Below are 60948 nucleotides of genomic sequence, written 5' to 3'. Positions count from 1 at the left end.
ACACTAAAATGGAAATATAAATTTATTTAATTTTTTTTTTATAAAATAAAGTATCAATATAAGGAATAAATAAATTTTGAAATAGTATTACAAATATATTTAATTTATTTTCATTATTAATAACTTCTAATACTGACAAAAAAAGAAAACTTAATCTTTTATAAAAAATGTAAATTATATAATTAATGTATTATAATTTTTTTATTTCAATAATACTTGTATATCATTATATTTTTCTTGTTATCATAAATAATTTTCTCTTTTTATATTAATTAAATAAAAATTATGTTATCTTAAAATTTAAAAATCACAGATAAAATTATTTATTAAAAAATATAAATCCTTCGAGAAAAAAAGCTTAAAATTTAAAAATCACAGATAAAATTATTTATTAAAAAATATAAATCCTTCGAGAAAAAAAGAAGGGATGGCGTAATATAATAATACCGTGACAGTAATGATAAGAACATGCTATGGGTGAGGAAAAATAAAAGATAAGACATGATAAGATTGAAAAGCACATGTTGCTGATTCCATTCCGATTTCACGTTCCGCAGATTTATAGTTGACTCCCTCACTCACTCCCCGCACCACGGAAGTTCATTCAACAACACTTTGAGATGCAGCAGCAAGCAGTGGAACACCTTGACGTTCTAACCAAAACCGGTCTCAAAACCGGCGTTTCCCGGCCCAGGTAATCGCGAACTCAATCGTTCTTCGCCACAGTTCCTCAAATTCGCGTGCGTAATAACAACGCTTGCATTTGTGTGTGTGCGTGTTTATGTTCAGGGGAGATGTGCATCGCGACGGCGACTACCACCGCGCCGTTCATGTGTGGCTATTCGCGGAGCGGACGCAGGAGCTGCTCCTCCAACGCCGCGCCTCGTGCAAGGACTCGTGGCCTGATCTTTGGGATATCTCCAGCGCCGGTCACATTTCCGCTGGCGATTCGTCGCTAATCACTGCTAGGTATTCTGCATTGTCATATTACCGTTTCGTTCGTGTTTGGTTGGAGAGAGCACAGGACTTGCATACCGGAACATACGTTCTGTTGCTGTTTTTTTTAATCAGAATTAGAGTTTCATCTCGATAATCACTATAGGAAACGATTTCTTTAAATGTCGTGGCGTATTACTGTGCTAAACATCAAATCTCGTTGGACAACATTACTTTTGTCGTTGGGGAAAAACGTTCTGTTATGTTTTTTTGTTTTTTTTTCTTTCAGTTTGTTTGTTTGGTGTTTTTAGAATCTGTACAGGAAACGGTGAAATATAAATTGAATATTGTTTTTGGTTTTGTTTTCTCATTTAACCTTTTTTGTGTAAATTTCAGAGAATAGAAAACAACGTGAAAACAGGAAATGCTTTTCTAACCACCACTCCCCTAGTATTGTGTGCACTATGAGAAGTCAATTTGGTATTTGACGATATGAACAAGTAGGTTTAGTCATGTTGTCTTTGGCAGCTAATTTAGTTACTGACGTTTAGCGTGTTTGGCTTTGTGAGTGGCCATTGGGTACGTGCACTCAATAGAAGCAATGCTTTTTGCTTTCCCGTCTTTAATGTAATTTGACACACAAATGAAAGAAGAAAAGTTAGTTCATGACCTTTGAAAGGCATGATCCTAGACGTGCGCTAGTTTTAGGAGTTAAGATCAAAATTGAGCGATGGTACCGGAGAAACCAAACCAAATTGACTGCGGGTTGCTACTGTATTTGTTTAGTTATATATTAAAAGGTAAATTATGTCTGTCCTTAAAAATATCAAGTCTGGTGGTGTTGTGTGACTGATTTTTCAGGAGAGAGCTTGAAGAAGAGTTGGGTGTAATCCTCCCCAAGGATGCATTTGAATTGATATTTATTTCCCTCCAGCACAGGTAACTAGTATATGGTGTATTTCTGTATTTGACAAAAAGTTAAAGTCTTGTTTTTATTTTTATTTAATTTTTTATTATTTAATAATTATCATTTTATAAATGCTACGACATTGCTTTTATGCTGTTTTCTATTTCTAAAATTCCCGTTTTTAGTTTGCTTCTCACAAAACTGAAAACTGAATATGAAAACAAATGCACTGAAAATTAAAAGTGGAAGAAAAAGTAAACACCCTCTGATTTTCCTTTCAATTGAGGGTTTGTTTAGACTATAGTGGAGTCTCTTCCGCATATGAAGGAGACTGCTAAGTTGATTTGTGTTTCTTTTATTGTACGCATATAAGATTTTTAGCTTCAACGAATGTATTTCTCTCCTATTTATCTGCAGACTAGCTAATATGATCTTTAAATATGGAATGCAGTGTCATAAATGATGGAAAATACATCAATAACGAATTTAATGATGTGTATCTGGTAACAACTCTTGATCCTATACCTCTGGAAGCCTTTGCACTTCAGGTGAGGATGTGTAAGTTGTGTCAAATTGGACTTTTAGATCTCATTGAGAGACATAATTCATAGCCTTTATTTGATTATGGAACCAGCCTTTATATCATTTCATTATTTGACAAATTTAGCTTGTTTTAGAAGTATTAGAATTCAGTTTAAAGGTATGACATTTGTGATCATTCCATATTTTTTTATGATTTAGTTTTATTTCAAAGTTTCTGTTCTGTAATCTGTGGTTTGAGTCTAATTACTGGATTTATATACTGAGATAGAATAGAACTTGAGTTTTTATGGTCATATCTGGGTATCTATTCTTGTTTAATGTCTATTTATGTCTTTTAATTCTGTCTTAGTGATTGAATTTAGAGTAATCTGTGAACTATTGGATATAATTCTTTTTGTTTTATTGTTTCATTTTAATTAACTCTTTGGCACATGGGAGTTACTTTTAAATATCTGGTAGCAGTTGTCTAGAAGAAGTAAACTCCATGATATTCTAGTCCAGAAAAAAATATTTATAACATCAGTTACGTAAATGTTTAACATCTTTGGTGAAGCTCAATGAAACAATTTTGACCGTAGATAATGGGCTGGCAGCATATACTCTCTCTACACGGTTGATTGTAGACAAAAGATATTTAATTGATGTGCTAATCTAATTCCATTACTCTCATGTCCTTTATGCCTTTTCTTGGTGCATGCTTGACTTATTTTATCTTAATTTTTCCTGATCTTTAATGAGGTGATCTTCTGTCATTGGCAGGAATCAGAGGTTTCAGCTGTTAAATATATTTCTTATGAAGAATACAAAAGGTTACTGGCCAAAGAAGATTCAGATTATGTCCCCTATGATGTAAATGGACAATACAGTCAACTCTTTGATGTAATCGAAAAGAGGTATGTTGGAATTTATGTTTTGGTCAACTCTTGGTATACTATAATTAAGTTTTGAATAAAAGATTCTTATATGTGAAACAAAACCTCTTTCAATCTGCAATAACTCTCGTAAAAAGTATTATTATTCTTGTTTGATTCCTTGTACCTGTATAGAACTTCAGTCCCAGTTCAGATGGCCATGTCTTTCTATTTTCTCCTTTTTTAAAGTAAAATTTATTCAATAGAAAAGAAGTGAGGTACAAGTTACAACTACAGAAAGAATGAGATGTCCTTCCAAATAGAAAAGAAAACAAGGTAAGAAAAGAATTGGGACTGAACCAAAACTATTTGAACTTGCCGGGTTTATGTCTAACATTTTGACAACTCTTGCAATAAGAGTGTCTGTACTTTCATAGCTTAGAAGTTGTCTTATTAGGGTCAGGCATAGTCTTAGATGTTGGCTTGACCCAGTAAATACTGGCCATTAAAAGTATGGGTATTCCTCTGCAGATATAGAAAAAAAACCATATGTAGACAAAATTGTGATATTGTCCCCTTTTCCAAATCATTTTAAATATACCAAGAAACTTTGTACAAAGTGAATGGGCAAACTGAATATTCATGGAATGTGCCAACCATCTCATGCCAGAGAAAAAATTGGCAACCAATATGTAATAGTAAGCGTGTCATTGTTTTCATTTCAAACTAAACTATGTATATTTCCTTTTAACTGCAGATTCCTACAATATAATCCCATGGCCAAACTCAACTTTCTTATCTCTAAATATACTTCTGATTATATTCTATTAAAGAAAACTACATGATCTTTAAAGAAGACATTGATTATATACTTATTTTGGTATTCCATACATTTGCATATTTGTTGAAGGTACAAGGAAAATACTGTAGCACGCAATTTGACTCTACAGAAGCAAATAAGTCGTTATGCTCCTGTTTCCCTTAGTGCAGAGGTTTTTTACATTTTTATCTGTTTTTTGTTCTTGTATTAATTGTACTGACCTGTATCTATCAACTGTTTAGCTATTTGTCTCCCCCATTCCATATTGTCGATTTGAAAACTATACTGTTGAAATATTGTATTTCTAATATTTTCTCCTGGAATGCAAATGCATCTTAGTCTGAGAAAGTTTGGTTAAACTTAAATAAGTGTTTTTGAAATAAGCAAACTTTAAAACAATCACTTATTTAAGATGTAGATAGGATTTGCTCATTAAAATAAGTTGAAAATTGCTTAGTTTTTTAAAATAAGATTAGACAAACACTAAACTGAAACCTTCTATTTAAAATTGTACAAATAAACTGGTATGTTTGAAATGACGGGGGCTTATGAATATATGGAAAAAAAATGTAGCTGTAATATCTTTTTATCCATGTTATTTGATCGTTTCACTTGTGTATTTTAGTGTATTGCAATGGTAATTTTGTTAGCTAATGTTTATCTGTCAGTTCTGATCTTTTTGGCGTGATATCCAACTGCGTAATTGCAATGAACATTGAATTTGCTCAAACAAAAATAACATCTAAATTTGTCAGTTAGCCAAATGATGATTGAGGAGATTAAGTACATATTGTCTTTGGAGATGAAAATTTTGTTTTTTGGAATAAGCAACCTCTATTCAATGGAAATACTTGACTTTTGGAATAAGCGGCCTCTTTTCGTTTAAAGGCAGTTTCTCTATTTTATCTTATGCAATAATTGTATCATCCACATAGATTGGTAGTATAGTGAGTTTACTTGTAATGAAGTGCTTCACATATAAAGTATGACTTCCTTGATTTTTCTTGTTGTTAGAGATCTCACTTTGATTAGAAATATGGCCCAATCATAATATATAAGTGGGATGCAAGCCTTACTTTACCAACCAATATTGTGAAGTTGAGTTAAATTTAAATTTACTTCCTAAACCAATATTGTGAGGTTGAGTTAAATTTAAATTTACTTCCTAAGGTATCTGAGACATTTAGAATCTCTAATAGTCAAATTTATCGTGGCTATTGTGCCATCGCTATTAGGCTCCTATTGAATTATCCACAAATATATAATCTCATGCTCGAGATGTTCATTTCTCGGTGTTGCTTTCATAAATATCCCAAATCACAGTCTTGAGGATTGCTCAAGACCATATAACTTTAGAAGCCATACATTATTCGTTGAATTATGAATTTCAAATCTTAGAGGAATCTCAATGTACACTTCTTCTCTTAAAGCTCAAGACCATATAAGGTCTTCTTTAGAAGGCATACCTTATTCCTTGAATTATGAGTTTTGTTAGATATATAGTTAGATATATTAGATATTTTATCTTTATCTTCTATCTTCTTGAAGAGATTTCAGATAAATGAAACAGTGAAAAACTTGTTACTGTTACTGTTTTACTACTGTTTATATAAGAAAATAATAAGCAGAATACAAAGAGTCAAGGCCCAGTCCTAACCCTAACCCTAAAGAAGGGATCCCATACATGATAAATAAAATATTACATCTCAACAAGTTTCTTGTTGTTATTCTTTATCTTGTATATTGGGCTTAGCCCATGTCTCCTTTACAATAAATACATTACCCTATGTATAGTTTTACATAAGGGAGATTAATCCCAAACCTATTTTTCTCTCTATTTAATATGGTATCTAGAGTCTAAGGCTCTTTTACAATTTTTTTCCTTGCCTGTATCTGCATTTGCCGTCACCGTTGCCGGAGCACCAGTTTTGGTCGGTGACCAATTCGTTCTGTTCGTCTTGGCCAGGCGACCCTAACGTCGTTGGTTTTGCCATCATTGGAGGTCCGACGCGCTCACACATGCTGTTTGAATGTCATAGCCGCCGTCCACTTCTGCTGTGCGTGGCGGTGCGTGCGCTGTCGTCTCCGACATCGATCAACACTACTGGACTCGCGTCAGCCTCATCTTTCCTTCCATATCTGGGCTTAGTGTTTCCATTGGAGCACAATCAAAATTTAGGGGTTCTCTCTTTCCTCCATGGCGTCTTCCGCTACAACTTCTTCTGCATCTGTCACTTATACTTCTAATATGTCTGACTCATTAGCTTTTCCTACCAATGTCAATGTGCACTTGCCCATTGATAAGTTAGATGGCAAGAATTATACAACGTGGGTACAACGTTAAACTTTGGCTTAAACGACAGGGGTATCTTGATCATCTTACTCTCAAAGTGAGTAATGTTGCTCTCAATGATTTTTGCTGTTGGAAAAGAATTGATGCTCACTTATGCATGGTTCTCAAGAATACCATTCAATCTTCTTTGAAACCAATGTTTCGTACCTACGACACATGTTATGAAGTCTGGGAAAAGGCTAAATTGTTGTACACCAGTGACACTCACGGGGCAGGTAAGTTACGGGTAGTAGCTATCCCTACCCTACCCGCTGGATAAATATCCGTCCCGTATCCATACTTATATCCGTCGGGTATCCATTATGCGAGTACTCGCATAATTTTTTAGTATTCACGGGTACCCGCGGGTATTTACAAAAAAATAAAAATAAAAATTTAACAACTTATTTTGATCGTAAATTCAAATAAAATACAATACATAACATTTATAAATTTTAAACAAAGTCCAAATAACCCATTTAAATAATGTTGAATGACAATTTACAAGGAAATTAATTTTTTTTTTTAAAACTAATTGATAAAAAAATAACTCATTCAAAATCAATATGTTAATATTTTAATCATGTTTTTTTTTTTTCTAATTTAAATTAGAGTGTAGCGGGTACGGGTATTCACGGGTACGGATACTATGATACCCGTACCTGCCTCGTTAACATGCGGGTATTAAAAATACCCATACCTGTTATCCACGGGTATTCATTTACAATATCCATTTTCTACCCGTTGTGGGTTTTATCTGCGGATACCTACGGATACAGATTTTTTTGACATCCCTACAGTCAATGTCTATATGGTGTTTGTCACAAACTTTTTAAAGTTGTTGCTCCTCGCACTCAGGACCCTATGGCTGATTATTTAGGTAAGATGAATGCTTTTTTTCATGCCTCTACTCCTGCCAAAGAAATCGAGCAACGATAAAAGTTCTTCATAGTTTTGATTGTACGCGGACTTGTTGAAAAATATTTCCATGTTCGTGATCAAATTTTGGCTTCTCCTGTTATATCCAATTTTACTTCTACTTGTTCCACCTTTTTGCGTGTGCCATATCAACCTTTCAATGATATACATGTCTTTGCCAATGATTCTTTTGCTTTGGCATCTCAACGTGATGATCGCAACCGCTCTCGCAAGCCAGAAAAATGGCATCACAAGTGTGACCATTCTGGTAAGCTCGGTCACAAAATTGATCGGTGTTATGTCTTACATGGTCGCCCTCCTCGATCTACTGCTATTGCTAAAACTGGTTCTCTATCACAACCATATATTGTGGACCCTCTTTCATCTGTTACCGCCACTAACAAATCTGCTATCATCAATGAATTTCTTAAAGGAGTGAGGATTGTAAGCTCTCTAGTTCCATGACTTTTGTTGTCCACATAGGTACATCTTTTGCTGGTCTGACTCAATCTTTGTCTATTGGTCCTTGGGTGTTGGACTTAGACGCCATATAGATCACATTACTGGTAACAAATCTTTGTTTTCCTCTTTGTCCTCTCCTGATAATTTATCCTTTGTTACAGTGGCTAAAGGGTCTAGTATTGTAGCTCATGGTGTGGAGACTATCAATTTTTTTCCTTTTTTATCCATTGATAATGTTCTTTATGTCCCTGAGACTCCTTTTAACTTATTATCCATTAGTTGTCTAATCTGTTCTCTTGATTGTGTTATTTCCTTTACCCAATCATCCCTGGGACTACTACCAATTCTTTTAACCAATTTATGGCTTCTCATGACATTCTACATCAAACTTCTTGTGTGTATACATCTCAACAAAATGGGGTGGTTGAGCATAAAAATAGACATCTTATTGAAACAACTCGTACTCTTTTAATTCATGGTTTGGTTCCTCAATCTTTTTGGGGTGATGTTGTTCTTACTACATGTTATCTCATTAATCGCATGTCTTCTTCGGTTTTAGATAATAAAATACCTCATTCCATTTTATTTCCTCATGAACTTCTTCATCCCTTACCTCTAAAGGTTTTTGGTTCTACATGCTTTGTTCACAATTTTAGTCTTGGTCTTGATTAATTGTCTCCTCGATCACACAAATGTGTTTTTTTTAGGGTTTACAAGATCACAAAAAGAATACAAGTGTTTTTCTCCTTCTCTGAATCACTATTTTGTTTCTGCAGATGTCACCTTCAATGAGTCTTGTTTTTACTTTAAAAGTCTGTCTCCTTCCAACTTAGTCTCCATCTAATAAAGTCCATATTCCTTGTACTATCACTATTCTTGTGATTTGTGATACTTCAGGTGTGTCTTGTCCGTCGTTAGTTTCTTCTCCACCATCCCTTTAGGTTTATGGTTGCCGACATCATTCTCAACAATGACCGAGTGACTCAACTCAAGTACTAACTATTTTGTCTCCTCCAACTCCTACACCTGAGTCTGACCTTCTGACACTTGCGTCTGACCATCCACTGCGTGACTTTCCTATTGCCCTCCGAAAAGGTATAAGTTCTACACGTAATCCCTCTCCGTACTATATTGCTTTAAGTTATCATAGATTGTCTTGACCTTGTTATACCTGTCTTTCATCTATTTCTTCTGTGACCATTTCCAAATCTGTTCGTGATGCCTTAGCATATCTTGGTTGGCATCAGGCCATGCTAGATGAACTTAGTGCTCTTAATAGTAGTGGAACATGGGAGCTTGTCCCATTAATGTCTGGGAAATCTGTTGTTGGTTGCAGGTGTCTTTTTGCTATCAAAGATGATCTTGATGGTATTATTGGTCACCTCAAAGCTCCTCTTATGTCAAGGGTTATACACAAAATTTTGGGAGTGTTATATATATTGTTTGATATTATTCTATCTTTAGTTTCATGTTATTATTCTTTATCTTGTATATGGGGCTTAGCCCATGTCTCCTTTACTATAAATATATTACCCTATTTGTAGTTTTACACAAGGGAGATTAATCCCAAACTTATTTTTCACTCTATTTAATAAGTTTCAAATCTTAGAGGAATCTCCATGTACACTTCTTCTTTTAAAGCTATAAGGAGAAAGACATTTTTGGGATCCAACTAGTGTAAGTCCCAACAAAAATGAATTGTTAGAACAAGAACAACTCGAAAAGCATTCATCTTTGCTATTTATGATGGCTTAGAGCTTGACCATCATGCAAATATAAATATGGTATGGTAATGACAAGAATAGCTCTTTCATTTTAAGTCCTTTACCCCCTTTGAAGTGCTTTCACGCCCTAAAGTCGAGGGCTAACTAAAATTTTCTATTTCAAGAACAGTGGCAACAATGGTGACATAAGAGACGATAACTTTGACAATGATAACATTTGTACCCCTTTTTACTTGAAGGTTAACTAATGAGTACACTTTTAAGAAATCTAGGATCTAATTTATTGTGATTAGTATTATGAGTGAACATGCATCCAAAGACTCAGCTAGGTAGACTTAACATTATGAGAGAAGAGGAAACAAAAGGTAATAGAGACTTTACAGAACTAATACCATTTAAGACAAGAGTAAGTAACTTGTTGATGAGATGTGTGAAAGTTAACACAACTTCAAGCTAGTTGGTTTTGGGAACAAAAATTTGCACAATGTAGGACCCAACCTATTTCTAATACATTGGGCCAACAATATTGAATGTACTCTTACCTTTCATGGATAGGATATGCGATCTAATGGACTTATTGATTCAATCATTGTTCTTAGGCAATCAAGTTCTTCCTTTTATGCTTTCATCATTGAAAAAAAAATGGCACAATAATGGGAACCCATTTGGCCAGACAACTGAAAACTCAAATCTACTCAATGCTAAATGGCATGTCACCACCCCTCTGAACGTGCTAAGGAGGTCACAACGACCTTGTCTGTGGTGGTAGCTGCAAGTGGGCTACATGCATTGATACTAGAGGTAGTGTGTGATGGTTTGTGCAATATGTTGATGACAATCTGCTAGTGTTGTGATTGGTGTAGTGGGGGGCATACTTTTCTAGTGCACCACTTACCTTATTGACAATGTTGGAGATCCTACATTGACTATAAATAAAAGCCAAATTATAATATAAAGTTGGGAGCAAAACTCACCTTATTGAGTTGGTTTAGTAAGGTTGGGTTAGGTATAAATTCCACTACCTTTGTATGGTATCAGAGTCAAATATGGTATTAGAGCCATTCATAGTTTATCTTTGACGAGATTTGGGCCTATCATGCCTCCTACTGTTGGGCTCCCTTTGACTTCCATGCACGATATCCTCGGTGTGAGAGGGTGTAATGGAGATCCCACATTGATTATATGTAAGGCCAAATAGTATATAAGTGGGGACAAACCTACATTATCAAGCCAGTTTAGTAAAGTTGAGTTAGGCTTAAATTTCACTAGTTAGTTGACTATGGTACTGGATAGTGGCAATTGTTTACCTGACAGCAGAAATAGGGCTCCAAAGATAGAGTGATACCTACTTGAATTATATTAGGAATACAAATTATTCTATTGATAACAGTCACACCAATTATATTCTCATCACCTCTATGAATAACAATCAAAATCTTTAAAATAAAGAAACAAAAGTACGCTGAAATGAATAGGATATTGTGGATATTTTCTAAAGATATTTTCTTCCAACCAATATAGATATACTGTGGATAATTATTCCTAATCATTTGTCGTTTATGCACATGTATGACCTAGGCAATAAATATTGTGGTGCTTATTTGCGAGTGTGATTAACTATCAAGGTTTTGGATGATTTTTTATTTAAAATAAATTAACTAGAAGTATAAGCCATTACCAAGGGTATTTTAGAAAGAGTGTGTTAGAAAGTGTTGTCAACATTTTTCTATAAATGTTGAAGGTTTTTGAAAAGCCCCTTACCGACTAGATATAAGGCTAACTTACAATATATAAGTGAGTGCAAACCTCACTTTACAAGTCGGTTTCATCGGGTGAGTTAGGCTTGAAATCTACTTCTCCATAGCCACGAGTTAAAGCCTCTCCAAGCAAAGTTTGTTGAGTCTATTGTTTCACTCCCTACTGGGTCGCTATCGGACCACTTATATATGTGTCGGCGGGAGGGGATGTGTTGGGAGTGCGATATCGACTACAAATAAGGCCAATTTATAATATATAAATGAGTGTATACCTCACCTTACAAGCCAGTTTGTGAGGCCGAGTTAGTCTTGAAGTCCACTTTTCAACAAAGGCAATGATATCATTATTGGTTAAGTTTATCCTCCCTTGGATTATTAATAACATTATCAATTGACTTTGTTCCAAAATTTGTGGTTGCTAGTTAACCTTAAAATAAGTTTAATGTTTCATTCTGGCAGTTATCTGGGCTTTCAGATTTGGACAGAGAGGCTTTGGGTTTGGTTGTGAAGGCTGCAGCTGTAATGGATGAAATTTTTCTTCTACAGGTTGTGTTTACAATCCATTTATACTGTGTTTGTATTTCTTTGTTTTTGTATCTTGTCTCTATTTATTTTATGCTATTTGTTTAATTTTCATGCTCATGAAGTATGTAAAATTTAATGGTAACTTGGCTGTTAATCTTTTCTCCATGCAAAATTTTTCATACGTGTCATGCAGCATGCTTGATACCTTGGTTTTGTTAATAATGTTATGAAATTTGATGGGTAACTTGTTTCTTGCTCGAAAAGTTATTCTAATATTTGAACTGTAATTGGTAGAGTAGAACTAGCAAGATGGATATGTTCACATGATAGTGTACATTGCTGAAGTTTATCTATTTATTTTACTATCAGTCATGGTACAGTAATCCAGCTCTTAGAGATTGGTTGAAGGAGCATGCTGATTCATCAGAGTTAAATAAGTTGAAATGGTCCTATTATCAGATTAACAAGAGCCCATGGTAAGTGTTTTCTTGATAATTCAGTCTGCCAACTGAATGGTGTCTACAGTAGACTTGTAGACAGACTTTGATATTATTTTATGCCTTCCTGGACTTATTTGGCTCATTTTCTGTCACTTTATTTTAAGTTTTTCTACAGAATTTTTTATCTTAATCCAAGGCTCTCTTTTACCATCCAAGATAAGTTTTGACATGAAATTGCTAGGATCGGACAGTGTTCTTGACAGATATATAAACATGCATCTGCCTTGAACACTGCAAATTGTGTTCATATAATTTTCAGAGTAGAACGGAGGAACCCACTTATTGTAAAATGGCCCTTTTATGTCCAGTCATGTTGTATAATTTATCTATTAATTGTTGACAGGTCTAGCCTTGATGAAGATGTGGCATTCTTGACAACTGCAGATTCAGCAATAAGGTTGTTCTCTAACGCGACTAAGACAGTCAGAGATTGGAAGGGTGTGGAATACAGAGCAGCATTTTCCGTGCCGAAACCTGCTGGCGCTAATTTCTACCCACCTGACATGGACAAAATGGTATTATTACACCAAATATATGCTGTTAAAAGAATTCATTTGCAAATTTGAAAATTATTACAGTTTTATCTTGCAGGAGTTTGATTTATGGAAGGACAGTCTTGAAAAGGATGAACAGAAAGAGGCAACAGGATTCTTCAGTGTTATTAAAAGGCACAGTGAATTTATTTTAGATTCTCATCAGTCTGATAACAAAGGAAGTTCTCATGATCTATATATAGTTCCTTACTCCGAAGAATACCAGCCTCTTCTTGCAAAAGCTGCCGATTTATTGCATAAAGCTGGAGACATTACCGACTCGCCAAGGTAATGTTTTCTGTCCATATTCTCATTAGTAAGCGCTCATTCTTCTGCTCTATGTTAAATGTTAGAAAACATGATTCAAAGGAGGAAATTGGGAGAACCATATAAAACTGAAAATACGATTGTATTAATAACGAATAAAAATATTTTAGTAAGAGTATAATGAGAATTATATGGCTAATCTGAACCACTAATTTCCCAACTAATTTTCTAAGTGATTCAACAAACTATAATCTACATTTTATATCTCGAACAACCCACCGCAAGCTCGAAGATGTGCACTACACTTCCAACATGGTATGGAACAATTCAAATTTCAAACCAAAGCGAAAATACAATGAAACATGCTGGAAATAAATCTTTCTTCTGCCATATTGACTTGCGCAGCCTGCATCACTGCAACACCACCAACACTTTCTTCATTTCACTGTATTCTTTCTAGGCCTGTATTGCCATACATCAATCAATCGTTTTTAATAGGGATGGGTAAATCAGGTCATCTCAATGCACTGACAACCCTCCAGTCTTTGGATGCCAAAATTGCAGCATGGGATGAGGTGGATGCGTACTATCATGGTTGTGGAATGCCATGACTTCCGAAGTGAGTGATGCTGATATGTTTTTTACGAAGACAACTAAGGAAGTATGGGATACCTATAAAGCAAATTATTCCAAAGTTGATGATGCTGTCCAAATCTATGAGATTAAGATGAAAGTCTTTGAAACAAAACAAGGGATTTACTCAGTTTGTGATTATGCCCGTACACTACAAAATTTGTGGCAAAAGTTAGACCATTATGAGCAATTTGAAGCAAAAGGTAATGAATATAAGGAGAAGGACAAGATTTACAAGTTCTTGATAGGGTTAAACATGAGTTTGACTTTGTTAGAATTCAAGTGCTAAGGAAAGACCTATCCTCACTCAATGAGACAATGGTTGTGTTTTGGGCAAAAGAGGCTTGTAGAGGAGTAATGTTAAAACCCCCATCAGCTGAAAGTTCAACCTTGCTTGTACATAACAAGGGGAAGAAAGTTGGACAAAGACTGATCACTTCATCTGGAAATGAAGTAGGAGGAATAGATATACCTAAAAGATATAATAAAGACTCCCTTTGGTGTACCTAATGTAAGAAGCTGTGACACACTTGAGTCAAGACAATTGCTGAAAACTTCATGGGAGGCCTTCCAATTCAAACTGGTATTGGTCACTGTTGGAAGTATCACATCGACTAGAGATAAGGACAATTTAGAGTATATAAGTAGGTGCAAACTTCACCTTATAAGCCGACTTTGTGGGCTGGAGTTAGGCTTAAAGTCCACTTCTTAACATGGTATCAGGTCACCCATTAATGTGTAGTCCCAAGCACGAGATGTATATACTTCGACGTAAGCGGTGTGTTAGAAGTCCCACATCAACTAGAGATATTGCTAATTTGGAGTGTATATATATATGTATATATGTATATGTATATATATATATATATATATATATATATATATATATATATATATATATATATATATATATATATATATATATAAAAGTGAGTGCAAACCTAACCTTAAAAGTTAATTTTATGGGCTTAAGTTAAGCTTAAAGTCCATTTCTTAACATACATCTAAAGGAATTCAAGGTTGAGGACGTACTAAAGTCCATAAGGCACAACTAGGCCCAATAGAAGCAATTCTTCACAACCCACTACAGAGTTCAACATAAGGATATTATGAAATTAAGGGGTTGTTGGACACATTAACAAAACCTGGAGACTCATGTAAATGCTTCTTAGCATTTTCAGGTAATATTCATTACTCCTATGTCTCAATGCCTTAAATTCGTCTAAAGGTGTTTAGGTAGTTGACCTTGGATCCGTAGACCACAGGGTGAATCATCTACTAGGTTTATATCTTATAGATCTTGTCCAAGCAACAAAAAAGTTTCCAGTTGCAAATGGCACTTTCATTACGTTGTGGGAGAAGAAGATATTATGATGAACCAAAATCTAATTCTGAAGGATGTGTTTTGCATGTGGCCAAATTACTTGCCAATTTCGTTTTTGTTCACAAGCTTACAATAGATTTACATGTTTGGTGGTTTTTAATCCTACAACCTGCCAATTTCAGAATCTAAGAAAAGGGAAAATGATTGGACTTGCCAAGGAAGACAATGGCTTGTACCTTCTAGAGGAGGCTAACAAGATGCATAGCACTAAGAATCAAATTTCTTTGTTTGTGCTATCAAAATCTTGTTATATTACCTTTGTTTTGATCATCCATCATTTAGTACCCTAGAAATTATGTTTTCTAATTTATTTTAAAAAGTTGACATAAAAATGTTTCTTTTGTGATACTTTTGAATTTGCATGTAGTTGCTCTCAATCAATAAAAGATAGCAGCTATCAATTGGTGGTATTTTTATTGGATCTTCTCATGCTTCTAAGGAAGGTCCCAGGTGCAACTTCAACCCCAACAAGGAGGGCAGATGGAAGATTTATATTGGGATTGAGAATGAATTGCATGATATTTACTTAACTTTGACAAGAGTTTTTCTGAAGTGAGAGGGGGCATATGTCCCATTGGATATATTGAAGAAAATTATGTTGGGACTAAAGAATAGTCAGATAATTAGAAATTTAAGAAATTTATTTTATGTTTTGTTGTTATTTTATGTTTTGAACTTGAAATTTGTTGTGTTTTTGATTTGATATTATTGTTATTTGAATTTCTAGTCATAATATTATTATTGGTTATGTTCTCTTTCATTATTATTCCATTACAATTATAGTTTTGTATTCTTTTTTTTCTTTAATAATCTGTATGTATGTATTGTATTTCTTTATTGGGTCCTCTATATTTTCCATTATTCAATATCGATAACACTGTACTATACTATGAATTACTTTATTGTACTCTTTTACTGTTCTTTGAGCTTTTTATTATGTGTGGCCCCATGAAGTGGGTGTAACTTGATTATCCTATCAATATGAATATTTGGACACTAAATAATAACAAACGCTGGTTAACTCGTTCCTTCCTGCTGTAGTTTGAAGAGGCTGCTACATAGCAAGGCTGATGCTTTCCTCTCAAATAATTATTATGACTCAGATATAGCCTGGTTGGAATTGGTTAGTCATATCCTGTCATTTATCACGGTTCCACCAGTTCACGTGTCTGGATTCTTAGTCATGCATGCAGACATGAACTCACTACTCTACTTTCATGATAATATTAAAATATTTGTTCTACTTTTGACCGTGTTATTTCCATTCTCTTCTGTACATAATTTGGTTACTTTCCTTTGCAAAACAAAATAGAAAACATCACGTCTTTTATCTTAACTGCCTATGCCTGACTAAATCCAAAGATTTATCTATGTAGAAGGTGATAATTTTTATTTTTTGTGTGAACAAATACTATTAATCTTATATTGTTTTAACTTATTGCCAAATTGTTTTAATATATGTGAGGGCATGGTTCTGTTTTTAGTTGTGTCGTGCAAATCAGCAAGACATAAACCTTTGAAATCTTGGGGTCGCTACAGAAAATGTGAATTGGCGATCATTTTGAATCTGAATTGATTAAAAAAGCATTACGAAATTTTGGCCTTTACTTATTAAATGGTCTTGCACCCAACGAAATTACTTGAAAAATTATGCTTTCATGGATAGGCTATTTTACTAGTGAGCGATTTTAGTAATGTTTCTCTAAATTATGAATGTTAGTATTCTCACTGTAATGTGTTTTTATAGTGATAAATTTTAGGATAAAAAAATTGTATCTTTCTGTTTTCTTGCAGGACTCTAAGTTGGATGTCACTATTGGGCCATATGAAACTTATGAGGATAAGCTTTTTGGATATAAGGTAATTCCTAACAATGAAACATATAAATTCTTACACTCCCTCAAGTTGGGGCATAAAGATTGTATGTATTAACAAATTCTGTATAAATTTCCTTGGATAATGACTTTTCTTAAACAAAACGACAGTCAATTTCTATGTATTTTGCTCTTTTTGAAACACAAGGTTGGAGGCAATGTGTAGAGTTGCTTGATTATTATCCCAATACACCCTCTCTCAGAAAGTAGACGATAACTTCACTATAGTGTACAAAAAAAGGAAAAAGTTGTAATTAAACATCTGTAATGGACTATTATAAATAGTCATATGAGTGAAGAGAGGGGACAGGTTTTGGAGATTAGTGAGAAGGATTGTGGAGAGTGGGGTTCTCTCTAATAACCTTAGTTGTATTGTTGTACTAAAACTCTTTCTGATCATTGACTCTGTTACCTACTAACTACATTGGTATGGGAATTGGAGTATGGAGAGCAATAAAACTTATCTCTATTCTTTTTAATATCAATTTTATCAATTGGTATTTAGAGCCACGATCTTAGCACTATGGTGCTTTTTGACGGGTATGGTGAATATAAGAATGGAATAAAGAATGGGTGGGTTGGAGAGGATGTTGCAAGAATTTGACCTTTGTGGACAAAAGAGCTTAGGGGAAGGAGAAGACAGGTGGCAACCACACTCTCACGGTGAGGAAACATGATATTCTTGTTTTTGCAGGTGAAGAAACTTATGGTTGGACAAATAGGCTGTAGCAGTATTTTCATTTAAAGGAAAGTATTGAATATAGTGAAAATAGGGTTTGAGATTAATCTCTCCCTTCTGTAAAACTACACATAGGGTAATATATTTATAATAAATGAGACATGGGCTAAGCCCAAAATACAAGATAAAGAATAATAACAAAGAAACTAAAGATAGAAGATAAAGATAAGATATCTAATATATCTAACAATATATCTAACACTCCCTCTCAAGCTGGTGCATACAAATCGTATGTACCAAGCTTATTACAAATATAATCAATTCTCGATCCCTGTAAAGACTTAGTGAAAATATCTGGTAACTAATCACTTGAGTTAACGAGCTCAGTCTTGATGTCTCCGTATACACTATAATTTGACCTATCTCTATTCGATGTGCAATCTCCAACATATGTCCTCATGTTAAGGACGGGACATCTCGAGTGTGGGAATAAATATTTGTGAGTGATCCAATAGCAAGTGACATGATAGGCCCAACAAACCTACCTACTAGTTGAATAAACTCTCCCTCTCCCTTTGGCATTTCCTCGTTGAATAAAGATAGGCAAAGAGGAATTGATCTGTTGAGATACTAAGTTGAAAGAAAGAATATATGAGAAAAGTTACTTCAGAGATCTTACTTAGATCTTTCTTCAAATTCATTTATATATACATAGATATGTGTATTCTTGCAAAAGAAGTACAAATAGAGAGAAAAAGAAACAAAATACAGTTCACGCTTAGGACCCTAGACAACAATTACGTAGAACATAATGCAACTTTTATGAAGTTTCTCAAAATATAAAATTAATTATTCTTTACACTATCTAATGAAGTTGTTTGACAAATCTGGGCTTGTCGAAGGAAAATTTCTATTCATTACCATCTACTTACCATCGGATTTTAACATTTTAAGTTGTTGCCCCTTGTAGTCCCAAAGGTTCTTAATAGTTTCAACAATTCTTGAATAATTTGAGATTGACTGGATGAATCCATTGAGGGAAGATATTCCGACAATCATATGTGAAATATCTTTCCATCATCACTATCATTTTCACATCCACATACGTTATTTGACAAAAGTGATACTTGGCAGGATTATGCAAGCATTCAAATGAATAAAATATATGGTTTGTAAAGTTGTTTTGAGGTAAGCATAAAGTAACATTGACTGGCTAGAGAGCTTAATTTACCAAATTTTGGGTCAATTAAGCTTGAAGAATATCTGAAATTATCTATTGAATACGGATGTGTTGTTTTGCATTGAATCTCTAAATTCTTCTATACTATCATGAATAAAGAATATAAATTATTTGAATGTCTAAATTTACTGGAAATTTTCCAGCATCCCACTTGGAATGACAAATGACACTAACTTTGAATTAAGGAATCAATAATTGCTTTGCAATTCTTTTAGGCTACCTTTGAAGCATATATTGGAATCAAGGACGATGAAGCAACAGCTCAATTGAAACTCTTTGGGGATAATTTGCAGGTTTATACTTTAAGCATTTCATTGAGAGCTAGTTTTGTAATTTTTATTTTTTCTAAATAAGTGTATTTGACACCTTAATTCTCAAATACTTCTACCTATTAAGCTTCTGGAGCAAAACCTCCCTATGGATAGTGCATACAAATCAAAAGATGTGTCGGCAGCACCTATCCGTGTTATCCAACTTCTATATAATGCTGGGGTAAGTGTTAGGAATATTTGAATACTGTTTGAGTCTCTGTGTTTGTGTGTGTGTTTTAGGGTATGTGTGTAATAGAAGTAGAAAGATGCTTCTGAGTTTTCAGTTCTGGCAGTAATTGTGGAGTTCTTGTTGAATTTCAATGGGTTAACTATACAGTCCATAATATCTGGTTTAAGCAGTTATTATGCTCGGAAATGTTTTCCATATCTTTTCTGATAAAATTCCAAAGCCATTCTCCATTTTAATGGGTTATTTATGCTTAAAACTGGAAATTTTACACTTATGAATTATTTCAGGATGTGAAGGGACCGCAAACTCTTGCTTTCAATCTACCAAATGATGAGAGTATTGTAAAAGACCGGGGAACATCAATGGTCATGCTTAAGAATGTTTCAGAGGCTAAGTAATATTTCCGGCCCTTAAATTTCTAGTTTGTTGAAGTTACCATTTACAATTATGAATTGCATTTTTTGGTTACATCCTTTTCTAAATGGATTATTTATCTTGGGGGAACCTGTCAATTCTTAACAGGTTCAAGCATATTCTTCTTCCTATAGCTGCTGCTTGTGTTGCAGAGGAGCAACAAGAACTTGTAGATTTTGAGTCATTCTTTACTCACACAATTTGCCATGAATGCTGCCATGGAATTGGACCGCATACCATAACACTTCCAAATGGCCAAAAGTCTACTGTCAGATTGGTTAGTTACAATACCTCACTTGATCAATTTCTTTGATTGCTAAAATTTCCATGTTAAACTTACTAACAGATTAGCCAGACTATGATGTTAGTCCGAGGCACTAAATTGATTGTCATATTAATATTAATATTAATATTATTATTATTACATTTACTTATTATTATTACATTTACTTAATAAAATTTGCCCTGGATATGATGCTATAAGTATATATGGTAAGCTTGCTGTTTATAGGACTAAACTTGGTAATGCTGGATCATTAGGCAAGTGTGAGAAAATGCAAGGTTAGGGATGAAACATTGTATCTGTGAGAGAGCGAGAATAGTACATACTACAATTGAATAGGACTAATAATATCATGCATGGTGATAAAACTCTTCACGGAGATAGCAAGGAAAGGTAAATCTTTATAGATTATCTTAAAAAGTGGGTTTTAAACTTAGCACACTCCCACAAAATCAATTCATAAAAGGTGAGGTTTGCACTTGCTTACATACTATAACTTGCTCATATCTCAAGTTGAAGTGGGATCTCTAACACACTCGTTCATGCTTGATATTGGACATTTTCAGCGTGAAATTAGATATCAATGGGTAGTCTGGTAGCGGGTGGTAATATTCTAGTTTGATCCACAACCAATTCAAAATTTCATGATATTGAACCCTCTGTTGTTTTGACGACTCTGGTCTCAATGTCATAACAGACAAAAAACTTTTTTTAATGGGCAAGAGTTGTTTGAAGCATCCCATATTTCTTCAGTGGAGGAAAAGACCATAAAGTTTCTACCTATCTCGAGAACCATGGAATGTCTGCAAGTCATAATCAATGAGTCTTCACTATCCCAACTACTTAAATTAGGGTCAACTAACCCTAATTCTCCACCATCAATGTGATCTAATCATGACCGTCTCTTGAGATCCTCTGAATGTACTAGGTCCACTGCAAATAGTTCGGTCATCAAATTCATAAGTACTCACTACATTGAAGATCGTTAGGACCGAGAGGAATGAATTTCACCTTTGATATTAAAAAAAAAACATAAAAAATATCCCAGATCTATTAGAAAAGAGAACCTGTTTCATAAGAGAATTGAAAATCTCAGATGTACTCAAAGCTGAGACAAATTCGAAGTCACTGTCCTTCTGAACAAACTCAAGGTTTTTCAGAGACGTTGGCATTGGTGACGACATGTGGGATTTCCTTAAACGATGCAATTTCTTGCATTGGGTGCACTTCTTTGACCCACCACCGTCCTCAACCATAATGACAAGGCAGATAGTGGGGGCATGTGGTTGTTTATTTGTTGGTGCAGCAGCAAATGTAGAGCTCCTAGTATTAGGGACCTCTAATTGTAATACCAACGTATAGTACGCAGGGGAACAAGGAATTAATTTTACTGATAAAAATCATACAAATTACATTATCAACAAAATGGAATTGCGAAAAGTAGGAATAGTCCTCTCCGTGAAGTTGCTAGAGTCCTCCAGTTGTATGTTTCTAATATCTATTAATGAGAAGCAGCCCATATATCTCATCAACAGGTTGTCCACTCATGTTTGGAATGTTTTTTTGTTTTTTTTTCCAATTGAACACGTTTTTTCCGTCTTTCCTTCTTCACACCTAGTGTTAACTCTGCCATGTCATGTCTTTGGGTATGTTACCTTTGTCCATTCTTGTAGTTCACACCCATGGCTGGGTAGATTGTATAGATGCCAAATTATAGTAAATACAAATGATTATAGGAGACTTTATTTATACATGATATGATATGCATATAAATTAGTTTGAATAAATTTGTTTCTAATAAGATATCCCTATAATTATAAATATCCTAATTAAATAAGGAAGTTAATTATTAAATGTACAGGAATAAATCCTAAGAGATCTTCTAAGATTCTCTAATTATTCTATGATATTATAAGATATTTCTAACATTTCTAACACTACCAGCCAAATTGAAGATCAAGAAGCTTTCAGCTTGTTGCATCAATTTCCAAACAAATAAATTGAAATATAAAAAATGAGCTTGTGAAACAGCCATGAAACTCACTTTTGCTGCTTTGTTTCAATCTTTATTGCAGCATGACACTATTGTTTCTTCAAGAGTGGGAGGGTGGTGTTCTGTTCCACTCCTCTGCAATTGCGACACATTTGACATGCATAACAGATGAATGAAGATTAGATATAGATAACAATGAAATCAACACCCAAAATGAAACCCAACTAAACTCGCGGAACCATCATTCGACTTGTGAGTTTAGATTAGTTTGAACGAGTTTACTATAGTTTACACGAGCTAGATCAATAGAGTTAACCTGTTTCATGGATGGAAGAATGTGAGACTCAAGATATTGCAGTCTTAATTGTGAGGGGTTGTTGGAAATCAGCCTTAATTGTAGTCAGCCCTAGCTGCCTTATTTATGCCCTATTTGAGGGCTGGCATAGTTGTAGCCTCAAATGTGTTGATTAAGTCTTACATTAAATAGAGATATAATTTAAAGAAAAATATAAATCATGGGTTGTCTTCACCATGCAAAATGATTCTGTGGTGTTGAATTAGAACCTAATTCCAAATTCTAAGAAGTTTCTTCCTGGTTCAGCATTAGAGCTCGTATCAAGTAACCTATCATCTGGAACGAGCCTTAAACAGTCATTTTGGGATTGGTTTGGCTAATTTAACAGTTATCACCAATTTAATAGTATGGTATAACACAGTGAAGTTGACTTCTCTGTCTTTTATTAGATGGATGTATATGTTTCAAATCTTTTGCATTCAGTAATCATTGGATCCTACCAATCACGTAATGAGAAACATCTTTAGCTTAGAAAAATATTATTCTGTGTATACTTTATTGCACCTATCTATTTGTATATGATTACTGCAATGTCTTTCCTTTTCGTGCAGGAATTACAAGAATTTCACTCAGCTGTGGAAGAAGCAAAAGCTGATATAGTTGGCCTTTGGGCATTGAGGTTTTTAATCTCCCAGGTTAGTTATTATACTCTTTTATTTGCTCACAGGATTAAAAAAGGAAATATGTTGAGGGAAAATAAATACATTACAGGAAGATCAGGAGTCGTCCTAACTATGAGAAAACCTGTAAAAGGAACAGGAACAAGAAGGGAAACCATGAGCTTAACTGTTCACTCTATATCTCTGAATTTTTACGAAACAAACCCCCTGAAAAATCCATGTTAGACAATAAGTCTTACATTATATTCTTAAGCTACATGACTATGCAAACTTATAGAGCACAAATGGTAAAACTTCCTTTCTTTCAGCAAACTTCCATGTTCAGGCTTGGTAGGACAACGGAATTTTCTTCACTTGACAATTTACACAACTGTTGAACAACTGTACAATTAATATATTTACTTAAGATCAGACATTATCAATGCTATACACCTTTTGTAGAAATATTAACTATGCTTTATATGTCTGTCTTCATCACTTGGTAGCTAAGTTGTTTCACTATTTTTGTTTTGTGTTTGGCTTCTTAGGTTTTGTAGACATCTTTATTTTGGAGCTTAGAGAAGATGCTAATGTCATTGATTTTCTCTATGATTTTGCCAGGATTTGCTTTCTGAAAGTTTATTGAAGTCGATGTATGTTTCTTTTCTTGCTGGATGCATCCGCTCAGTACGTTTTGGTTTAGAGGAAGCTCATGGGTGCGCTGCTAACTTTACATTCTAGTTTCATCTTGTTTTATTGTTGTGAGGTAATTTAACATCTAAATCTTCTGCATATTGTCAGAAAAGGACAAGCATTGCAGTTCAATTGGTTATATGAGAAAGGAGCCTTTGTATGGAATACTGAAGGCACAATTTCTGTTGATTTTACCAAGGTATTTCTGGCTTAAAATTAGTGTTTCTATCATGTCCCCCCATCTTGAGTTTGTTTGCCTAGAGATGGGTGATATTAATTAAGTTTTTCTTCCTCAAGATTGAAGAAGCAGTTGAAAGCTTGAGCAGGGAGATACTCACCCTACAAGCCAAAGGTGATAAAGAGGCTGCTGGTTTACTTCTCCAGAAATACTCCGTGTTGTCTGAACCACTGAAAGTTGCTCTAAAAAAGTTGGAGAATATTCAGGTATTATCAACCACAGTACTGTGTTAGTTGCACTGTTTTTAAAACCAGAGCAGACAGCCTGGTTCAATTGGGAACCAGTCTGGTGATTAGCCTAGTAGCTTAGAAAGTTCTGGCTTCTCAAAATCAACGCTATCTGGTCAAAAGCTGGAACAGAAAAACTATTTTGAACCAGTCTTTTATATTTTTTTATTTGTTTAGTTTTAATTTAATCTTATGAAAAGCATACAAGAGGGTGCAAACTTCATCTTATAAGCCGATTTTGCTGAGTTAGACTTTAAATATTACTTTTTTTAAGATTGTATCATAGTTATTAAAAACCTTCCTAGCAAGGTGTTGGGCCTCTTATCACCACTATTGGGTTTCCTCTAGTCTTGCTGGATATGTTTAGTCCTAGGCCTAAGATGGTGTGTCGAAGAGCGCACATCAAATAAAGATAAAGTCAAATTATAGTATACAAATGAGTTCAAATCTCACCTTACAAACTGCTTTTATAGGGTTGAATTTGACTTAAATTTCACTTTCTTCATAAATCTAAAATATCATTAAGATAAATGAAAGTATATATTTCAAATAAGTGCCAATTATCTTTCACTATTATTAATTTATATCTCAACATATAATTTAGTCAATCATATTAATCTACACATGTTGATTACTCATAATTTTATATTATTTTATTATTAAGTATGATATATTATTAAAATTTAAATTTAAGGCTACAATTAACTTTTTTAGCTCCTATACTTCCATTTATGTTCAATTTTGGTCTGTATACGCAATTGGATCTTCAGTTTTGTTAGAATCTTGTGAGTATAGTAATGGTAAAATTCTGTATTTAGGTTATTAGCCTAATTCTATTTTCTGTAATTATGTTCTGAATATTTTGTATTAAGCTTCCCCCCCCCCCCCCCCCCCCCTATAAATTAAATAGCTCCGTTGTATCTAAATACACAATCATATGTTTTCTTGTTTCTCTATCTACATGACATTAGAACCTATATCTGTTTTTGGTAAATTGACTACTCTGATTGGCTCACCTTTTCTATTAAGCATACGCAAAAGTGGGTATTATGAAGTTTCACATAGTATGTGTCAACTTTTGGAGGGCAACTTAAATGTCTATTAAACAACTTTGCTTAATCTCAAAATTAGAAGAAAATAATTTCTCTTTTATTCAGTTTGATTACATACATCTGATTGATATATATGTACTTAATGCATTTTATATGTGAATAACGAAGATTTGCATTTTCCAGCTTAAATATGTGAATAGCATGGCCTAGTCTATCTCGACTAGAAGTATATAGGAAAAAGAAAACTGTGAGGACCTGGAAATTAAATTAATTATTAAAATCTTGATCGTATTATTAAAATCTTATAATTATTTTTATTAGACTCTATAGTCTGTTTGTGCATACAGAAACTAATTCCGGATATATTGTATGGTGTATGTACCCTAGGTACCTGTTGATGTAGCTCCAACCTTTCCCATTGCCAGCAAAATATTACAATGAAGGCAAGAGAAGCAATGTGCAAATTTTCGATGCTGTACCATCTTTTTGTAAGCCTATCCTTGAGCTAGTTGTTACTGTGTAACGATGGAATACTTCTCTTTCTTTGGGATGTTGCTGTTTACCGTTCATTGATTCAAATAAAAGCAATCGGTGTCTTTTAGACGTTAATTAAATTACAATGTTGTTATTACGCAATGATGAATGGCACAACTTACATTGGATCGTTTGAATTCCTAAGTTCTGATATCACTCTTGTTGATGGTAGGACATAGTGAAAGGTTGCATCGTAAACCTTAGATTGGGTTTATCATATATTTTGATCTGGAAATAGAGCAACATCTTACATGTCACCCGAAAAAGAAATTAAGTCAAACAGTGTACAATATGTTACTGATAATGAGAAGACTGAGGTGGGAAAGGAAAAGGAGAGGTGAAAGCACTACGGAGTGTGATGGAAGCAAGTAAAAGTGGTATCTTAAGATCATGAAAGCATGCTCAATGCTCTAAACTAGAAAAATTAAAATCAATCTTATAAATCTGCTGTTATACAACTACCCACTGAGAAACTATGAATAATATGTTCATTAGTTATTCTGCGCCATATTAGTTAGGGTATTAAACATTGTTTTATCACGGGTATAAAACATTTACTATTACATCTGTCTATTATTATTTAGATAAAAAGTCTCACTCTTTTCCAAATATGTTGAACATCTTCCTGATTACATGTTCTGGGTAAGTTATGGAATATATTTAAAAATGTTACGGATTTATTGTTTCAAAAAACTTGCAATTATTGTTTTAATACTGATTTAAGAATAAGGTCATTTGGAACAATTTCAAAATTACGTTTTAGTCAATTTATAACTATGTTTTTTTTTTAGATTATGGAACCCTAAATGTTTTTTAACTACATAATCTATAATAAATTGTAAATTAGATGTATGCAATATAAAGTAAAAAAAAAGGTCGAATAACTGATATAAAACATAGTTGCAAATTGAATAATCTAAAATGTAGTAGTTTGAACAGTATATTAGAATGTAATGGATAACTGTATATTAAATTATGTAATATGAAACTATATTTTATTAATGTATTTGGAATTATATTTTAGATTGAATAATTTAGAATTACATTTCATATTCTATAGCTTAAAACTATGTTTGAGATTCTATTTAAACCTATATTTCGTATTTCCTAATTTTGAACTATATTTGAATGGTATAATTTTAAATAATATTATATTACATAATACAGAATTATATTTTTCATATCAAGTCATCAAAGTTATAATTATATTAGATAATTTAAATATAGTGCCAAATTGACAATGAATGAATGACTATATTAATAATTTTTCATATTATTGGGCGGAACAATAAATTATGGGTGGAATAGGAATTACAAAATATGCAAATACTACTATTTAAATACTATGTGCACTACACGATGGTACTCTTCATTTCGACAAGTAGCAACTCAATTTAACTTGTTTTCTTAACCCTTGGCCTCTTAGACTTTTTCTTTGATATTGAAGTCAAACAGTTACCCGATTAATCTCTTCTCATTCGTGATCTTCTACTAAACTTAAAATTGGCTATGTTATCAACAAAATTGCCAATTTATGGCAACTTCTCTTGACACTCTCTAGGTTATATTCAAGAGAATTCTTTGGTACCTCAGGCACCTTTCATGGTCTTTTTATGAAATAAGTTGTTGAAAAGTCCATTTCTCTTACACTGTTATATGTGATTTTGATTGGCCTCAGATACTGGAGGTCGTAGATCCACCTCTAGGTGCTTCTTTGTCATGGCCCACAAAAGGACAATAGGAGAGGCGCCTTCTCCATGCACCTCCAAGTTTTCTTCAGTATCTCCCAAATTTATCATTTTACCCCTAATTAATTTGTAGCTGACAGTGGGTGAAAACGGGTGGAAGAGCAGTAAATGATATTTACTATGACAACTATTTTGTTTATCTGAGTTGCAGCCCCAAATTATTTTGATAGCTTCTTTCTCGTCTCCCTTTCTTCTCCAAGTCCTTTGTGCTTTCTAAGTGTGGTCCCATTTCTGAATGGTCCCTTCATTTTAATTCTCTTCTTTGTGCTTCATTCTCTCCTTGAAGGTGGTCCTTGGTCCGAGGAGGTTCGTGTTCAGTTTCATTAATTTTATTTTTGAAAACTCTCCTGTTTATTCTCTTCTCATTCTCACTGTGCTTCATTCTCTTCTGTCCTTGAAGGTGGTCCCTGTCCGAGGTTCAGTTTCATTCATTTTTTTCTTGAAAGCTCTCCTCTTGTCTTTTCTGCTAGCAGGTTAGCCTCCTTCCAAATGTTTTGTAATTTGATTTGAATGGTTGGAATGTTAATGTTAATTTTGTATTTTTTTTTTCCTTTTTATTCTGTGAAACAGATTTCGTGATCCGTTTCAGAAAAATATGAAATGGATCTCATAATCTGTTTCAAAAGTTTCCATGTTTTTTTATGAAACGGCTTTTGGAATCCGTTTCATACTTTTCTGAAACGGATCACGAATTCTGTTTCACAAATTTTAATTTTTTTTCCAAAAATGGAATTCGTGATCCGTTTCAGAAAAGTATGAAACGGATCCCAAAATCCGTTTCATAAATTTTTTATGAAACGGATTTCGGGATCCGCTTCATACTTTTCTGAAACGGATCACGAATTTCGTTTTGAAATTTTTAAATTTGAATTTCATTTTTGAAATTTTTAAATGAAGGGTTCTTGACCTTTTATTAACCCTAATCTTTGTTTTTGTTCATGAAATAAAATAATGTTGTTTAGGTGTTTATGTGCGCATTGAATGTGGATTTAGTGTGTTGGTATTGAATGTGGATTTAGTGTGTTGGTGAGTGAGTGCAGTGGTGTGCGTGAGTTTGTGAGTGAGTGTGTATTGGTGCGTGAGTGAGGTGAAAATGGTTTGTATCACTCTCTAAATATTCTCTATCACCACCATGCAATCAATTTTGAATATCACCACCATGCAATCAGTTTTGAATGTGAATTGACTCTGATGAAACAGTTTTGAAATTGATGAAATGTTGGCAGAATTTGTGTCTAACTTCGTGTTTGTCTAAGAACTTTGCATCTCTATGAGAACTTTACTTTGCATATGTAGTGTCTGTTGTGTAATAGGTGAGACAGTCTAGTGAGGTGTCGTGTTGCATTGTTTTCTCTGATACGTGTTGCATTGTTTTATGATATTCTTATATGTTATTATGTGCTTGCCCTTAATGGGGTTGTTTGACGTATTAAAATATTTTATTTTTTATTATAGCTCATTATGGAAGATCACCATTTTAGTTATTTGAGTTTCTTGGATTCTCAAGTGGATTCTCAACTAATTTGTAGTCTCATGTCAGACTTTTCTAATTTTGTTCATGATATCTGCGAACAAGATTATACATATCATTTTACAATCGATGATATCTTCCCAGCACGTGAAGATTTAATTAAGTGGGTTAGAGGGGTTGCTTTTAATCTTGGATTTGTTGTTATTATTCTAAGATCAAATAAATATAATGGACAACCAGGAAGAAAGACCCATGTATTATTAGGTTGTGAAAGAGGTGAAAATATAGAAAATACAAATGTGATATAGAACCGAGTTTGTCTGGGACAAGAAAATGTGATTGTCCCTTTAGATTGAGAGGGAGACCCATCTCTCAAGGGGAGAGATGGGTGTTGAACGTAAAATGTGGTTACCATAATCACGATGTCTCATCTACTCTAGTTGGTCACCCTTATGCGGGTAGATTGAAGTCTACTGAACAGTCGTTGCTTGTTGATATGACTAAAAGTCAAGTAAAACCTGCAAATATACTTCTCACTCTCAAAGAAATAGATGAGTGTAATGTTACAACTTTGAAGCAAGTATATAATGCAAGATATAGGTACAAACGTTCAATATAAGGTTCAAGGACTGAGTTACAACAATTAATGTTGATGTTGGAATGTGATCACTATATCCATTTTAGTAGATGTGTTGATGAATCTGATGTGGTTAGCGATCTGTTCTAGACTCATCCTGATGCTGTGAAGTTGTTAAATTCATTCAATATTGTGTTCTTAATGGATAATACTTACAAAACTAACAAATATTGGTTGCCATTGCTTGAGATTGTTGGTGTGACCTCAACAAGATTAACTTTCTCAGTTGCGTTTGCATTTTTATCCAATGAAAAGCAAAATAATTTCACTTGGGCTCTTGAAAGGCTAAGAGGTCTGTTTATGACGTCTAAGGGTGGTCCACAAGTCATTGTAACTGACAGGGATCTGGCTCTAATGAATGTTGTTGGCACTGTGTTCCCTGAGTGTTATCATCTTCTATGTCGTTTCCATATTCAAAAATATGTGCAGGCAAAGTGCAAAATGTTAGTGAATTCTATTGATGCATGGGATGTTGTACTACAAGCCTGGGAGAATGTCATGGACTGCGAAGATAAGTTAAAGTTTAATGATTGTGTTAACCGTCTTGAGCTTGTTTGCCAGTCATGGCCTGTATTATTTGAATATGTTAATGACTCGTGGATCATTCCTTACAATAAATACTTTGTGAAGGCATGGACGAACAAAGTTATGCATTTAGGGAATACAACATCAAACAGGTATGTTTGCATTTTGCTATTAATTCATTTTTTTATTAATGGTTTATATGATTCCATGTATAAATTATACTAGGGTTGAGTCTGCTCACTGGAGTCTGAAGAAAGTTCTTGGAAGTAGTGTGGGAGACCTTTGTTCGTGTTGGGATGAAATTCACAACGTTATTATCTTGCAACATAACGAAATAAAGGCATCTTTTGAAAGAAGTCTAAATCTGATGAGTGACTCTTACAAGGCATTGATTTATAGAAGATTAGTGGGAAATATTTCTAGATGTGCCTTAGAACTCCTTATTCCAGAGTTAGAAAGAGTAAAGAAGATTGGATTCGATACTAGTCGTTGTGGCTGCATTCTCATACAAACTTATGGTCTTCCATGTGCGTGTGAATTAGCACGATATGATCCTGAGATGATTCCTCTCCAAGAAATTCATGTCATGTGGACCATTCCTCTTCACTGGCATCACGAGTCATCTGCAATAACTCATGCGTGCGATCCCAAGCAATTGTTGTTGGTATCGCGCAGCGGAATGTTTGAGCGTGCAGACAAAACCAAGAGGGGAGTGAATTGGTTTTTAAGAAATAAAATTAATATTTTAAATGTTTCCAAAATTTATCAATTGGATCAACAAATAATTTCTGTAAACATAATAATAGATGAAATAAAGAGATAGAGAAGAAGATTGAACACAAGTATTTATACTGGTTCGGATCAAAAGACCCTACGTCCAGTTGTTAATCTCTCAAAAAAGAGATTAACTAAATCACTAATAAGTAACAGATTTACAATCAGATATTAAGAGTGTAAGGAAAGAAAACACCTCTCTTGAATCACACAAGAGATGAATACCTTTCTCTGAATCACATAGAGAACCTTGACCTTAGCTTTCCTAGCAACAGTAGCAGCACTCAATCTCCTAGAACACCTCTCAGGAAAAGTTATCGCTCTACCCACACTAGGTTTTTCAAAGCTTCAATTAAGAACACTCAGAGAACTCTCTTGCAGTCACAACACTAGTACTCTAGCTTCTCAAAAAGGTAAGTGAGAAGTAACTCTAAGGTTCCTTAAATAGGGGTTTCAGAAATTAGGTCAAAAAGCTGAACAGTCGCGCCCAACTAACCAGGATAATCGATTATCACAAGTGATAATCGATTATTCCAGTGTGGTTTATGAAAAACAAATTTTTTAGCATATAATTGATTATTAGAGGTGATAATCGATTATTCCAGTGTTTTCTTGGAAAAAATTTGTTCAACTCAGGATAATCGATTATTCTAAGTGATAATCGATTATCACTTTGATTTTTCGAGAAGCACTATAATTTTCTTGTACAATACTGATTCTAACTAATCTAATTACATTTTACAAGATAGCTTTAAACACTACAACACATGGTCTTCATCTTGGCTTCCAGATGGCTTTCATGGCTTCTTTTATCATCATCAAAATCTTGCTTCAGCATTTAGACTTGTATTGCTTTTGCCAACAATCTCCCCCTTTTTGATGATGATCAAAACAATATGTTTAAAGTATCTAGAATCAAAATATCTTACAAGTAGATTTGTTAGTAGCACTGTTTGGTTTAAACTTTTAAACTTTTTCTCCCCCTGTTTTGATCATATGAAAAAAAATTTTAATAAAGAAGCTCCCCCTCAATTAGGCAATGGTAAAGAATAACAAGACAAATATACTTTTATTGAAAATAATAAAACTGGAAAATAGATTACAATTTAAAAAATAGACTATGATAGAGACTTTAAAAGTCTTGACTCATGTCATCATCTTCCTCATATTTATCAAATTTATGTTCTAAGTTAGAGATCCTAGAATCTAATCCTCTAATTAAGCTAGTGACTTCTTCATGTCTGTGAGTGGAGAGAAGAAAGAATTCTTCAAATCTTTAGTTGAGATTTAGAATGTGATCCTCTAAAGAAGAGGATGAGCCACTAACGCCACTGGATGATCCAATATTTGTGTCAACAGGAGTAATAGGAGCAGTGGGAGGATTTTCTTCCTCTTCATTGTCGGAGGGCGGCATATCATCCTTGTGAATGTAGGTATTCCCAAAAGGAAAATATTTCATCTGCTTCAAGGAGTTTTCCGTAATTTTGTTTGTTGCAGTTGTCTTATGAGAGTGTTCATCAGAGACAGTTACCCCTTTATACTCACAAACACGAGAGATGAGCAAGGAATACGGGAGAGGATATTGAGGCAATCTCTTGGCTTTGAGCATGGTGTCAAGAATGATGCTTGGCCAATAGATAGGGATGTGGTTGAGCATGGCATATATGATCATAAGATCTGCTTCACTACACTGTGCGTGGTTTGTACCACGTGGACATAAAATCCAAACAATGAGATAGTGAAGTAGACGCTCATCGATTTTGAGAGGTTCAGCTAACAATTGGCGGCCTATTTCTTGATCTGCGCGTCGCATAAAGGATCTATATGCAAAAATTCTGTTGAACCCTTCAATGCCAGCCGTGAGGATTGGAGATGTGCCATCATGAATGGGAAATTGTGCAACATTTTCCCAAATATCATCATCTAAAATGATGTTGACACCTTTCACTTTTGTGAACCCAACTCCATCTCTGAATTTGTAATTGAAGTAAAAGGCTCGTACCAAATCTGGGTAGTAGGTTCCTTGCATCTCTGTGAAGAATTTCACACCTTGTTCAGCCAAAAAGTTTTGAATTGTGAAATGGCGATTTACAAACCATTGAGACTGGATGAATTTTGGAGTGATGAGGGGTTTGTCTTTCCACAATGTGATGAACTCAGATTTTTTTTCTTCATCCGAAATCCATCCTTCAATGGAGGCTGTTCTAGGTGCAGTTGAGGGTTGAGAGGCATGAGATGCAGTCCTTCTGCGTGTAGGAATCTTTCTACGAGAGGATTCAGCCATGGTTTAAGTAAAGGAGAGGGAAGCCTTTGAGAGTTTGTGAAAAATGAGAAAAGGAGAGGGTCTTGAGTGTTGATGAAGAGAAAAGAGTGTTCTGGTGACAAAAATGGCTAATATTTATAGAGAGAAGACTCCAACGACCATATACACGCGATTTGATGCAAATCTAGCCGTTGCAACGGCTAGTTTTTGAAATTTGTTGGTCCAACGACGTGTAATAATTAATTATTCTAAGATGATAATCAATTATTTGTTCATGAACTGGGCAAAAATATGAAGTCTGACGAGCTGATAATCGATTATCCTAAGTGATAATCGATTATTCCAGTGAGTTTTTAATTTTTGGCTCAAAATTAAGGATAATCGATTATGGCCCAAAATAATCGATTATTACAAAATATTTTTGAATTTTAAGTTTGAGAATTTAAGGATAATCGATTATTACCCAAAATAATCGATTATTCCAGTATGTTTTGGGATTTTTGAAGAGAGTCTGATAATCGATTATTGACACTTATAATCGATTATTAACGCTATTTTTCGGATTTTTAAGGAATTTGAGTTTTTGGCAATTTAAGAGATTTCTAATATGCCTAAGTCTCTTTTTAGTTCATAAAATCTATCTTTAGCTAAAGGTTTGGTAAAGATATCAGCTAATTGGTGCTTTGTATCTACATATTCTATCTCACAATTTCCTTTATTAATGTGATCTCTTAGGAAATGATGCCTTATTTCAATGTGCTTTGTCCTAGAGTGCATTATGGGATTTTTGGTTAAATTAATAGCACTGGTATTATCACATTTCAGAGGTATGTGATTTAGAAAGATATTATAATCTTCTAGTTGTTGTTTCATCCAAAGAATTTGAGCACAACAATTTCCAGCTGCTATGTATTCAGCCTCTGTAGTTGACAAAGCCACACAAGCTTGTTTCTTAGAGTGCCAAGAGACTAATGAACTACCTAAGAGGTGACAAGTACCACTGGTACTTTTTCTATCTATTTTACAACCACTATAATCAGCATCTGAATAGCCTATCAAATTAGGAGATGCTCCTGAAGGATACCATAGTCCAAAACATGCAGTTCCTTTTAAGTATTTTAAAATTCTTTTTACTGCAGTAAGATGTGATTCTTTTGGATTGGCTTGAAAACGAGCACACACACATACAGATTGCATAATGTCAGGCCTACTAGCAGTAAGATACAACAAAGAACCTATCATGCCTCTAAACATAGTTTGATTTACCTCTATTCCTAATTCATCTTTGTCTAGATAGCAGGAGGTTCCCATAGGAGTACTTGCTTCCTTAGCAGTATCCATTCCAAATTTCTTAAGTACTTCTTTACAGTACTTAGATTGAGAAATGAAGGTTCCATTTTCCATTTGCTTAATTTGAAGACCCAAAAAGAATGTCAATTCTCCCATCATTGAAATTTCAAATTCTCCCTGCATTATGCTTGCAAATCCTTTACATAGTGAACTATCAGTAGACCCAAATATTATGTCATCTACATAAATCTGAACTAGTAAAATGTGCTTATTTACTCTTTTAATAAACAAGGTTAAATCAATTTTTCCTCTTTCAAAATCATTTTCTAACAGAAATGTACTTAATCGTTCATACCAAGATCTAGGTGCTTGTTTTAATCCATACAATGCTTTCTTTAATTTATAAATATGATTAGGAAACTTATAGTCTTCAAAACCAGGTGGTTGTTCAACATACACATTTTCTTTTATAAATCCATTAAAAAAAGCACTTTTGACATCCATCTGATATAGTTTGAATTTCATGAGAGAAGCATAGGCAAGAAGTAAACGTATAGCTTCTAACCTGGCAACTGGAGCATAAGTCTCATCATAGTCTATACCTTCTTCTTGTCTGTATCCCTTTGCTACAAGTCTGGCTTTGTTTTTAGTGATGTTTCCATCCTCATCCAGCTTGTTTCTGAACACCCATTTTGTTCCTATTACTTGGTGTGAATCATCCCTAGGAATGAGTTCCCAAACTTCATTCCTTTCAAATTGATTCAGCTCTTCTTGCATTGCTATGCACCATTGATCATCTTGAAGAGCTTCGTCTACACTTTTGGGTTTTATCTGTGAAACAAAGGCAACAGTCATACAAAAATTTGACATATTTCTAGTAACAACTCCCTTTGATATATCTCCAATGACATTTTCTAAAGATAATCTTCTAGGTGATTTCCAACTTTTGGCAAGATCTTCAGGTTCAATCAGTGGATTCTCATTTAGATACATCTCATCAAGGGCTTCTTTGAAATATTCTTCATCACCTGCATTTGTTTTATTTGACTCAAGAGGGTTCTCCTCAAGGTCCACAATTTCATCAAAAACAACATGCATAGATTCTTCCATATTCAAGGTTCTTCTATTAAAAATCCTATAGGCTTTACTAGTTAATGAATATCCTAAGAAAATAGCTTCATTAGCTTTAGAATCAAATTTACCCAAATTTTCTTTTCCGTTATTTAGAACAAAGCATTTGCATCCAAATATTTTTAGATGTGCTACATTAGGCTTTCTTCCTTTAAACAATTCATAGGGGGTAACTTTTAAAATTGGTCTAATGAGCATTCTATTTAATACATAACAAGCAGTGCTCACAGCATCAGCCCAAAAATATTTAGGCACATCATATTCGTTCAACATTGTGCGAGCTAATTCTTCTAAAGATCTATTTTTCCTTTCTACAACTCCATTTTGTTGAGGAGTTCTAGGTGCCCTCCACAGCTTTTTGTCCTTGAAGGACCAAACAAATCCATATGCAAAAGTTCTAAAGGTTTTGATGTGGAAATCACATTTTTTGAATGAAATGAAGATTTTACTTGTTTTCCTTTTTGACATGCATCACATAGTTTATCTTTTTCAAACTTTATTTTTGGCAATCCAATTACTAATTCTTTAGAAATCAGTTTGTTTAATTGTTGCATGTTAATATGAGCAGCTCGTTTATGCCATAACCAGGGATTTTCTTCTTTAACAACCAGACAAGTTATATCACTAGATGATGTAGTATCAAGATCAATCAAGTAAATATTATTGTGTCTCATACCTTTTAAGGCTATTTCTTTGGATTCCTTTTGATGAATAGTGCAGTAATCACTCTCAAATATTACTTTGAGTCCTTTATCACATAATTGGCTTATACTGAGAAGATTGTGCTTTAGTCCTTCTACATAAAGTACATCCTTGATCTCCAAAGTATTTCCTCCACCTACATCACCTGTTCCAAGTATTTTTCCTTTGTTGTTATCCCCATAAGTGACAAATCCTTGTTCCTTCTTTTTAAAGTTCTTAAACTTCTTTTGATCTCCAGTCATGTGTCTTGAACAACCACTGTCGAGATACCACATTGATCTTCTGGATTTAGAAGTCATCTCACTGTCAGAATCATCATGATTAGCCATCAAACATAGATTTGCTTCTTCATTTTCAGAATCGCTAGAATTTGATGAGCTTGAGGCATTGTCTTCCCAAGCTATGTATGCTTTCTTTTTGAAGAATTTTCTACCCTTCTTTTCTTCACTTTTCTTTGAATTTGGGCAGTCATCTTTGACGTGTCCAGATTCTCCACATCCATAGCATTTGAAATTTGAGGATGATCCTTGATTATCCTTCTTGTTGCTTTTGAATTGATTTTTACCTTTGGCCTTCATGAATTTTGTAAATTTCTTAATCATAAGACTAAGATTTGCATCATCATCCGAATCTTCTTCTTCCTTTTGTCTTTTGCCTTTAACCACTTCAGTTTTAAAGGCTATGTTCTTCTTTCTTCCAATATCTTCTTCATCATTTAATCTGCCTAGTTCAAGCTCATGTTCTCTCAGCTTTCCAAACAGAGCCGCCATCGTCATTGTCGCATAATTTTGTGACTCTGTGATGATTGTCACCTTCGGCTGCCAAGTCCTGTTCAAGGATTTAAGAACTTTTATATTTAATTCATCAGTGTCAAAAGTTTTACCTAGACCTGTGAGATGATTGACGATATGTGTGAATCGTTTCTGCACATCGTATATAGTTTCTCCTTGTTGCATCCGAAACATTTCGTATTCTTAGATCAAGGAGTTCTTGCGTGCTCTTTTCACATCGTCTGTTCCTTCATGGGTTACACGCAATATTTTCCACATTTCTTGTGTACTGGTGCAAACTGAGATCCTGTAAAACTCATCTAGGGTTAAGGTAGATGAAATTATATTTCTAGCTTTTACATCATACTGGGCTCTTCTATTTTCGTCTGCTGTCCATTGCGAGAATGGCTTTGGTTCCTGCACATCATTTACAATATTAACAAGAACAAATGGACCATTTAAAACAGCATCCCAAATACCTCTATCAACATATTCCAGAAAAATTTGCATTCTAACTTTCCAGAAAGGATAATTTTCACCAGTAAATAGAGGAGGTCTGTTGATAGACGCACCCTCGGCAAAGGTTTGATTTTGTCCAACCATTTTCGAAAATTTTGAATAACTATCAAAGCAAGCTCTGATACCAATTGTTGGTATCGCGCAGCGGAATGTTTGAGCGTGCGGACAAAACCAAGAGGGGGATGAATTGGTTTTTAAGAAATAAAATTAATATTTTAAATTTTTCCAAAATTTATCAATTGGATCAACAAATAATTTCTTTAAACACAATAATAGATGCAATAAAGAGATAGAGAAGAAGATTGAACACAAGTATTTATACTGGTTCGGATCAAAAGACCCTATGTCCAGTTGTTAATCTCTCAAAAAAGAGATTAACTAAATCACTAATAAGTAACAGATTTACAATCAGATATTAAGAGTGTAAGGAAAGAAAACACCTCTCTTGAATCACACAAGAGATGAACACCTTTCTCTGAATCACACAGAGAACCTTGACCTTAGCTTTCCTAGCAACAGCAGCAACACTTAATCTCCTAGAACACCTCTCAGGAAAAGTTATCGCTCTACCCACACTAGGTTTTTCAAAGCTTCAATTGAGAACTCTCTTGCAGTCACAACACTAGTACTCTAGCTTCTCAAAAAGGTAAGTGAGAAGTAACTTTGAGGTTCCTTAAATAGGGGTTTCAGAAAGTAGGTCAAAAAGCTGAACAGTCGCGCCCAACTAACCAGGATAATCGATTATCACAAGTGATAATCGATTATTCCAGTGTGGTTTATGAAAAACAAATTTTTTAGCAGATAATCGATTATCAGAGGTGATAATCGATTATTCCAGTGTTTTCTTGAAAAAAATTTCTTCAACTCAGGATAATCGATTATTCTAAGTGATAATCGATTATCACTTTGATTTTTCGAGAAGCACTATAATTTTCTTGTACAATACTGATTCTAACTAATCTAATTACATTTTACAAGATAGCTTTAAACACTACAACACATGGTCTTCATCTTGGCTTCCAGATGGCTTTCATGGCTTCTTTTATCATCATCAAAATCTTGCTTCAGCATTTAGACTTGTATTGCTTTTGCCAACAATTGTGCCCTCACTAATGTCTCTACAGTCTATTATCCGCTGAAGACCACTGACAATGCGTTTAACGACACCCTACGATAATACCAAGTTAATGTCAAATATTTAAGTTACTAAAAATATGAACAAATAAATTTGTAACATACCAATAAACCACCAGAAGATGATGACGGTGACGCCTCTGAACTATTATGTCATCTGGCAAATTCTGACGAAGTTGAGGCACAATCACAAGGCTAGGTCGGTCGGTCTCAACTCCGCGTAAAATGTATGGATGGGAGACTCTCCTAAACCACTACAAATATCCATCTGAACATGAAAAAGGAGCTGGCGCGGAGAGCACCTGAACTACGACAAACTGCTTGTGGTTTCTCCACCGATCATCAATAGTCCCAAAGTCCACCATGGGAAGCGAACTCGGTGGTCATGGAATAGGCTGCATGAAGCCAAATTGTCACAGCACACGCTCTGGCAGATGACGGTGTACGAGGGTACCAAGCCTCAGGAAGCCAGAAAACATGCCATTTGTTAGAAGTGGTCGACCAGCTCTATGTGCTACATATGGATTCCAAATCATCTCATCATATGTCAAGGCATCCAGCTGGAGTCTAACATCAGTTATAGCAGAAATAGCGCGTCCAGTGACATAACGTATGACACGGGGTTCGGTCTCCACATATGTATCCCGTAATTGCTTCCTTCCCAATGCAGGGAAGTGCTCATATATCCAAGCCTGTATCAAATAACATTTCATTTAACTATTGTGATATAAAACAAAAAACAAGTAAAATATGAACAAAATGTAATATAAAAGGGTACTTGTAGAAGAGGTAGATATCCAGCTAATTGCTTTGTATTTGCAAAGTTGGCATCTCCTAGCTGCTCATATAAGTAGACAAGAGCAGCAACTCCCCAAGCATATCTACGACATGTCGGGAGATCTCTAAATAGCTCGAGGTAATGTGTACGAACATAGGTGGCATTTTTATTAGCAAATATCGTGCACCCTACAAGGTGCAAAAGATATGCACGTGCAGCAAACTCCCATAGCTCATTATCACAACAACTATCATACAACTCTCTCAACCAGCTAAGTCTGACCTGTGCACCCCGACTTTGATTCAGCTCATCGCAAGCCATGGCCCGATCAACACCAAGAAGTGTCATCAAAATCTCAACTGAATCTTCATATTCAATATTTTCAGTGGAGCAAAATTGTCCAGTGATGGGAAGATGGAGGAGCGACCAGACGTCATCTAAAGTGATGATCATATCCCCAATGGGTAGATGAAAAGTATTAGTCTCAGGATGTCATCTCTCCACGAAACCCAATACTAACCAAAAATTAGTATATTCGTATAAAATATCGCACAGAGGTGATAATCTAAAAGCTACCACAAATGGGAGAATAGAAGGGTGAGGATGTCCTAATTTCTTCACTTTTTTAATATAGGAGACTATTTTCACAACTCGATCCTAACATAAAAGAAACATAAAAGAATAAAAATACATAACAACAATAAAATTAAACATTTATAAAAACTTCTTACTTACCTGACCATCCTATATCATTCGTGCAACATGATCCTGGTACTGAGTCAATAAAGATGTATCAGACGGACCACCTGGAAATCCTGCAGCATAATTATGAATCCCCTGCTCCTCGTCTTGAGGAACATCGGAAACCTCATGCTCAACAACATCATCCTGAACAACATTAGCCTTGTGCTGACCCCTTCTACGAGCTGAAGCTGTCGGTCTCCTCCGTGCAGCATCCTGTCTGGAACTCTCGGATGCATCATGTGAACCATGTCTAGATAAATTTTCTCGTGTCCTAGCCATATCTATAATTCAAAGTTTGAAACATTACAATCCAATATAAATCATAAAACAAAACTACTGTTTTAAATTTTGTTTAGGGTTTAGCATATTATATAAAAGCAAAATTATATAAATATAAATATTTTATTTTATTTTAAAATATTTGTTAAAATATATTAACATATTATTTTATTTTTAAAGTATACATTAAATATGTAAATACGATTAAAACCGAAAATAGTATACTAAAAGAATACTTAAAATTCACAAGACATTAAATTTAAAATAAATTTAAAAAGAACCGAAATAAATGTTTGCTTTTGTTTTTTATCTAATTTAAAGTTTAATTATCATTTAATTTAATTTATTTTTATAATTACATTTATTTTTCAAAAAGTTATTTAAAAATTAAATTAAATTAAATTAAATATATATATATATATATATAAAATTTTATTTTCAGATATATATTAAAAAATATGAAAACATAATAAAATAAAACAAAAATTAATAAATAAATAAAACATTTAAAATTTAAAAAACATATTACTTTAAATAAATTAAAAATAGTTATAATACAATGAATAATTTTTTAATTTACGGTTTAAGTATTTTTTAATTTAATTTGTTTTACAATTTTTCTTTTATATAATTAATTAAGAAATAAATTAAATAAAAAAGTAAAATTTAAAATGAGTTCAACTTTAAATTTATATATATATATATATATATATATATATATATATATATATATATATATATATATATATATATCACTCTGTTAACCATGAAGTCAAAAACTGAACAAAATAAATATTAAAACTAAAATAAAATAAAATAGAATATTAAAAAGAAACGAATATCAAAATCCGTTTTCCAAATACATGAAACGGAACGCAAAATCTGTCTCAGAATTAACAAAACCAAATTATAAAATGGATCTCAAAATTCGTTTCTGTAAGTTGTGAAACGGATTGCGTAATCCATTTCATATAAAAAACCGCAATATTTACGAAATGGCTTTCGGAATCCGTTTCTAAAAATCATGAAACAGATTTTGTAATTCGTTTCATATAAAAAACGCAAGAAACGACTTTTGGAATCAGTTGCTAACAATCATGAAACAGATTTTGTAATCCGTTTCATAAGACAAAAAAATATCAAAAGACCCGTTTTGGCGTAGATGGAATCATGATATATATATATATATATATATATATATATATATATATATATATATATATATAGATAGATAGATAGATAGATAGATAGATAGATAGATAGATAGATAGATAGATTCATCAATCACCGTAAACATTCACGAAAAAACATTAAAAATTTGAAAAAACTTAAATAGACGACGTGTGTGGATTAACTACAGAAGGGGAAGGTTGTTTGTGAATGCTGGAAGCGTCGTCGCGAACTGCTCTTGGATTGGTGCTTGCTAGTGCTTGATGATCTTCACCACACAACAACACAACAACGTCAATGGGTGAATGGAAAAATGAAGGCGAAGAAAGAGGCAGCAACAAGCGTGAATGGAAAAAAGAGAAGCTAAATTTAAATGTGCGTTTAGGTCAACAAGATTCTTTGGGGGTGCACAAGCCTGCAGCAAAAGCATATTCAAATTCCCTGGCTAGGTGCAGGTGTGTAGTGTAGTTGAATATTTCTTACTGTTTTTTCTCTTTCTTCATTTAACTTTAACTGTGGGCAAAATTGGAAATAAGAAAAGTTTTAGGGGTACAGGAGAAATGGTTTGGGGTGCAGGAAGAAGCCGTTATAGGAGATTATGACAGTGCAACAACCCAAGTGAGCAGTAGCCCAATAGCAAGGAGCAGGCCCAAACATAACAACATCAAACTTAAACATCTTAATGACTATGACTGCACTATTAAAGGCATAATCTAGTAAATATTTTTAGTCTAATTAGGGCAAGGGCAAATCAATATCTTTTTAGGTTGTTAGAATCCTTCATATATATCTTTCTCTGTTTGGGAGGCGTATGGAAACTATTATATGTATGAGATCTTCTTCATAAATAAAGGTAGAGAATTATCCAAATTTGTTTATTTATTTTGTCATCTGTAGAAGGAAGCCTAACCTATAAAATAGGCATTGCATTTGGTGCTTTCATTGAGAGTTCATGGCATCATCAAAGAGCGATAAAAGACTGGATTCCATTCTTCAACTGCTTGAGAGTCAAAAAGTGTTCCAAAAAGCAATGAGTATTCATATGGCCAATTTGGAAGCACAAGTGGCGATTCATAATGCTTCCGGAGATCTCACAACAAATGACTCTACCCTTCAACCCTTTACTCGAACCTCTCTGAAATTAGATATGCCCCTATTTGATGGTTCTGAATAATTATCTTGGATCTTCAAAATCAAACAATTTTTGGACTATTATAGGACTCCAGAAGATCAAAGACTTCAAATGGTTGCCTTTTCCATGGAAGGGAAATCCCTTACTTGGTTCCAATGGATGTATGATAACAAACTAATCTAAACTTGGCAGAATTTCCTTCATGCTTTAGAAGTTTTTTTTACATTGTCACATTATGAAGGAGCCTTGTTCAAGCGTTGCCAAACTTCCATTATCCATGAATATCAAAATCAATTTGAATATCTAGCAAACTAGATTATGGGGTTACTCCCTCTATTTTTCCTCAATTGCTTTGTTTCTGGACTTAAACCTGAAATATGACGAGAGGTGCAAGCTTTCCAACTGATTTCACTGTCTCAAACCATAAGTTTGGAAAATTGCAGGAAGAAAAGTTTATCAAAGCTTCTTCCACAAACCGTTACACCCAATCTTCCTCCTCCACCATGAAACCCATAACCATTATCAACCCATTTTCTTACACCACCCAAAGTGTGAACTCTTTCCACATCAAACCCAAATCAAACCCTAATTCAATTGCCATCAAACGACTCTCTCCTGCAGAGCACAAAACCCATTGTGAGAAGAACTTGTGTTATTATTGCGATGAGTGGTATCTGCCTGGTCACAAATGTAAGAGGGAGTCCATGCTATTGATTGTTGAACCGAACGACCCAGAAACTGATGACCTTGACTTGAGTCCCCTCCATATAGTGACCTGACTCCTAATAACCCAATGAAACCTCTGGATACAACATTGACCCAAATCATCTTACATGCATTGATATGCCATTCAATTCCCCAAACTCTCAAGGTGTTGGGCCATGTTAATGCATCTCCAATTGCAGTACTGATGGATAGTGGTTGCACGCATAACTTCATCCAAGCTCGCATGTTAAATTTTTGGGCCTTCAAGTTGCTCCAGCTCAAGGCTTTCACGTCTTGGTAGGAAACGGAGAGGAGTTTGCATGTTCAACTGTTTGTAGATAGGTATTATTACAATTGGCCCTCACTAACTTTTGGTTTATCTATTTGTGTTACCCTTAAGTGGAGTTGAGATAATATTAGGGGTACAATGACTCACGACATTGGGGCTAGTCTTGGTTGAACTCATTGGCCAACACTAGACAACACCTCAAGAAACAACTATACATCAATTCAAAAGGATGATTTCTACTGATGTCATAGTAGAATATTTTCAATTATAGTTGCTCTCCCCATCATAGGTGCTTCCTAAACCTTCACTACTACCAGAAATTGAGGAAATTTTGAATAGATATCTCAAATTGTTTAAGGAACCATGAGGCCTTCCTCCTATCTAAGCAACTGATCACCACATTCCCCTATTGGAAGGGTCAAATCTTATGAATGTCAGACCCTACAAATGTTCATACTTTCAAAAACGTGAGATTGAACATCAGATCAAAGAGAAGATGGCTGAATGAATTATACAACGAAGTAATAGTGCTTTCTCCTCCCCGGTCTTGCTAGTGCGAGAGAAAGATAGATCATGGAGGTTCGATGTTGATTACAGAGCTCTCAATGCAATAACAGTAAAAGATCGATTTATTATTCCCTCCATTGAAGAATTGCTAAATGAGCTTTATGGGTCATAGTGGTTTTCTGAACTAGACTTATTCTTTGGGTACCACCAGATCAGACTGAACACGGGTGATATTTCAAAAACTGCCTTTGGCACACACGAGGGACATTTTGAATTTTAGAAATACCCTTTGGGTTGTGTAATGCACCTGCTTCGTTCTAGTCAACTATGAATATACTGTTTCAGTCTTATTTGTGTAAGTTTGTTATAGTCTTCTATGATGACATACTAGTATATAGTAAGTCATTAGAAGATCATATTTCTTACCTGGATATTGTTTTTCAATGTCTGGTGACTAACAATTTTTTTCTCAAGCGGAACAAGTGCTTCTTTACCCAGGAATTGATAGAATACTTGGGCCGTATAATATCTAGGGATGGCATCGATCTAGATCCAGAGAAAATTCATGCAATGATTGCTTGGCCAACACCTACCACTATTAAACAGTTGTGTGAATATTTGGGACTGGTTGGTTTTTGTAGAAAGTTTGTTCAACATTATGCTTCAATAACGCTCTTGTCACCAACTTCCTTAAGAAATATTCTTTCACTTGGTCTAAAGAAGCATAACAATCATTCGATCAGTTGAAGAAAGCTACAAGTCGTACTACCGTGTTAACATTGCTTAACTTTCAGAAGGATTCCATAATAGAAACGGATGCATGGGGTCAAGGAGTGGGAGCAGTCTTGATGCAAAATAATGATCCCATTTGCTATTTCAGTAAAAAGGTTTGCTTAAAGCTTCCCGCAGCTTTGACTTGTGTGAGGGAATGCAATCACTGATGCGGTAAAAAATTGGTGCACTTACCTTTTGGGCAGAAAATTCACAATTCATACAGACCAGAAAAGTCTTTGAGAATTGATGACACAAGTGGTGCAAATGCCTAAACAACAATATTACTTGTTAAAGTTACTCGGCTACACTTATGAAATTGTGTATAAACTTAGGGCAGCTAATCGAGTAGCCGATGTCTTGAGTAGGATCAATGAGAGTTCACCATAGATGATAGGATTGACAATGCCACAATGTGAGTTGGTTGCAAATATACAAGAGGCTTACAATTCAAATTTAGCTCTTAAACAATTGTACCAAAGTATGCTTTGTTGCCCATAGGAGCATCTAGGATTTAAGAATTTTAAAGGAATCTTGCTCTATCACAACAAGATTTATATTCCAATCCCCTCTTAAGCAAGTTCTTTTGGAAGAATTCCATGCCACACCAATGGTTGGTCATGTTGGAATACATAGAACTTATGTGCGTCTAAGTGATAACTTCTTTTGGAAAGGAATAAAGATAGACATGGTTGAATTCGTTAAAGGGTGTGTCGTGTGTCAACAAATCAAGTCACCCACATAACTGCCATATGGGTTACTACAACCTATTTCTCCTCCTACTGTAGTTTGGGAGGATATATCCCTTGATTTTGTCACGGAGCTCCCTTCTTTCCAAACTTATACGGTGATTTTGGTGGTTGTTGATAGGTTTACAAAAGCAATACATTTTGGAATGCTTCCAACAAACTTTTTAGCTGTTAAGGTTGTTGAATTATTTGCTTCAGTGGTGTGCAAGCTACATGGCACGCCTAAAAACATAATTTCTGATAGGGACACTATCTTTATGAGTAATTTTTGGAAAGAACTTTTCTGAATTAGTGGCATAAAGCGACGAATGTCTTCCGCTTATCATATGCAAAGTGATTGACAAACGGAAGCAACAAGATGTTGGAGCAATATTTAAGAGCTTTTGTCCATGTTGAAACAAAATTGTGGGGGAAATATTTACAATGGGCAGAATGGCACTATAATTCAACCAAACATTTTTCTACTGTGGTGACTCCTTATGAGTTTGTGTATAGCCAACCACCACCTTCACTACCTTAATATGTTATAAGAACTAGTCGCAATGAAGTTGTGAATGAAGATTTGATAAAATGCTAAGACATATTGGATGAGCTATGCTCCAAGTTGCTCAAGACACAATTTGTTATGAAGTATTATGCTGATAAAAGAATAATGTCTCATCCTTTCAAAATAGGCGATCAAGTTCTAGTTAAGTTACGACCATATCGACAAGTGACTACACGAATACTAAAATATCAAAGTTGTCCTAAAGATTTTATAGGCCTTTCTACATCGTCAAACAAATTGGAGAAGTGGCTTTTGAACTGGATTTACCTCCTGGAGCTCAAATTCATCCAGTTTTCCATGCTTTAAATTTGGAATCATTCAATAATCAAGCTGAGACGCCTAAGTTGGAACTGCCACCAACAAATTTCAATAATCAACCAAAGTTGCAACCTCTAGTAGTGCTTGATTAGCGTACTTCAACAAATTCTGGTGCAGCAGAAGCATTGGTTCAGTGACAAGGACTGTACCCCGAAGATGCAACTTGGGAGAACCTAGACACAATGCTAAAAGACTATCCAACACTGCACCTTGAGGACAAAGTGTTTGTTGATGCAGAAGGGGATGTCATAGCCCAAAAAAGGGCAACAAAAGATTATGACAGTGTAGCAACCCAAGTGAGCAGCCTAATAGCAACGAGCAACTCCAAACGTAACAACACCAAACTTAAATATCTTAATGACTATAATTGCACTGTTAAAGGCATAATGAAGAAAATGTTTTGAGTCTAATTAGGGCTAAAAGTAAAGTAGTATTTTCTCAAATTATTAGAATCCTTCATAGATATCTTTCTCTATTTGGGAGGTGTATGTATGAGAGTTTCTTCATAAATAAAGGCAGAGAATTATCCAGTACTATTTCTTTGTTCTGTTTTCTGCAAGAGGAAGCCTAACCTGTAACTTCTTGCACGACCCTTTCTTTTCCTCCACCTCCATAAAACTTAATATACCCATTTTACCCCTAATTAACCTTATTTAAAAAACCTTAAATCAAACTCATTCTTCCTTCCTCTCTTTCAAGCGCGGGACAGACCCTGCACCTCTTTCCATTCTCAACTCCATTTTTAATAGATGTAAATTGATTTAAAGAGAAGTTATCCTGATGGGAGTTACTCACTTTTTCTATGTACACGAGTTGATGTTTATTCCTCCTCTCATGAGCATTTGTAGCCACATTTCTCAATTTTGTAGGACATGATATTCTTGAAGTCAATATTCATTTCTCTTGCTTAGGTTTTGATTCTGGTTACCATTATTTGCACCTTTTAGGTTATGATTTTTGTTAACACGAGGATTGATTTCAACCAGCCATACAATTTGCGTTTTCTAAATTTACCTTTATTTTTTTTCATCCTACGAGCATTTTCATTCCTTAGTATTTCTATCTTTCATGGTAAAGACTTGGACTATTAGCATAGAAAACTCAATTGAAGGAATGCTTCACGTGCATTTATTGACAAAAAAGAGAGAACAATGCATTCTGGATTCACCATATTTTTTTTTTAATTCGAAAAGTATCTCTCGATCTGGAAATACATTTTGGAATACTTAATTTGGAATATATTTTTTTATACATCCTAGATTTAGTATTTCAGAAAATATTTTTAGATCCATAAATATTTTCTTAAACACTCATCCCCGAATTGTTTTTTATATTTTGGAATAGAAGAAAATAAAAAATGAGTATTGTGGAAGACATTTCTTGATCAAAAATACTTTCTAGAATACTCGATCCAGAATACATAAAGAATATTCCAGATTAAGTGTTTCGAAATTTTTTGGATTGAAATTCGACACTGCAATTAGAGAGTTTCTTAAAGGATTTTGACTTCTTAGGGAAGCTCAAAAGATAGATTGAATCATGGAAAAGTTTGCAAAAAGGTAATGACTTTTTTGTACATGCAGATTCCCTTCATGCTTGTGTCAAACCTATATGCTTCAAATGGGAGATGTGGGTTAGGGGTATTTCCTCTCAGAGTTTGTGACGAAGGATTCAAAGTTGTAGTGGTGTTTCTGAATGATGTAACAATGAGGGGATATGCTCAAAATTTGGGGAAGCGACGCCAAAAGGGACAACCGTGGAGGCCAGTGGACGAAGAGACTTTTGCCTTACAGATTGTATATTTCATAATGTAAATTTACATTAGAAATTGCACAATTTAGAATGCAATTTACATTTTAGGTTATTTTCCAAATTTACATTACAAATAATATAATTCATAATATATAGATTATTTTCCAAATTTACATTACGGATTGCATAATATAGAATATAAATTTGTATTACGAATTTTATAATATGGAATATCTACGTATTGCACAAATGAAATTATAATTTCAACAAGGACTACCAAACTAACGTTTTTCAATTTGAATTAAAGTGTTTTTGATGTTTACGAATTCACATTAACACGAACTTGTCGAATAATTCACTTTTGCTGTAGATTAATGTCACAAATATCTTCAAAATAATTGAACTCCCTTTTATATGTATTTCAATCAAGAACTCATGTATTTATCTTCAACAATCATATTTGTTGTCTTTTTTTGTATTCAGATATGGAATTGTGGATAGAAATAAAAAAGATTAAAATGGAGAAGAAAATATATGAAAAAGATAATGGAGATGAAGGTTTGCAAGAATATAAATTGTAGTAAAGTAAATTATCAAGGATAAGCAAGAATTGGTAAAAGAAAATTTATGAAAGCGATGACCAAAATTATTACATTCATTATTGAATTTGTCATTTCTCCTATTGGTGACATTTTTAAAATGTTTGAATTGTATTCACAATTTGTCACCTAATTACTTATTTATATTTTTTTTCTCTTTTTCTGAGAGTTAAACTGCAAACAAAATAAAAGAAAAATTAAATAATGACTTAAAATTGTCCACGTTATGTCAGTTGTGCCCTTTCTTTCCATGTTCTGTAGTAATTATTATAAATAACTTTTCTCCCCATCCAAATTTAGTCCTTTTCTTTATCACACTTCTTAGTAGGGATGTCAACGGGGTAGGTAGGGTACGGGTAGTAACTCCCCCGTACCCATACCCATATCCGTCGGGTATCCGTTATGCGGGTACCCGTCTATTTTTTTCATATCCGCGGATATCCACGGATATCCGCGGGTATTTACAAAAATATTTTAAAAAATAAATATTTAACCATAATTAGTGTTTAGATCAACAAGTCCCCTTTCTCCGATTGATTCTTGAAAAACAAACAAATAAAAAATCACTACCAATTTATATTGTAGTTTATTTTTGAATAAAATATTAAAGAAATTACTAACTTCATCAATGTCCATCTCTTGCAACATTGTATAAAGTTTCATGTTGTCCAATTTTAATCTAGAAGAGCCTTAAAACATAAGAAGTTCAGTAAAAATTTCTAACAACCACTTAATTAAAATATCTAAGTAAAAGTGTTAATTTCATTACCTTCCATGTTGGTTCATAACCAGTCTTAGAGACACATCAATACTTCCACAGTATATGGAAGTAATTTACTCATTTGTGGGGTAAGAATCTGACCACCATTATTGGATGAAGACTCATAATGTTGTTTACTAATATATATATATATATATATATATATATATATATATATATATATATATATATATATATATATATATCCATTTCCTACCCGTTGCGGATTTTATCCGCGGATACCCGCGGGTACGGATTTTTTTGACATCCCTACTTCTTAATGTCTTGTTTGTCTAAATCTTAGTAGTATCTTCTTTCGATTCTCTCCTCAATCTTATGTATTTTAATACATCTCTCTCTTACTTCATCACCTCACTCCCTTCATCCTTCTTGTGTTGATCCACTTTTTTATTTCTTTCGAATTTACTCATTTCTTGATACCTCAACAATAATTAAAAATATATTTTCTTTAAATATTGTTTTATAAAATATTATTTTGAATTTTAAATTATATAATTCAAAATAAATTTCTAAATTATATAATTTAAAATATTTTTATTTATAAATAATATATATATATATATATATATATATATATATATATATATATATATATATATATATATATATATATATATATATATATATATGAAAGTGCTAAATGAAATTGGTCCTAATCCATTATTCTCACGTCATATTCTTTTAGTATTAAAACATCATCACCGTATTCTCAACTCATCTCTACTCTTATCATCTGATAGTTGTTTTCTCTCTATTCCAGCGACGAAAACACAAAGGTGTGGACCATGCTGAAACTTTTTGAAAAATGCAAAGGCTTTTTAATGGTCATTTTCGAATTATATTTTACTTTGAAATTGAAAAAAAAAATTCAGGCCAGAAACAATAGCCAACATTAACATACTCTAGGCAAATCCTTCCTACATCCATATAAATTTAAAAATTCTAAATTTATTCTTCAATTTAGAAATTTCAGTTTCAATTCCAAATCATGTCATTTGAAGATTATCTAAATTATAAAATTATCTTTTAATGAGTAATCTTATTTTAGATTAAAGTAATATTTAATTTATTAATTTTGTTTATGTTCGATGTTTTGGATTAGTGTTTTGGAAAATCACAATGCTTCAAAGTTTTGTATAGACGGAGAGATGAATTCTAATTTTATATTTATTTAGAAACTAAAATTATATTTAACTTATTTTTAATATTTTTTTTTCAAATAATTATTTATGATAAATATAATACAAATGATTTAATTTATAATTATTTTTAATAAAAATTATTTTATAATTTAAAAAAGTTTTGTTCTGTCAAAAACATAAACATTATACAGGTAACGTAACCCATGTATTTCCACTTATTATTATGAAAAAATAAACATATACATTGCCGTATATATTTTCCTCTAGTTTTTATACAATTAAAGAAAAAACTTAAATTTGATATGATAGATTATATATTTAGAAATATAAAATAAAAATTACATTTTGGGATAAATAATTATTTGTGATATAAGAGAGGCCAAAATAGTATCGAAATGGGTCTCTGTTGCATACCTGGCATATCCTCCGAGTGTTGGCTGTCACAAAACTTCATTAGGCATCTCCTACTTTTCCTCTTTTGCTGCCACCTTGCCTCTTTTGGCCTTTCTCACCAATTTTGTAAAGTAAACAATATTACAATGCAAACATTTTTAATATTTCGAAATTAATTTAAAATACAAATTTTATGTTATATTTTTATTTTATATTTTAAATTATACATTCAGGAAGTATTCTGAATTTTAGATGATTTCTTTATGTTATATTTTGAGTTGTACAATTTAAAATATAAATTTTGAATTCTGTGTTACATGTTTTAAAATATAAATTTTGTATTTTAGGTTCTATCATTCAAAATATAAAAGTTATTTAAAAACAGTTATTTAAAGTATAACCAAACTCGCCTTTTTAATATAAGTTCTCTATTTTAAAAACTAGTTATTTTAAAAACAAATTATTTTAAGTATAACCAAACTTATCTTTTCAGTAGCATTGTATCGGTCGTGGTTTAAATATCAAAAATTTAATTTCAGCTTCTATTGCCCAAAGGAGAAGTTGCTAAATGAAGTTAATGCTGAAAGTAGCTATAAACCAACATTTTATACATTTTTCTTTGATAAATCATTGTCACTAACTAAAAACCTAATTATAGTACGCATAAGGTCTATTATGAATCAACATTTCTAAATAGAGTATACTGATTATTATATTTTATTAGTATTCTACTTACTTGAGTGTATTGATTATTATATTATATTAATATTCTATTTATTTGAATATTGAAATGTGTTTTCTTAGGTAAATTTACATTTGATGTTTAATTATTGTTTTTAATTTTTTTTTCATTGAATTTTTTGATTATAGTATTAAACTTATTAATGTAACTTGGAAAAAACATATTAGTTTTTCTTTTATATATTTCTATCTTTTCGATAATTAATATTAGTACAGTGAAGACTCTTTACGTCTGTTAAAAAAAATTCTATTACGGTTTTGAAATCAACATAGATTCAGTTGATGTAGAAAGTTTCAATTTCTATGCTGGTTCTAGAGATAACGGCATAAAAAGTTTCATTCTCAAATTCTTCATGAAATTGTAATTCTATCATTGTTCGTTACTTTCAAACCCTCAACACCATTGTTGTTATTCACTCCCTACTTCACTTTCTCCACCTTTTCATTTTTGTGTTTGTCAAATAATTTCATAAATCAATAGGAGGAAACAACAGAAACAATGAGATAATAGGAGGAAAGTTCCACTTCAGAATCAACTTCACAACAGACCAGGGCAAAGAAGGTTGGGAGACTATGCTTAAAATCATGGACCAAGACACTTTTTCAGCATGGTCAGACCAACTAAAGCAATTGGAATGAAGTCAGGCTCGCTATCATTGATCATAACAAACTAGATTTCTAGTTTAGATAATGAAGTGGGTTGGATATAATGTTATTGGTTGTAAGTGGGTTTGTAAAAATAAACATAATGTTGATGGAACTTTTCAATGCCATAAGACACGTGTAGGGTCAAAAAGGCTTTCATCAAACCCTTGGTATGGACTTCACTAAAACATTTAGTCATATTGTTAAGCCTGATACTATTTGCATTATTCTTTCTCATGTTGCTTCTTGCAGATGTTTCGTGTAAGACCCGTGAAAATTAGTTAAATAAATAAATAATGCGGGTAGTGAGAGCCTTTATGGCATTTAATTCTGACATGTATGATGTCGAAAAGTACTAGCTCAAATGGTTGAGAGTACTTACTGGTGTGAGAGTACTGAGTGGTGTGAGAGGACTTGGGTTCAAGTACTATATTGTATGCCAATTGTGTGTTATTTGATTTATTATTATTTTTAATAATATGCATGATCATGTTGAGTGATAATGTAATCATAGAATTATATGAATTATCCCGAAACATGAATTGGTTTAATGGTAGTGTATTGCATTGAACATTGGCATGGTTAGGGGTTTAAACCTTGGTTGAACCAAAGTATACTTTCTTTTTGCTAAACTTATTTTTGGCAAAGATGAGAAGGGTTGGGAATCCTAGCATCCACGTGAAGGCAGTCTAAGGGGCTAGAAAAACAGCCACTAAGTGATCTTGAATGGCAATTAAGCTAACTTAATGCCATTTTCGTTTTTCTATCATCGTTTCCAATTAAGACAACTTTTAGTGACCAATTAAGGAGAAATTGAGAGTGTTTGTGGCTGCCTTTGTTCTGAAAAAATTGAGAGAGAATTCAGAAGGAGAATTTGGTGTGGTGAGTGATAACGCTGTCGTTGACGCGTTCAAATTAATACTATTTATCTATAACAACTTCAGTATTGTTAAGAAAGTAGTCAACAAAATAGTAAGGGTAAAGTAACCCAAAGTCGTCTCCCAACGAACACGGAATTGATTTTTAACAAATTAGTTCTTATAAAACTATACAAAGCGGTTAGTCAAACAAAATAAAAAAATATAGGGGATTCAGATAAACAAAGATAGAAATAAAATTTAAAAGATAAAAAGAAATAAAAACAATAGAAAAAAAAATAGATTGATTCCATTGCCTTTTCAAAATAGATTCATCATCGGTTATCTAAAGATTATTGCTCAATTAATTATTGTTGTAGATTTGCAAATTAATCAATGTAAAGTCTCAATTAATTTGTTGGCGTTCTCACTTTTAACCAAAGTACAGTCTCAATTAAAAGTGAGAACTTTTAGATTATCCATAGTAAATTCAATCAAAGTACAGTCTCAATCAAATTTTACTATGCCTAATCATGTCTATTCTTTTATCTCCTCACCAAATAAAAAGCTTAATTAATCAAAGTAAAGTCTCGATTAATTTTCATTAGAGTAAATACCTTTAACCAAAGTAAAGTCTCAATTATTGGTAAAAACTCATTTAATCACATGAAAGTTTCTAAATAAAATCAAAGTAAAGTCTCAATTAAATTTAAAAACCCTTGAACTCATATGATCAACATGCATATAGATTTAAAATCATTACTTTTTACGAGATTTAAAGATAAAAGACATAGATGAATTAAAACCTCAACAATAATAAAAAGAACAAAGAAATTATTTCATTCTAACCTCAGAATCAATAATGAAATTACAATGGAATCAACCCAAGAAGTTTAGCAATCCATGGAATACAAAATAAGCATAAAAGAAGAATAGAGAGAAGAAAAGAGAGAGAAAGAAATTAGGTCCCCCTAAGGGTTCCTAAATTCCGAAGTGCCGAGCTTGTTTTCTGCTTCTCCCTTGGTCTCTTTATATAGGAATTGGACTGGGCTTTTCTGTTGCTAAAATCTCTCAAATATCTTTTAAAATAAAGATAAATATAAATATTTAAAAATATTTAGAGAGATATATACTATTTGACAAATATAGTTGGTTGATAATATCAATATCTAATATAATTAAATTAATTAATTACTTAAAGATATATGATAAATTATCACCAATTAATATTTGAATTAATTTTCCAAATCAACCCTTTGCAATCTCCTCAAATTATCTTCTAAATAATCCAATATCTTCAAGATATATTTGTTTGTTGTGAATCTAAAAAGATTCCAGAAGATCTTGTCATATTTAAAAAGATTTGGTAGTTAATATCTTTTAATATTTTGATATAATTAAATAAGATAATTATTTAAAAATATCAAATAAAATATCTAAAGATATATTTTTCCCAAATTATCTTCTATCATAAAGATAAAGAAAATCGCAAGGTCCAATTTTTTTGTTCCTCTCTTCTTAGTTTAGCCAAACTTCTTCACTTTTTCAAGTTTTTCTTGCCGTCTTCAAGCAATGCTTGGCTTGAATTTTTGTGCTTTTGATAATTTCTTATTCTTGGATTTATCTTTAAGGTGTCATGAAGATTTAATCAATATATTTCCACACCTCCATGAGCTCAACTTAGCTGCAGCTGCACTAACACACCTCAAAATATCCAACGAACATTTATGCAACTAAAAAGCTATTTTTAACATGTTTTTGTATCTCAAGCTCAATAAACCCAATTATAGGAAATCCCAATTAAATCAATCTTTAAACACACAAATTCAATTAAATACCCATAATTAAACATTAAATGAGGGCAAAAATACGCACTCATCATACCCACACACTTATCCTTTTGCACTCCTGGGCAAAATTGAGTAATTTCAAAACTTGTTCTGAGGTATTTTATTTCACATCAACACTGGATCAAAGGAATGAACATCATTGTAAACAAATCAATCTTCTAGAAATCAAATTATTATGTATATACAAACAGAAAGGTTCTATTTTTCACACATGAGTTAATCTTTTGAATTCACAAGACAATCAATTATGAAAGAAAGCACTCAAGTTAAATGTGTATTTTATCACCAAAATTCTCTCAAGTGTTTTGGCTTGTGTTTTCACTCAAAATACTCATGTAAGCAAACTCTCATAATACTTAACAAGACTCTAATATTCACAAACTTTTAGAAAAGTATGCATTCAAAGATCATGAGGACTTTTCATAGGTTATAATGGGGCCAAGGCAAAGGTAGGAAAAATTTTAGGATTTTTGGGTTTTTGAAATTAAAATATAGAAAGAATAATGGAGCATAATTTCAAAAACAACTTTTTTTCGTTTATTGCTCTTTGTTGCTCTCTTTTTTTTTTTTATAAAGCAATATTTTTTTTCATTTCAACACTTTTTCATCAACAATTTTTCCTTTTGCCATTTTTATTAATTTGTGGGTGAGGTACTCACCCACACACTTTATTCCTCAACCATTCCTGAACATAATCCATTAGCTCCTTCTTTCTTTCTAAGGTAGAATATGGTCTTTTTCTTTTCAAGGTTATGCAATAGGCTTAAAACAAGAAAAAGAGGTTTAAAGCTCAAAGGGGCTACCAATGGATTAATATCAAGGTGGGCTTATTTGGCCAAGTAGCTAAAAACAAGAAATGCCTCAGTCATATCAAATCATGCTTATTCACCTAAGATGCAAAACAAAAGAGTCAAGCTAAACATTTGAGTATAAACAAACATGAGCAAGTCACTCAAGAAAAAATAGGAATGACACATAGCAGTTCAACCTTTACATTAAGGCCCAAGACTCACAAGGTCAAACTCTTTCACAAAAGATTTAATCAAGAAATTCTCAAATCAACTCAATTAGTAATTCATAGAAACAAACCACTCATATCAACATGACTTTTATTTTTCTAGAATTATGATCATCCCAATTATTGAATCAAATCCCAAAATCCAATGTCAATATGTTTTATTGAAAGCAGGGAAATATTTTTGGTGGATTTCTTATGAGACATATTGTTTAAAAGTTTCACTTAGTAAAAAGTTAATACTTTCACAATTTTCTCAAAAAGAAATCACAATTTTTTTTCTTTTTAAATGAAAACAAAAACAAAAAATTGAAAAACAAAAAAAAAATTCTACCTACAGTTTGTTTCCCCCACACTTATTTCAAAAAAAATGTCGTTGATTGACTTATTTTGGGGAGGAAACGAAAAATCTTGTGACTATTGGCTCAATCTGGCCATATGTCAAAATTTATTTTCTTTAATTTTATAAAGTACAAGTCAGCTTGTACAATTTTATTAAAGAAAACAAAAACACATATTTTTGAAATTTTTTTAATATTTTTAAAATTAAAAATAGAAACAAAAAACAAACATGCATGCAAATTAACTTTTCTATCAACAATGATTTCAAAAGAATTTGAATCTAAGCTTTTTACCTGTTGTAGCAACCTTTCTTCTTTTTTTGCAGCCATGTCAACAAAGATAACCACTGAAAACTTATTTGCATCATTCACATCAACAAACTTGATGTGTGGAGTGTGTGGTTTCAACTCAACTTGAGCATCATCAGGTACATTCGAACGATTAAGTGGATCATCAGTAATCCTCATAATCTCATCTTCTGAGCAAAAATTTTCACCTGGTGTTGTTGACTCTGCTGCTTCATCATTAACCAAGTCAGTTGCAATAGTAGATGCTTCCGCTACTTCTTCGAATACTGTAGGCTCTTCAACTACACTTGGTTCCTCCATTGTATTGTTCTCATAACTTTGCTCTTGAAAATGATCATTTGTACTCATATCCTCATCAATGGGTACAACTTTATATTCACATTGAGCATCGTCAACATATCTATCAGTAGATATGTTTTTGTGAGAATCTTTAATTTCTTCATCAGCAACATCTTTAGCAAAATTGATATGTCCATCAATAGACATATTACTATGAGCATCATTATATCCATCAGTAGATATATCAATGTGATGTGATTCCGCTATTGGTTTTTCAGACTGACTCTGCAAGCTTTGTGTGGCGGCATTCATCATCTCTTTCTGATCTGTCTGATTCATCTTCATCATTTCAGTCATCATATTCATCATATCTTCCAAAGTGACCTTTCTCACTACAACATTCATTAGCTGACTCAAATCTTCAAACATTTGTTCAGCTCTGATGGCCAACTTCAGAAGCACATCTTTGATTTCATGACGAAGTTTGTTAAAATCTGGATTTTCAGGAAATCTTGGATGGGGTTGAGGGGTAGTATTAACAGTTACAAGTAATTCTATGAAGTTGTTCTTACTTGCATCCCTCAACATATCAGACAATATTTGCTTATTTTCGTACCACTCTTGCTCAATATTTCTACATCGTTGATCAACTCGCAACCTTTCATCCATGGACTCTAATTTCTCTATAACTTCACCCATTAATATCATAACTTCCCTGTAGGATGGTCCATTGATTGCTTCAACTTGCTGTGGTGGTACATATTGTTGCTGAACACTATTTGGAACATATGGTTGCTGAGGTGGACACTCAGAATATGGTTGTTGCTCATATCCCAAAAAAGATGATCTAGGATATAGATCATTAAATTTACGTAAAGTTAACCCACTTATATCAGGTGCAGAAGTAGGTGTGACAATTTGTTGCTGAAAATCACGTGGTTGCTGTGGATAGTAATCATAATTCACTTGAAAATCACACAGTTGATTATTTTCATATGAAAAATTATTTTGCATTTTTGAAAGAGGTTTTCTGAAAAGAGATAAGTTGAAAGCTTGTTGAGTAGACTTCCAGGAAAGAGAGGTGCGTCTCAATGGACAACTTAAGTACCTTATCTTTCCTTAGCCAAAGTTTTTCCCAACTAGTTTCACAAATTTCCCAACAAAATTCCTCAAACAAAAATTACGCTTAAAAAAATAACTAAATAAAATAAAATAAAATAACTAAAGAAAATTAAAAAAATGTTAGAACAAAAATTGAGAAAAGAAAATGTTAGTGATAAAAAAAATAAAAATAAAAATAAAAATAAAAAAATAAAAAGAATAAAAATAAAAATAAGAACTAAAATGATAAAAATTCTAACCGTGTTCCCCGGCAACGGCGCCAAATTTGATAACGCTGTCGTTGACGCGTTCAAATTAATACTACTTATCTATAACAACTTCAGTATTGTTAAGAAAGTAGTCAACAAAATAGTAAGGGTAAAGTAACCCAAAGTCGTCTCCCAACGAACACGGAATTGATTTTTAACAAATTAGTTCTTATAAAACTATACAAAGCGGTTAGTCAAACAAAATAAAAAAATATAGGGGATTCAGATAAACAAAGATAGAAATAAAATTTAAAAGATAAAAAGAAATAAAAACAATAGAAAAGAAAATAGATTGATTCCATTGCCTTTTCAAAATAGATTCATCATCGGTTATCTAAAGATTATTGCTCAATTAATTATTGTTGTAGATTTGCAAATTAATCAATGTAAAGTCTCAATTAATTTGTTGGCGTTCTCACTTTTAACCAAAGTACAGTCTCAATTAAAAGTGAGAACTTTTAGATTATCCATAGTAAATTCAATCAAAGTACAGTCTCAATCAAATTTTACTATGCCTAATCATGTCTATTCTTTTATCTCCTCACCAAATAAAAAGCTTAATTAATCAAAGTAAAGTCTCGATTAATTTTCATTAGAGTAAATACCTTTAACCAAAGTAAAGTCTCAATTATTGGTAAAAACTCATTTAATCACATGAAAGTTTCTAAATAAAATCAAAGTAAAGTCTCAATTAAATTTAAAAACCCTTGAACTTATATGATCAACATGCATATAGATTTAAAATCATTACTTTTTACGAGATTTAAAGATAAAAGACATAGATGAATTAAAACCTCAACAATAATAAAAAGAACAAAGAAATTATTTCATTCTAACCTCAGAATCAATAATGAAATTACAATGGAATCAACCCAAGAAGTTTAGCAATCCATGGAATACAAAATAAGCATAAAAGAAGAATAGAGAGAAGAAAAGAGAGAGAAAGAAATTAGGTCCCCCTAATGGTTCCTAAATTCCGAAGTGCCGAGCTTGTTTTCTGCTTCTCCCTTGGTCTCTTTATATAGGAATTGGACTGGGCTTTTCTGTTGCTAAAATCTCTCAAATATCTTTTAAAATAAAGATAAATATAAATATTTAAAAATATTTAGAGAGATATATACTATTTGACAAATATAGTTGGTTGATAATATCAATATCTAATATAATTAAATTAATTAATTACTTAAAGATATATGATAAATTATCACCAATTAATATTTGAATTAATTTTCCAAATCAACCCTTTGCAATCTCCTCAAATTATCTTCTAAATAATCCAATATCTTCAAGATATATTTGTTTGTTGTGAATCTAAAAAGATTTCAGAAGATCTTGTCATATTTAAAAAGATTTGGTAGTTAATATCTTTTAATATTTTGATATAATTAAATAAGATAATTATTTAAAAATATCAAATAAAATATCGAAAGATATATTTTTCCCAAATTATCTTCTATCATAAAGATAAAGAAAATCGCAAGGTCCAATTTTTTTGTTCCTCTCTTCTTGGTTTAGCCAAACTTCTTCACTTTTTCAAGTTTTTCTTGCCGTCTTCAAGCAATGCTTGGCTTGAATTTTTGTGCTTTTGATAATTTCTTATTCTTGGATTTATCTTTAAGGTGTCATGAAGATTTAATCAATATATTTCCACACCTCCATGAGCTCAACTTAGCTGCAGCTGCACTAACACACCTCAAAATATCCAAAGAACATTTATGCAACTAAAAAGCTATTTTTAACATGTTTTTGTATCTCAAGCTCAATAAACCCAATTATAGGAAATCCCAATTAAATCAATCTTTAAACACACAAATTCAATTAAATACCCATAATTAAACATTAAATGAGGGCAAAAATACGCACTCATCAGTGAGTGAAGCATAGAGGTGGAATTAAAGGTAACTAAGGCAAGCCCATTGGTGATCAAGGGAGCTCTCCAAATTTCAAAGTTTAGCTAAGGAATCCAGGTTAGGGGAGCTGAACTACGCTAATTTTACGTGTTTTGATTAAATGCATGAACTGTATGGTAAATTGTATGCATAATTCTTGCCTATTTCATATGATTTTCGTGTTTCTGAAGTTTTCCAGAAACCGCCTGGCAGGTGATGAACCACCGCCAGGCGACTCATCTTTTTATGGGCATTTTG

At 33.1% G+C, this 60948-nt stretch overlaps 2 protein-coding genes across 2 annotated transcripts; one reads left to right on the top strand and one right to left on the bottom strand.

Moving 5' to 3' along the window:
* Positions 1 to 468: 468 nt before the first annotated feature.
* Positions 469 to 25918, top strand: LOC114187818 (nudix hydrolase 3). The gene is made up of 21 exons (XM_028076191.1): positions 469 to 694; positions 790 to 969; positions 1798 to 1875; positions 2295 to 2391; positions 3146 to 3279; positions 4148 to 4229; positions 11710 to 11796; positions 12145 to 12251; positions 12619 to 12790; positions 12867 to 13096; positions 16134 to 16215; positions 16887 to 16952; positions 19101 to 19178; positions 19282 to 19377; positions 19674 to 19780; positions 19909 to 20077; positions 22983 to 23066; positions 23652 to 23746; positions 23832 to 23922; positions 24021 to 24167; positions 25628 to 25918. Exons 1-21 carry the CDS (start codon positions 621 to 623, stop codon positions 25679 to 25681), a joined length of 2310 nt encoding a protein of 769 aa, XP_027931992.1. The 5' UTR covers positions 469 to 620; the 3' UTR covers positions 25682 to 25918.
* Positions 25919 to 39151: 13233 nt separating this feature from the next.
* LOC114188405 (protein MAIN-LIKE 1-like) lies at positions 39152 to 39969 on the bottom strand. The gene is made up of 2 exons (XM_028076991.1): positions 39517 to 39969; positions 39152 to 39430 (listed from the first exon to the last, which is right to left on the bottom strand). Exons 1-2 carry the CDS (start codon positions 39967 to 39969, stop codon positions 39152 to 39154), a joined length of 732 nt encoding a protein of 243 aa, XP_027932792.1.
* Positions 39970 to 60948: the final 20979 nt, after the last annotated feature.

This window comes from Vigna unguiculata, chromosome 6 (genome assembly GCF_004118075.2).
Source record: "Vigna unguiculata cultivar IT97K-499-35 chromosome 6, ASM411807v1, whole genome shotgun sequence".
Taxonomy (NCBI): domain Eukaryota; kingdom Viridiplantae; phylum Streptophyta; class Magnoliopsida; order Fabales; family Fabaceae; genus Vigna; species Vigna unguiculata.
Note: the sequence above shows the minus strand (reverse complement) of the source record. Positions and strands in the feature narration are given on the sequence as shown.

Coding starts and splice junctions, on each gene's coding strand:
- LOC114187818 (XM_028076191.1), top strand. CDS start 621: ATGCAGCAGCAAGCAGTGGAACACCTTGACGTTCTAACCAAAACCGGT. Junction 2,392..3,145: donor TGGAAGCCTTTGCACTTCAG/GTGAGGATGTGT, acceptor TGTCATTGGCAG/GAATCAGAGGTTTCAGCTGT. Junction 13,097..16,133: donor GACATTACCGACTCGCCAAG/GTAATGTTTTCT, acceptor TTCCTGCTGTAG/TTTGAAGAGGCTGCTACATA.
- LOC114188405 (XM_028076991.1), bottom strand. CDS start 39,969: ATGATCATCACTTTAGATGACGTCTGGTCGCTCCTCCATCTTCCCATC. Junction 39,431..39,516: donor GATATCTACCTCTTCTACAA/GTACCCTTTTAT, acceptor TATTTGATACAG/GCTTGGATATATGAGCACTT.